At 34.4% G+C, this 72,089-nt stretch overlaps 3 protein-coding genes across 3 annotated transcripts; all 3 read left to right on the top strand.

Annotated features, from left to right (window-relative positions):
• The first annotated feature begins 35,036 nt into the window (after positions 1 to 35,036).
• LOC110646671 (short chain aldehyde dehydrogenase 1-like) lies at positions 35,037 to 36,305 on the top strand. Its single transcript, XM_058143448.1, has 3 exons — positions 35,037 to 35,171; positions 35,291 to 35,775; positions 35,807 to 36,305. Exons 1-3 carry the CDS (start codon positions 35,128 to 35,130, stop codon positions 36,118 to 36,120), a joined length of 843 nt encoding a protein of 280 aa, XP_057999431.1. The 5' UTR covers positions 35,037 to 35,127; the 3' UTR covers positions 36,121 to 36,305.
• Positions 36,306 to 36,978: 673 nt separating this feature from the next.
• Positions 36,979 to 42,425, top strand: LOC131178810 (short chain aldehyde dehydrogenase 1-like). The gene is made up of 3 exons (XM_058144754.1): positions 36,979 to 37,030; positions 41,960 to 42,161; positions 42,221 to 42,425. Exons 1-3 carry the CDS (start codon positions 36,979 to 36,981, stop codon positions 42,423 to 42,425), a joined length of 459 nt encoding a protein of 152 aa, XP_058000737.1.
• A 613-nt stretch (positions 42,426 to 43,038) lies between these two features.
• Positions 43,039 to 43,809, top strand: LOC110646669 (40S ribosomal protein S17-4). Its single transcript, XM_021800181.2, has one exon. It carries the CDS (start codon positions 43,176 to 43,178, stop codon positions 43,611 to 43,613), a length of 438 nt encoding a protein of 145 aa, XP_021655873.1. The 5' UTR covers positions 43,039 to 43,175; the 3' UTR covers positions 43,614 to 43,809.
• Positions 43,810 to 72,089: the final 28,280 nt, after the last annotated feature.

Here is a 72,089-nt window from a genome sequence, read left to right on the forward strand (position 1 = left end):
AGAGTCATAACAGAGAGATCGGAAGGAATAGAGATCGGAAGGCAACAGGAGGATAAAAAGACTTCCAATAGCTTTCTTCATAATCATGGCCGAGGTAGTTAAAGCATTGTAGGCGTGATCAAATCTTCACTGCACGCCTCATTTGCAGAATCGCCCACATTGCTGACAGATGCCAAGACAGATATGGCAGTCCTATACATCTCAATCTCCACCGTTGATCATATTTGTAAAGACGAACCTGGAGCCCTTGGATCAAAAGGCAGACGACAGGTCCGATGCCTTTTATTCCCAGCCTTTGGATCAGTCCTGACAGGCAAGATCCTTAGCCATTGGATTAAGAAGAGAAAGGACAGATATTTTGAATAGGATCCCAGCGGTCCATTTTGATTCTCTTTAATTCTCGGACATCAGATCATGTCCTTTGAAATCCAGACCTTCCATCTCCACAAGAGAGATCCTGACCTTTCATTAGGAGCACCCATTCCCTATAAATACCTGCATGCAATACTGTAGAGAGGACAGGCAAAAAAGGTGGTGGTGATTATAGTGGAAAGGCTCTGAAATCTAATTCAGTCTTGCTACTTTGCCATTCTGAGCTTTCGAGAAACTTCAGAAACTAGTTTTCTTAAGTATCTCCATTAAAGGAGTTTTGGACCCTGAAATTCTTCATTTTCAGTCTGTTCATTACTCTGCGATACCATTTTTTTTTGTTCAGTTTCGTCTTCATTACTCCAATACCAGCATATTAATCTCCAAGCTTGATCTTATTCCAACACGGTTATCGTCGCTTCGGCTTAACTGCATTCTGACCTGGTTCTCGTTATTTCGAAGTAAGCATTAATCCCTGGACCATAAGCTTCCACCTCTACAAGATTTTTGGACACTAGAGTTAGCTCAAGATCCTCAATCTCCCACAGGTAAGTGTCTAGACTATTATTTCGCTGGATGCTCGTGTTTCAGCTTATCTGTTTTTATTTTTCAAATTTCCATCAAGTTCAGTTGCACTAAAATCCCAATGTAGATTATTCAAACCGATAGTTATTTCCCGATGTTTACTTCTTATATTCGTCTGTAAACTCTATTTATTTCTCCTTAGTTTTCATTTCCTTCGAAAATAGGTGTTCTGGTCGTGAGCAAATTGTAGGTGACTTAATACAACATTGGTAGAAGTATCTTAACGTGAAAATTTTTTTTTTTTTGAACAAATAAAAATAACCAAAGGTTGAATAGTAGCTTAGAGGAAAAAGTTATGAGGTCGGGCTACTAAATGAGTCTAGGAGATAGCATAATAGAGCGAGAATTGAGATAAGATCGGAGCCCAGACTAGTAACCGAAAGAGATCAGATATAGCTGGCCAAAGAGTTCGGACAAGGTAATCACCTAGGAGATCGGTGAAAAGTTCGATCTTATATCACAAACGTTTAAGAGATCGGGGGGGAGAGTTCTTACCTGATTCTCATTTAATTGAAACACGGAGATCGGAGGAGAGTTCTTATCCGAGATCCCTCTTTAAAATCTTAAACCAAATGCTTTAAGAGGTCGGGGGAGAGTTCTTACCCGATCCTCATTCAAATAAAAACATGGAGATCGAAGGAGAGTTCTTATCCGAGATCCTTTCTTAAAATCTTAAACTGAATGCTTTAAGAGGTCGGGGGAGAGTTCTTACCCGATCCTCATTCAAACAGAAACATGGAGATTGGAGGACAGTTCTTTCCGAGATCCTTCCTTAAAATCTTAAATCGAATGCTTTAAGAGGTCGGGGGAGAGTTCTTGCCCGATCCTCATTCAAACAGAAACACGGAGATCGGAGGAGAGTTTTTATCCGAGATCCCTCTTTAAAATCTTAAATCGAATACTTTAAGAGGTCGGGAGAGAGTTCTTACCTGATCCTCATTCATATAAAGACGCGGAGATCGGAAAAGAGTTCTTATCCGAGATCCTCCATTTAAATTTTTGAACCAAAAGAGGTCTAGGAAGGGTTCTTACCTGATCCTCATTCAAATAAAAAGCGGAGATCAGAGGAGAGTTCTTATCCGAGATCCTTCATCAAACTCTAAGCCAAACACCCTAAGAGATCGAGGGAGAGTTCTTACCTGATTCTCGCTTAAATTAAAATAGGGAGATCGGAGGAGAGTTCTTATCCGAAATTTCCCACTCAAAACTCCTAATAAAATATATCTAGAGATCGGAAGAAGTTCCCTGCCTGAGCTCTCTTAACAAAATTCAAACTAAATGACATGACCCCAATACACAAGACAACCTCCCTCAAACACTTTCTCACCAAAGGGCCATCTCACAAACTTGTGTTCCTGGGCAACCCAAAATAAGTGAAATATCAAACATTCCTTCATTTTGCACAAAGGATTAACATCATCACTATCCCAATCCCCTAATTACCCTTTTAATTTATGAAAGAGCATAAGATTAAATCTGTTTACCCTCATGGAGGGACGAGGCGGGGTGCCTAACACCTTCTCCGCCCGTATATGGACCCCGAACCTGGAATCTCTGTTTTCAAAGTGGTTTCTTTTAATTTATTTTCACAAATGGTTTTATTTAATTCCCCTCAAAATCAAAGTAGCGACTCCTCACTCTTTCCCACTTCGGTGAGTGTTCGTCCAGGCCACCGCAGAATACCTTGCGACATTTATCTTTACTTTCTACCTTTTCTTTCCCCTTCCACTTTTCTTTCCTAAACTTAGGAATTTCTTTCTCACCCTTAGAAGTCTTATCTATATTTGGTTTCTAAGGGGCCTATGGAGCTGAATGGACACCACTACCATACTTCAAAGCTCTCTTCATCTTCAATTGTTTTTCTACTTTAATAGCTATATTGATCAACTCAGTCAAATTAGTGTAAGAGTGCAACTCAACAACATGTGCAATCTCCATGTTAAGACCAGCTAGGAAACGTGCCATAGTAGCCTCTGGAGGTACATCTAATTGCGCCCTTGCTAAGGCTATCTCCATTGCCTTATAGTACTCCTCTACACTCTTCCCTCTTTATGTCATCCTTTACAACCTTTGGTGGAGTTCCCTAAAGTAGTGTTGGGGAACAAATCTCTCCCTCATTGCTTCTTTCATAGCCTCCCAAGAAGCAATGGGTCTAAGACCTAAAGTCCTTTTCCTAACCATCAACTGGTCCCACCACACTATAGCATACTCCTTAAACTCTACGGCTGTAAGCTTTACCTTCTTTTATTCACTATAGTTATGACACTAAAAAATTAGCTCAACTTGCCTTTCCCATTCCATGTAAGCATCCGGATTATCCTTCCCATGAAAGGGAGGAATTTTCATCTTAATACTACCCACATTAGTGGCTACCCTCTCTTCTGGGCCTCCATATCCATAATCACCATATTTATACTCTCCAAATCTAGGCAACCTACCTCTAGCTCCCCTGCCCCTAGGTGGTCTATAACCCCTACCACTATAGTTGTAGTTCCCAACCTCAAATTCTTCTTCTATCTCTTCCTCAAACTCTTCCTCAACATGCACTTCACCCTCAAGGTTCTCCACTCTTAGCTCCCCTATATTTCTCACTTCTTGCCTTCTGTCCCTAGCATCATCTCTACCCCTTGCTCTCTCTTCCCTATCCCTTGTCATCTCCTCCAAAATCCTATTCATGTCATCCCTCAATGTATTCATGCCCAAGGTTAACCTCTCAAATTGTGTAGCCACGGCGTCTCTATACATAGCTTCATCAACTAGGACTCTCTCCCCACTACTACCAGTTTCATTTGACATGATTTTGAGCTGCAAGAAAACAAGTTAGTAGGAAATGGCTAACCCTCTCTAGGTGTTTCACACAAACAGATGGCTTTTACCCTCTAATGCACTCACACCCTCAAGCCTTTTACCACTCACTTCTTCTTGGTTGGTTCCCTTGGAACTAAGATACCAATGGAAATTCAAAAACTCACAAATTTTAAACGAATGATTAAGAACGATAAGGAACAAGACGTGACACAAGAGTAAGCAATGTGACACTGGGGTCAAAATAAGATATAGACACTAAATGAAGAGTTAGTAAACTAGAATGAAGACAACCTAATGAAATGATATGAAGCTCAAATATCAAATTTCATCATCAATGCAGCACAAATACCAGCAGTTCACATAATTTACCAAAAATATATTCCAATTTTGGTTCACCACACAAACGACTATATTTTGATCTGAAATTTGGTACACACTGGAAACCCAATACTGACTAACTACTGGTAAAATTTTAGGAGTTTCTGAGGGGGTTTACTATATAAACTAAATTTGATCAGGTCTGCCACAAAATTTTGGTTCGATTAAATAACAGTATCAAATGACCCCCAAAATTAACATGGGAACTACTAAAATGGGGTATAAATAGCCTATAAATTTTCAGAGTTTTCTGAATAGGTTTCTTATGTGAACTAAATTTGATCAGGTCTGCCGCAAAATTTTAGTTTGCTAGGCAAACAATGTCAAACAACTCCCAAAATTGACACAGGAACAAGTGAAATGAGGTATAAAAAGCCTATAAATTTTTAGAGTTTTTTGGGTTGGTTTGTTATGTGAACTAAAAATAGTCTAGTTTCTCCATAAATTTTGGTTCAATAGGCAAACAGTGGTATTTTCACCCCAAATTGGTATGAAGCACAATAATTATACCCAAATGATTCTGGTGAAATTTCAAAACCAAATTCAAACTTTAACCCCACGTTTCCATAATTTCCCCCAATTCAACAATGGTAAGAAATCACAATTCCAGCACAAACACCATGAACTCCAAATAGGGTAGTAGATGTATCATCAAAATTGCATTGCTATCAGTTACTAATCATGTCAATTCCCAATTTCAGTCATCAATTTATCAATCTCTCATAAATCAAAATTACTGCAGTAGGCTCAACATGCTTGATATTATGCAAGAGTTCAAAGAAATTGGCTAGCACAAAAATGGTATAAGCTGGAATATAGATTAAACCCTAAGACAAAACTAGAATCAAAGACAGATTTAAAGAAATTTCTCTAAAACCCTAGATGAAGATTTCATCAGCAAGTATTAGAAACAGAAATGAAAAGCATGGAAGATGAAGAAAAACAAAAATCCTAGAAATGTCTTCTTTGGCAGAATGCCTTAAAAGCTTAAACCAAACAAAAAAATCAACTTAAGGAATATAAAGAATGAAGGATACTTGATGCATACATTTTTCATAGTCATTTAGGTCTAATTTTATAACCATTTTTATTTGATTATTAGTCATTTTTAGCTAATTTCATTAGTTAATTAGTTAGTTTTTCATAGTTGTCAATTTTGCATTAATTTGTAATTTTTACTTTGTTTTGTAGGAAAAATGGTGTTTTTGAAGGACTGAAGAGAATTTTGCCATTGAGGAGTGTCTTCTACAGCCAAAGATGTCAAAAATAGGTTTTCAAGCTGAAATATGCATTGACCAAACTGTGCATAACTTGCCGCATAAGCTATGCAGATCTGCATAAGGGGAAAGATCACTGTTCCAGAACCAGCTGAAATGTGCATAAGGAGACTGCATAGCTTATGCACATTCTCGCCTCCCTTATGCACCTTCACGGAATTGTGCATAACCTATGCACCAAGTCATGCAGTTTCGCATAAATGACTCAGAACCAGTAAAATCGCATAAGGGATCGCATAACTTATGCGATCCACTTATGCAGTCCCATAAAGAGTTCATTAATGAGCTGGCAGGAGATTCCCTCAAATAATTCCTCCTAGAACATACCATTTTAGGGCTCCATGTCAGAAAAATGCTATAAATAGTCCCATTTTCCCATTTTAGAGAGGAGACAAGGAGCAGAAAAGAAAAGGAGAAGAGAGGCAGAATTTGAGGAGTCACTTTCACCTTCCACACCATTTTCAACCAAGATTTGCAGATTTCTTTCTTTCCTTACATTTTTCTACATTTCTAGTGTTTAATTTCTTATTCCCTAGCTTAGATTAAAGCTTTATTTCCATTTAAACTCAATATATCTTGTAAGCATTATGGATAGTGAGTAGTTTACTTTTGATTCTGGAGTAAGGGTTGTAATATTTGAGATATTTTGTGGATTTTGATTGGGTAATCCATATTTTGTGGTCTTAATGAGTTTTATTCATTTCTTGTATGCTTAATGACATGCTTAGTGTAGGATCCCATTAAGTGATGTTCTTAATCCATGGTTGAAGCACCGAAAGGAGAAGGCCCTGTGATAGATAATCAAGAAATTGGACTTAATTAACTTAGATCTAGAAATAGGCTAAGGATTAAGAGGACTCACAGATTAATTAAAGAACTTAATGGGTCTTAATTAATTCTAACTCCACGAAAGTAGGATTAGTTTGATTAAGGCACTCTTTGTCTCACTCGAAAGGGAATTCAAAGGATTTAAGAATTAATCTCCTTAAAACCCATAAGTTTCATAAGATTGGATAACCAATTTAAAATCCCAAAATAGCTCGAATATGAAATCCCGAACTCCGGAATCGCATTTTTACCATTGTTAATTTCTAATCGAATTTAATCACTTGCCATTTTGAATATTGCCATATTTGAACTTGCTTATTTCAATTTGATGCAATTTTAGTTTAATTAATACATTGTTGAATAGAATATTAATTTTGCATATTTAGATTTCATACTCCATTACCCATCAATTCATTACTTCAATTTCAAAAATACTTCAATTTACTCAACTTTTTATATCAAAAATTCAATCATTAACACAACTCCTCGTGGGATCGATATCTTTTCTATACTACTTGTACGACCCGTGCACTTGCGGTAGGGACGCATCAATACTTACTTGATTTGATGCCCTAATGCTCTGATACCAATATGATAGGCACCCACATGAACATTGCCTAAGGATACAGACCTTTAATGGAACCCAAGAATCATCAACACCAAAACAAGTTTTCTTTGAACCAAATAAGATGCAATCTCTATGGAAAAAGAAGCATCGAAATATATATTTCAAAGAGGAACAGATCAAGTGCCAACACAATAACCCAACTTGTGGGAGATTACATTGATCATCAAGTAAAATAGGCAAGTGATCAAGTTGCCTAAGTTCTAGTTCTTCCAGAAACTAGCAAGAAAGAAAACTCAAACTCTCTCTAAGGGAGGTTCTCATGTACAGCAGAAATAAAAACTGAAGGAAGAAGATGGTATTCTCTTCCTTATAAACTTAGGTTTACAAAAACACAAGCTAAAATTGTTAAGACAAAAGTTACAAATAATTATGCCATGTTGGCTATCTTAACAAGAATAGTAAGTGTATTAATTATAAAGACAAAAGATGGCAGCAGCATTAATTGCAAAAAGGAAAAAGGTGGCAGTAATTAGTCCCTCTTTGTGTCAGAATATTGGGGCCCACTAGGTCAAAAGGTAGCTCTCGTTAATTCAAATGAACCAATGAGCTCCCTCCACATGGCGTGAACCCTACAAACACCTATGTGGCTGCCAAGTGGACTCCAAGGTGGCATGAGGCATGTCCAAAGTGGCTGGTGATGTGGCAATGGAAGCTTCAACTTGGTACATGGTGATCGACTTAGATTCTTGGAGCAAGCAAGCTAGGCCTTCATTATGCAGCTCCCCTCCTAAGGCGAAAATCCTTTTATGATCCATGTGCATGCTTTGAAGTTGCTTAGCTCTCGCCCTGGTGATTGCCCCTTTGAAGGGTGGTGGTGCTCCAAGATGATCCTCATCATAACCCTGGCAATTCTTTAGGAAATACATCCAAAAAGTCGCATACTGTAGGAATATCCCTCACTGTGGGGCTGTCTACTTGGGTGTCTATCACATGGGCCAAGTAAGCTTCACACCCGTTTCGGATCATTTTTCTGGCAAGTGCAACAGAAATAAGGTTTGATGGCAGTAACTGCCTCTCCCTATGTATTACCACATCATCATATTGAGAGAGACCAAAAGTGACTATCTTCAGTCTACAGTTAATCATGGCGTGATGTCTGGCTAACCAATCCATGCCCAATATAATATCATAATCTCTAAAGGGCATTTCTATCAAATCAGATAGAAAAGTATGTCCTTGGATCACCAAAGGACAATCTTTATACACCCTATTTACCCTGATCTCCTGGCCTAATAGACTAGTTACTAGCATATCAAAGTCCATTTTTGCACAAGGGGTAGCAGTAGAATAGATAACACTAGCACTGACATACGAATGTGTGGAGTCGGGATCAAATAAGACATATGCATCTTGGTCAAGGATAGAAAAAGTACCAACTACAACATCCGATGTCTCAGCCTCTTCTCTCTATTTCATTGTGTACACTCTGGCTGAAGTACTACCTTGTTCTAGCTTATTCACAATACTCTGACTTCCAGGTGTACTACCCCTACCTCTGCCTCTGCCTCTGCCTCTACTAACTGATGATGAACTCCTCGGGGTAGAAACTTGAGCTGATCCCTCAGATGTAGCAGATGGTCCAGAACGGCGTGCACTTGTACAGTCCTTAGCAAAAGGACCTGTCCCTCCACAGTTAAAATATACTCCTGTGGCTCTATAGCATACTCCACCGTGTGTTCTGCCACATGTCTCACATAGACGGATCGATAGTGCACCTCTAGGTGTTTGCTGGGTCTGCTGACCAGATCAGGATGGTCTCTGTCCAAAAGATATGCCTCTACCTAACTTGCATGAACTGGATCCTCCAAAATATTTCCTTTTTCCTGATCCACTATCAAGAGCTTGACCAGTAACCTTTCCACTTTTCTCTTTCTCTTTAGAACCTTTTTTAACTATTCCTTCCTTTTCAATCCTCTCTAATTCCAGGGCTTGTGAGATTAGTTCTAAGAAATTCTGGTGTTGGAACCCCACTACTTGCATTCCTGGCCTCAAAACATTTACACCGATCTGGGGTAGTGGTAAGCAGGCTTCCAGCATAATGACTCAGCCTAGAGAAGTCTCTCTCATACTCTGCTACTGTTCTGTCCCCTTGTTTCAAGCTCAGGAACTCTTGCAATTTCATATCAACATAAGTGTTGGGGATCCATTTCTGTCAGAATTCCCTCAGAAAATCAGACCATGTGAGCACTGGAGGCTCAACTAAGCTGTGGGGGATGCTTTTTTACCATTCATAAGCATCTCCTTACAGTAAAGAAATGGAGTACTCAAATTTCAGTTCTTCTATACAATGCAACTTCTTGAATACTCTCTCCATCCTTTTAATCCAGTGCTCGGCTTCCAGTGGATCCACAGTCCCTTTGAATTCAATAGCCCTAAACTTCATTAGTTTGTCATACTACCTAGCTGGAGGCTGTGGTTGTATTGATGGGGTTTGAATTGGGACTTGGGTGGGTATACCTCCAGCCATTTGTTGAAACAGTGCAGCCATCTGCTGAACAAACTGGGTAGAAAACTGCGGCATTGGAGGAGCTGGAGTGGCTGACCCACTTACATTCTGGAGAACTGGGGCTTTTTCCTGTGCCTCAGCCTCAATAGACTATTCAATCGAATGATCCCCTTCTTTCATTTCAATTCAAAGAGATTATCTATTTCCTGACAACAAACACAAGGAGGATTATCTTCATTAGTTCATATTCATAATGTAAATGCATCATATGTATCAATAAATGACATTGAGCAGTTGTACTAATCACGTAAATAATTCAAATACATAGTTCAAAACTCATTCAAAACACAACTCTGATACCACTAAAACATGTCACATCTTACCCCTCCGTAAGGCATAACATTATCCTGTAGTTCACTTAATGAATTATCAAACTTTTCCTACCGATAACCTATTAAATACACTACAAGGGATTTTAAACAAATTCAATTTGAAAAGTAATGTTAAAACATTATTAAAAGCCTTTAAGCGGGGTTTATGTCATAAGTGAACATTTTGGTTAATTCGATTTTTTTTCCATAAATTTTATAAAAATTTCGATAGAGTGCCGGCTGTATTTTCAGAAAATAGTTCTTCAAATCCTGTAAATAAAACACTTCCAAAGTATTTTTCTCAACAACAACTTCACCAAGTCTCAATTCAACACAAATTCATTTCAATCATCACCAACTCTATACATTTTCAATATCCCACCATTCTCAATTCAACACATTTTAAAATAACATCAATTTTTTTTCTTTTAAACTCATTTACATACAAAAATCTTAAATACAAGGAAAGAAAACTAATAATAGCGTCATTATAATATTTATTGTACAACTGCTCGACTAACACAATAGATACATATGAACAAAATATTTATATCAAAATATATTATAAGGGTATAAATAATATATCTGGACAAAAATCCTCAAAATGTCCTCCTGACACCAGAGCAGCTTACTCTGCTGCTTTATCCTTTCCTCTATTTGTGATAGCAAATAAAAGATATCGCTAAGTAACTTTTACTCAGTAGTGCACAATAAAATTTTAAAGTAGCTGAACATAAAAGCATACATTGAGAAACACATCTTTAAATCCTTTCATAATCACATTTCATGAAATTAGTGTCAACTTTTGCAATACCATTTCATTAAAATAATTTATAAAACACAGTGTTGCCAACCCATACACAACTTAGGTCATGATATAAAATTTTCGATCAATGTCGTGTTGTACACCACGACAAAGCAATCTCAATCCGACTAATCGAAATCAATTAGGAAGGTGGCTAGCTAGCTATATGAGTACTTATCCGATCTCAACCTCAACTAGCAAGCTAGAGAGGGAGGAAGATAGTCTATCTCAACCCCATAAATGGAGGAGGAATACAATGATACTGTCATGCTAAGTGTGAATCCAAAACCAATTCAAAATTAAGTTATTCAAACATTTCATTCAAACATTAAGCAAATTTTCATTTCAAATTTCAATTCACAATTAGGCAACACAACATTTCTCGAAACCCATAATTAATACAAATAGTTCACAATGCACATCTAAACAAGTTTTCAAGTAGAAAATAATAAATCAAAATTTATTGTGCACAAACCTCGTATGAGTTGCCTCTAGGCCTTGACTTACTTTTTTCTTATCCTTTTTGGTCTCTTCTTCTACTGAAACACAAAATTAGAAACGTCTCAATACTCATCTAAACCACTTCCCACAATTAATTCAACACTAATTATATGCATACTAAATTTCTCTTATAATTTTCCCCTAAGTTTTGAGCTCTTTGTATGTGGTATGTTGATTATTACTATTCATTTGACTAATTGGTCAAAATATTGACTTTTTCATACTAAATAGGTTTATTAACTCTAATTGCACCCACATACCACATTTTGGGTCATAATTATGTTGGCATTGATTGCCAATTGAATTTCTAATCTCCTTAAGGGAAACTTCAAAAATTTAGTTTTGGGTCACTTGTTTGTACTGTTCTATTGGTCTTTTTACAGTGAGAATTTGGTCAACTTCCCTTCATCAAAGTTGTTCCTTAACGTCTTAGCTTTAATTTCATTTTTGAATCACTCCATTTAGAGTTTTGTAGCTCAAGTTATGTTATTTCTAAGGTGGCTGGCTGGATTGGTTCCAAACCCAGAAATTCTGGGCAGAATTTGGTTTGGTAGCTTTGGTGTCTTAATTGCGGCTCACTTTTTGGATGAGTTATGGTCAGAATTTGGATTTGTGTTCTTCATGAAAGTTATATTACTATATCTAAGCTTTCCATCGGTATAAAATTCAGATCATTTGGACCGTCTTTAGACCAAGTTATGACCATTTGAATAAGTACTATTCATGTGGTCAGTTTTGTATAGGGCAGTGTGCCTAAATCTAGATTTGACCTAACTTTTCACCAATTTGTGTTCAATTTTAGGGTTGGGTTTCCGCATAAAAATTGTAGCTTTGGGTCTTAATTTTCATCTTCAATTGGCCTTACACCAATTGGAGCAACCAATTTTCAGTTATGGCCATTTGAGTTGACCAAGGTCAAACTGCTAGAATTGGCTATTTCACCTACACAATTTCAATTCCATTCCATGCATTCCCATGCACTCCCAAACATACTAATTGGTCACTTAAAACCTCAATTAGGTCTAATTAAATTAAATTACCAATTTCCCCCAAATTTTCCCCAATTTTCCCTTGGTTCAAGAACCCTAATTATGCAAATTATTCAATTCATGAAATTCAAGTATTCTAATAACATTTATTCACTTAATTGAACCTATATGCATGATCAATTGAAAGAAAACACATAATTTCCCCAATATCCCAAGGCTGGCCAAATTTTATAAAGCTCCCTAACATGTTATTTTCTTTAACTTTTCAACAATTTCTAACTTGTTTAAGGTGCCTAAGCATAATTATAAAGAGAGAGATGAAGAACTACTACTAACCTTTTTGGTGGGCTTTCCAAAACCTTCACAACTTCACTTCTTTTGTGTTCCAAAATGGTAAGCAAGCTTTAAGGGTGAATTTTTGTATTGGGGCTTAGGGAAATTATGGCTAATTTTAGGGTTTACAAAAGCTCCAAGTGAGCTTTAATGGAGGAAAGGAAGAAATGAAGGAGAAAAGTAAGAGAGAGTGGGGCAACCAACTTTTGAAGAAGAATATTTTTTCCTTTTTTTTTTAATCCTTTATATACTTATCCACAAAATGACTTAATTAAATTATAATTATATTTATGACATCATGCTTACACATTGCTAATGTCATAAAACTTTTAATTTTCATTTTCTTCTCTTTTCTTTTTCTTTTCTTTTCATAATCTTTTCACTTTGAATTTAATTTTCAATATTTTAATTTCCTATATTTTATTAAACATTTAGGTCAAAAGTCATCTCTAAGGGTGAATTGACTGAATTGCCCCTTACCGGTCTGATCCGTTTTACCAATAATGCTAGATTGCTTTCGAAAGTCTGATTCAATTATTTGACCTTGTTCTTAACTCTTTTCCGTGGTTTTCACATTTCCCTTAGCTTCACAATAATTCTTAGGCCTGCAGTGTCACAATGTCCCACTCGAAAATAGGACAGTGATTGACCTTGTAGTCACTTTCTGTTTTGGTCACTCATCGCTGTGGCCTTGGCTCATTTAACCCATTATGCCTTATTTTCTTGATTTACATTTAACCTTCATGTAATTGCTATTAATTTTTGTTTATAGCTTTTCTAGATGACTTAATTCTGGTTCTAAGCCTCTAGACTGTCCAGATCGACACTAATCACCGGAACAGTAAAATATACAGGACTATGCATGTAGGGGTGTTACATATAGTTAGTTGGTCATTATATGGAATGTATTGTAGAGAGCTCACAAAGTGGAGAGGTGTATTGAATTCTGTGAGTTTTGTTTGAGTGATTTTGAGGATGAGAAAATAATTAGTAGTTGTAATTATTTTTCCTTGATAGTAAATTTTTTGATATAGTAGGCTTACGCCAAACCACATTAAATTTTATGTGGTGCGATTTTCACAACAAGTGGTATCAAAGCTGTGGTTCAAGATGTCAAAGATGGTGAGCACAAAATTTGAGGTGGAGCCATTCGATGGGAAAAATACTTTTAGTTTATGGCAAAGCACTGTGAAAGATGTCCTTGTATAACAAGAATTAATTAAAGCGTTGAATGAGAAGCAATCGGCAACTATGAAAGATTGAGAGGAGTTTCAATAAAGAGTTGTGAGTACGATTAGATTGATGTTAGCTCCAGATGTGAAGTACAATGTCTCAGAGGAAACTTTGCCAGTTGTTTTGTAGAAGAAATTGAAGAGGCTGTGCATGTCAAAGTCACTCACAAATCGCTTGTACTCGAAGAATAAGTTGTACCAACTTAGAATGAATGAAGGTAATGATGTGAGGGATCACCTTAATATTTTTAATAAATTAATTACCCAATTGGCTAGTGTTGGTGTGAAGGTAGATAATGAAGATAAAGCCCTCTTGCTTTTAACCTCTCTCCCACAATTTTACAAAAGCTTAGTGACAACCCCTATAGTTGGGAAGGAGACTTTGAGAGTGGAGTAGGTTACCATAGTTATCTTGGATGATGAAAAGTTTAAGAAGACAGGTAGTTGCAATAAAGGTGGAGCTTTTGTTGCTGGTTCTAGTAGTGGTAGAAGCAATTCACAAGGAAACAATTGGAGAATGAATAGTATATCGAGCTCGAGACCACGAGCAAACTATTAAGATAGAGAATAGTACTACTGTCATGAGAAGGGTCACATTCAATACCATTGTATGAAGATGAAGGAAGATCTTACAAAATTTAGACAATTCAAGAAGAGTGGCGAAAAAGAAAAAGAAGTAACTCCTGTAATTACAATGGATGATGGTGTTGATGGTGAATGTATGAATGTGGATGATGATAAAGAGAAGGCAAAAGATCTATTACAAGATAAGTGGTTAATGAATTCTGCTTGCCCATTCCATATTTGCTTAAAGAATGAGTGGTTTGATGTGATTGAAGAAAAGAAAGGAGAACAAGTGAAGCTAGCCAACGGAAACAAGATGGAAGTTGAAGGTGTTGAAAGAGTAAATGTCAAACTGCATGGTGATAGTGTAAATGTGTTCGATGAAGTGAAATACATTTCTAAATTTGAAAGGACCTTAATTTCCTTGGATAAGTTGGATTCTTTGAGTTATGGGTATTCAATTCATGGTGGAGTCATGAGAGTTCATCGAGGTGCTCTTGTGATCATGAAGGGGTGAGAAGATTGATACAAAGAATCTCTGTAAATTGTAAGGAAACACATTGATTGAAAGAATACAAGTGGAAGCAAGAGGCAACATCGATAATCAAGAGTGTAAGGAAGTACCTAAGAGAAAATTGACTTTTGCAGAAATTGTGAAGGCTAATTCCATTTGACTTGGAGGTGGAGATTGTTAGAGTCAAAGTCCAATTAGAATTAGGAAGTATAATTAGTTTAGAAAATTTAGTAGAATTTAAATTATGAAGTTTAACAATTAGAGTCCTAAAAGTGTTAGGTTTTAGTAATCTATATATATGTGTAGTTGGTTGGCCATTATATGAAATGTATTATAAAGAGCTCACAAAGTAGAGAGCTGTATTGAATTCTCTGAGTTTTATTTGAATGGATTTGAGAGTGAGAAAAAAAATTAATAATTGTATTTATTTTTTCTTGATAGTAAATTTATTGATGGAATAGACTTACGCCAAATCACGTTAAATTTTATATTCTTTATTTTGTGTGAGTGTGATTTTCACAACAAAATCAATCCTAGATGGTGATGTTTTTTTGGATTGAAAGCAAGCTTACTTCTTGTATAACTCATCAATGATACCACATACAAGTCCTGATACTATTTCCCATAATGGTATGCATGTGAAGAGAAGTTGTAATCGTAACTTGGATGAACTGCAGGGTTAAATTAACTCTCTCTCTGTTATGGTAAATTAGATGTTATAAATACTTGGATTTATTGGTTTTAAGTTAATTTAGTTCTCTCTTGCTGGCATTCTTGAGCAGCAGAACTATTGCTATAAGTTCCTACATGTTTGTTTTGATGTGATCCTTTCTCCACAATTTCTTCCAGTAGTGGTTCTGTGTGTATACATGCTAATTAAAAGAAAATTATTTTTTGTTTCAAGAAAAAAATTTAATAAGCAATACGAGGATTTAATAACTACTAAAGCTATAATCGAGTGAAATCATTTATAAGCCGTTCGAGATTCAATTAAATTAAATTTGATTTAATTTATTTAATTTAGTTTGAACTAATTTTTAATTTCATAATTTATTTATTAAATGAGCCAAAGTCAAACTCATAAATACTTGACTTATTATATAGCTCATGAACTGACTTATTTAATAGGCTCACGAATAACCTAGTTGGTATATACTTGTTAAATAATTTTGTATCTTGACTCTTTAAATAACTTCATGAACTTACTTATTCATAAGTTTATTTATAGTAATTATTACATTTATAAATACATTAATTTTATTTATAATTATTTTTTAAAGTAATCATTTAATTCATATTATTTAAAATTATAATATAATTAAGATTTATAAAATAATTTAAAATTTAAATATAATTTTTTATGAAAATAAAACTATTTTTAATATTAGGAATTGAGTTAAAATTTAGATGATATATTTTTTATGTTTCAATATATATTTAAATTATAAGATCATATTAAAATAATTTGGTATAAAATATATTTAAATTATTAAGTGTATAAAGTAATAGGCAATGAATGATAGACAAAAATGGAAGATATACAGAAGAAAAATGAGGAGAGAGATCAAAAGAGACCTCGTGTTTATAACTTATCGATTAAATACAAATCATTTTTGTTATAAACGAATTTTAAATAATCGATTTTGAGTTTAATTCATTTTAAATGAGACAAATTTAATCATATATTTAGAAAAAAAAAATTCAAAACTCAGTTTGACTTACTTATCTATAATATCCACTTAGCAAAATTATAATTAAAAAAAAAATCCAATAAGTTCTTATGTAGATTAGCCAAAATCAAGTTTTGAGCTAAATTAAGATCAAATAAGTCAAACAAGTTATCTCCTAAATAATGTTATTTTTTTAATAATAAAAAATAATTTTTTTAATTTTAATATTAAATAATTTTTATTCAACATGTTCAACATAATAAATAATTTTTAATATTTAAAATTATAAAAAAACAATATTTTATTGTTAAAAATAATATTTTTTAAATGATAATTTATTAGACTTATTTGGTTTAAAAATTAATTTTAGATTTATTTAACTTCAACTGAAAGTATAAAAATTTATTTATTTTTTCTAAATTATAATTCTGGTTTCGGTAATAATCAAATATTTCATGGTTGTCTGATAATAATAATAATAATAATAATAATAATAATAATAATAATAATAGTCATAGAGATGCTTTCCTCGCAACAAGCAAAGTTGCCCACGCATCACTGCAGATTTGTTCTTTCTATATGATTAGTAATAAAATTATTATTATCTTTTTCATAATAAATGAAAGAGAAAAAAAAAAGAATATAATTATTTTTAAAATCATTATTATATAACCAGTACTTTTTATATATAATGTTTTAAACCTTCCCATTTCTATCTTAGATGTTTTTCTTTTCAATATTTAATTTTAAAATTTTATCTCATTTTAATTATTTTTAATTAATAATTATTAAATTTATCTTAATCACTATACATTATCTTAAAAATAGTGAATAATTTAATGTAGCATCTAAATTATATTAAGAACTCTATATTTTTGTAATGGCATCTTTAAATATTATTTAATTAAATATATATTATATTTTTAATGGATAATTTGATGGCGGCTTCCAGTTTTCGCATGCCAAGTTCAATCAATCATGTGCATAGACAGAAAAGCAAAGAGAGAGAAAATCAAAGGAGACAAAAAGATGAGGAATGAGAAATGGCCGCATATAGTTTTCATGTGCCAAGTTCAATCAATTGTATCTTAAAGGTTTCCTCTCTTTTAGCTGGACAATATATCCTCTAAAGGAACTAGTGGCTGTATTATCTTCAGATGCCTGCAGGGCTTTTTAATGCAGTTGAGATGTATGGTAAAAAAAAAGAGAGTGAAAATCAAAAGGGACAAAAACGACGAGGAATGAGAAAGGAGGAGGAGGGAGAATCGTGAATTGCCAAATGAGCTAAACTTTGATTTTATATTTTCTAACTAAACGTTATAGTCTCTGAAATTTCGTTCTGTATAAATAAAATAATTTTTTAATTTAAATTTTATAACTGAAATAGTCTATTAATTTAAACTATTTTATTTATAATATAAAATTTTAAAAACTAAATTATTTAAATTAGAAAATGTATAATACAAAATCTTAAGAAATAAACTATTTAAATTATAAAAATAAATAAGATTAAGGGATTTTAATGTTTTATTGTGAAAATCACACTCAAATAAAATAAAGAACATAAAATTTAATATGGTTTAACTTAAACTTACTCTATCAAATAAATTCACAATAAATAAAAAATAATTACAATAATTATTTTTTTTTTCACTCTTACAAGTTATTTAAACAAAACTCTTACACGCATATATCCACTTTGTGAACTCTCTATAATACAATATAATGACCAACCAACTATATATATATATATATATATATATATATATATATACATATATATATAACACTAAAATCTAATCCTTTTGAGACTCTAATTATTAAACTTTATAGTTTAAATTCTACTAAACTTCTTATTTTATCTAATTTTCTAATTATAATTTAACTTAGACTTTAACAATCTCTACCTCTAAGTCAAATGAATTTAGTTTTCAACACTTTTACAAAAGTCAATTTTCTCTTGGATACTTTCTTATACTCTTGATTGTTGATGTTGCCTCTGACCTCAACTTGTATTCTTCAAATCAATATGATTCCTTCTAATTGGTAAAAATTTTTTGCACCAATCTTTCACCCTTCATAATCACGAGAGCACCTCGACTAACACTCATGAGTTCACCATGAATCAAATACCCATAACATAAAGAATCTAACTTATCGAAGGAAGTTAAGTTCCTTTCGATTATAGGAACACACCTCACTTCATCTAACAATTTTACACAATCACCATATAACTTGATCTTCATTCTACCAAAACCTTCGACCTCCATCTTGTTCCCATTGGTTATCTTTAATTTTTTTTCCCTTTTTCTCTTCAATCACATTAAACCACTCCTTCAAGCAAATATGGAATAGGCAAGTAGAATCCATTAACCACTCATCTTGCAATGGATCTTTTGCCTTTTTCTTATCATTATCCACATTCAAACATTCACTATCAACGCCATCATCAATTGCAGTTGTAGCATTTTCTTCTTTTTCTTTTCTGCAACTCTTTTTGAATTGTTTAAACTCTGTAAGATCTTCCTTCATGTTGATATAATGGTATTGAATGTGGCCCTTCTCATGATAGTAGTAGCATTCTCTATCTTCAAGGTCTACTCATGGTCTCGAGCTTGATTTACTATTCCTTCTTTAATTATTTCTATGTGGATTACTTCTACCACGACTAGAACTAGCAACAAAAGCTCCACCTTCATTGCTACTACCTATCTTCTTAAACTTCTCATCATCCAAGATAATTGCAGTAACCTCCCTCACCTTCAAAGTCTCCTTCCCAACTGTTAGAGCTGTCACCAAACTTTTATAAGATTGTAAGAGAGAGGTTAAAAGCAAGAGGGCTTTATCTTCATCATCCAATTTGGTAATTAATTTATAAAAAACATTAACAACTTGTTTAGATGATGGTTTCTCATGGTTTCATAATGTATAGTATGATAATGCTACTTGTTTGTGAAGATTGTTCCTGAAGAATGGTGGTTTTGGATTGTAAAGTGATGGTTTCTTAATAATGATTTTACCACAGATTTTCAAACCACCAAATTGATGTTTTTAGATGGTTTAAAATTTTTATATTCTAATTTTATACTTATACAATTATAAAATTCTAATTATACCATATTCTTTTTATTTAGAAACATTTCTTATCCCTTATCTCCAGTTTCTCCCTTCGACAAAAAATTTTCAATCTCTCTTTGACATGCACTAATCCTCCATTGTCTCTCGCATCATAGGTCCTATATAACATTTTATATATTTAAATTATTAATAAGGGTATTTCAGTAATTTTTATGTATTATACCATATCATGTTGATGCTACCTTAAGTTCCTGTGGTTTGGTCCTAATGCCACGTAGACCTGCAATAAAGAAAAAGGATGAGGTACGTGGCTTTCTGGCTAGCCATTTTGATGCTTAAGTTAGAAAACTAGTTTATGAGAATATGGAGAAATTGTAATGAGATTTAGAGAATGAGAATATACATACCCATTTCTGGTTGGTTGGTATTTATAGGCTTTTTAGAGAATTAGCCATTACTTCATTTATGGAGATAATCTTAGTTGATCAGCCAAGATTGTCTCCATGAAATTCGTTTTTGCTTTATTGCTGGCATAACTATTACTCGGTGCATGATATCCGGACACTGCTTGATCATTGGTATGATTATTGCTTAGTATATCTTTTGCTCACCTTATTATGTGATCAAAGGCATTTTGTTTGGTCTTATTTTAGTCTCTGGTGCTTTGCTATGCTCATTTGATCTTTTGACCATCTAAAATAGTATTTGACTTTTCTAATTGCTACGTTAGACATTCATGTAGAACTTTGATTGTTTGACTTGGATTTTGGGCAAGTAGTATCGAAAGTCCCCTCCTTCGGTCTTTACAAACCTTTAGGTTTGTATTGTTGTTCATTCGGCTAGGATGTGACATGTCTTATGTGCGGTTCTTTTAAGCTATCCTGTTTACTCTTGTGGATAGTTGTCAGGCATGCTTTTGAGCAGTCTTTTTAATATGAGTTGTCATTTTTGAATTTTTCTTGATATGTAAAAAGGCAGCATATGTGATGGTTCGTATTTCAAAATCATTTATTACCTCTTTCTCTTTCTATAAAACACCCTATTTTTTCATTTTATCTTTTATCTTCCTGCATTCTTGCTTTTCTTGTTTCCTTTGCAATTTTCGGCAGCATTTTCTTTCTATCTTTGGCATTTTGGTATTTCCGTGAAGGTAATGCTTTTATTTTTTTTCTAATTTATTCCTCTATACTTTTGTTTAATGTAAAAAATGAGTGATTTGAGTGACAACAGAGATTCAAGTGCCACTCCCCGGTCACCTGCCATTGTCTATAGTCAAGATTCGAGCACTCATGAACTGTTTTTAGAGTCTGACCAAAGTTCGGCAAAAGTTGAGGAGGTTCTGAAAACTATGGATCTGACTATCGCTGGTGCCTTTTATGCTTTGGGTGTTCGTTCTGCTCTTGATGTAGAGGCCAGCTCCTATGGTCCGAACGTGTCGAGGGTGGTTTCTGAGATGTCATCCTCATTGTGCAAGTGGGACCTTCTGGTTTTGTCAAAGTCTTATGGGATAGACATAGAAAGATATCAGCTCTTACTTGCTAATACTCATAGTCGAGCTAACATCACTTTCCTTAGCCTTGTTTTGGTAGCGGTGTATGAGGAACAATTAAAGTCAGGCCTGCGACTGCCGTTTGACCCCATGAATGTATAATTTAAAGTATCATCGACTATTTATTCCTTAGATGCACCTAAAATCGTCGAGGCTTCTTGCTAGGTTTTGAGCATTGTGCCACAAGAGAAGGTTGCATGCATCTACTCAGGTCTTTTTTGCTTTCTTCCAGCTGAATGTTCAGGAAAGTGAGTATTAGCATTTCCATGCCCGAAAAGGAATGAGATTATTTATTGGTCTCTCATCCTTGCTGAAGAAGTGGAAAGATCAAATTTTCTTTATTGAGGACACCATCGATGAGCACTAGAGTGGCATCCAGATGTCTTGGAACTGTTTGGTGGATAAAAGAATTGGAAAATTGAGATTGAATTCTGAGGAAAAGGTGATGATTAGGGAAATAAAAGTCATTGTTCATGAGGATAGAATATCAATAAAAGCATTGCTCAAAGCCGAGGCTAGATGGTGGGAGAGTATCTACATGATCGAGGATCCTGTGGTGACCAAACATTACAATAACTTACCACTTGAGGGTAAACACTTTTGCTTGACTCTTGGTTATTTTTACTTACTGAAACTCTTTTCTTTTTGCAGAGATGGGTAGCCAAATGAAAAACATCAAACAACTGATCTGGAAAAAAGAAGAAAGCTACTCATTCAGCGGAGGATGCCTCTCATTTGGACTCAAAAAGGGTGTGAGTTGATCCTTCATCTTCTCCACCCTCAAGCATCCCAACCCCAAAAACACAAACTTCTCATCCAGAGCTCGAACAAACTGATGACACTCCTCCACCTCCTCTGTGCAAACAATCAGTTGAGCAGGCGTTGTCCAGTGAATCTATTATCGACAATTTGAAACTCGCCAACTGGTTCTCTAAGAAGTACACACTTCTGCTAGATCGAGCTCGGTTAGAGGGGGAGCATGTTGACGAACTGGCTTCTTGTTCAATGTCTCTTCTGATGGAGCAATTAGCATGCACCCAAATTTTATGAGAGAAAAATCAGGCATTGCGTGGTTGGGTCGATTCTTCGAATACTAAGATGAATTTGCTTGTTGATACTATGGTTGCTTTCAAGAAGAAAGCCAAACACTTGGAGGGTGAGCTTCAATAAATGAAAGAAAAATTCTACACTCTTCAGGATGAGTTGACTGTTGTTTGGGAGAGTCACTCAGCTATGTAAGCTGATCTGACCAAGAAAATTGAGGCTCTAGAGAGGGAGTTTGCTGCTACTGATGACCAAATAGTTGAAATTTATGTTAAATCATATAATGATATGGTCATCGAGCTATAGAAGCGCTACCCAAGAGATGATTTCTCCTTGGTTAAAAACCTTGGAGGTGGATAGGGAGATAGAAAGGATGGGCAGGGAGGTGTGGGTGATGATGTAAGCCCCTTTGCCGAAAACTTTTGTACAAAAAATTTTAATATAAATGATCAATCTTTCTTTGTTTTAACTTCATCCTCACTGTTGTATGTTTTTGTGAGAACTGTTAGTACTGAACGTTCAAACCCCACAAGCCGAGCAAAGTTTACCGATAATTACATGGTGTAGGATGATCTAAGAATCGATAAGAATTTTTCAAAGTAAAAGATGTTTGGGCCTTTTTTTTTAATGACGAATTTTCTTATTTGTTCGATCCATAAATAATTTAGAGGATGATAAACAAACATAATTTAATTTTCTTTGGAAAAGTAATTGATAGTTACCTACTTGAACTGGAGATCCGATTATGCAGATGGTGTTTTGTTGCCAAGTGTTAATCATGCTAAGTAGTCAAAACATTGTTGTTTGATGGATTGGGACATAGATGTGAAGGAGCGGAAGCGTAAAAAACACAAGTTTATACCATTGAATTCAAAAATTTTCACCTAGGGTCACATGCATCATGCAAGATTTATTTTTATCTATTTGATTTCAATGATAAACAACATATTAAAACTCTTTTAATATGTTTTTGGATCTGTATTTGTCATTTAAGATTTTAGAATTAATCAGATTAATTTTAGAACCCTAGATTAAATCAGGAACAAACACACTAACCTCTTGATGCACTGCAGTGTATTTGTGCCTTTGAGATGCGTCTTTAGGACCCCAGGTGTTGTCCCTCTAGCTTGTCCACACCAAGAACACCTATGGCAGCCCTTGAACAGCTTCTAAAGCTTTTTCTATAAATTAGAAAATCAAGTTCTGCCTTTTAAGAGATTAAAGATGTAAACAGAATACTAGAAACAATTTCTAGTATTTTTAATTCAAGAGATTGTTTGCTAATCTCTTGGAATAGATGAGAGATGAAGAAAAGGAGAAGGGGAAGCCTCTTGGGTGGCGGCATCAAGGTTATTTGCTGCTGGTTGTGTTATTTTCTTTTTATAACAATACTTATATAGCTAGGTCAACACATTAAACCCTTGCCACATGTCACCCTCTGATTGGTTCTAGGTTTGATTGACCCAATCACATTGTGCCAAGTGTCAAACCTATATTTAATCTTAATTTTAATCATCTTATATGATTAAAAGACATTTGGCAAGCTCATGTGTAGTGCCATATATTACCATCATATGTCACCCTGTGAAATGACCAAAATGCCCCTGTGTCTTAATTTTGAGATCTCAACCCAAAATAATTATTTCTCTTCTTCTAATCAATTTATATCAAATATAAATCAATTAATTAATCTTTATTAATTAATTTCTCATTAATTAAATTCATATTTAAATACTTTAAATATAAATTTAACTTATACTGTACATCCAATAACCTAGATTTGGTTTCAAGTCATGCTAAGGACTTTGCAATCTAATTACAAACCAAACCTATTTAATTAATCAATTAAAATCTTTAATTAATTAAATCATATTTAATTAAGTGATTACTTGTGTATGTGTGTGACTTACTAGGCTCATCACTAATTGGCAATGAGACATGACATTAACTCTTAATATCATCAGAACTCTTTCTTACCATAAATGATTTCTCTAAATCATTTTATGCACCTCATTGACTATGGTTAACACCTAGCATAGCGTGCCATGGCCACCCAATCAGTAATAAGGTTTACCTTAAATGAACCTATAATCATATGTTACCATGCACTAGAATCTCTCTGTTACAAAATCCCGACTCAAGCTGGAGTCATGGTTTATGTCAAACTCCATTTGCTATGAATATTATCTTCTCTTTTAATTCCAGTTCTTGATTAAAAAGATTTTTCTCATCAGAAACTCTTTCTGAATAAATCTATCTGTTCTGGCCAGGAACTTTAAACATCAAGAACAATTAAATGAACATAGGATTTTATCTCTATTTACTTAGAGGAATAGATTCCATCTTGATCAACACCTACCTCCATTTATAACTAGTAGGAGCCAACACATGCCCATATACCCATACACAGTACAAGTATGAGAGCAGTATCAAACTCAAACCACCTATACATAAGATAACTGTGCTATCTCAGGTCTAAAGATTATATGCACTAATATGATTTATGACAATACATTGATAAGAGTAAACTCCATGTGCTTGTCATAAGTGTCACTGGTTCGGCCTACTTATCATTTATAAGTGCCTATCATGTTTGTCATATGGCATGAGACTCACCATTCCATCTTATTTATATCTCATATAAATAACTTATGAACAAACATGAATACAATCTTTCTGGATAAGTCATGTCCTTATTATGAAGTATCCACGATTGTGAACCTATTTATGATACTTTGTGCTAGAAATACTGTTACTCATATTCTTAACAACTTAAGAATAGAATTTCTAACAAAATATCAATGGACCTTTTCTATTACACATAAATATATTATGTAAATGGAAAAGTGAAAATGCCTTTTATTAATAAAAACATGTACAAGATACATACTAAATGATATACTCTAGGGTATACTACTAACAATCTCTCACTAGCACTAGAGCCATTCATTACAATATCTTAGACCCATCTTCTCAAGATGTCGGTCTAGCTGAGTCTGTGACATAGGCTTAGTGAATGGATCAGCTGGATTTTCAGCTAATGCTATTTTCTGCATGACTACATCGCCTCGTCTAACTATTTCTCTGATAATGTGGTAGCGCCTTTCTATGTGTTTGGATTTCTGGTGAGACCTTGGTTCCTTAGCCTATATGATTGCTCCATTATTGTCACAATATAGTGGAACTGCTGACTCAATGGAAGAAACTACTATAAATTCTGTCACGAACTTCTTTATCCAAACAGCTTCCTTTGTAGCATCTAATGCAGCAATATACTCAGCCTTGGTAGTGGAATCTGCAGTCGTGCTCTGTTTGGAACTCTTCCAACTGATTGTACCTCCATTACAAATGAACACATATCCAGATGTAGACTTTCTATCATTGATATCTGATTAGAAATTAGAATTAGTATAACCATCCAATTGCAAGTCTCCACCTCTATAGATTAAGAATAAATCCTTAGTTCTTCTAAAGTACTTAAGGATATTCTTGACAGCTATATAGTGTTCCAAACCTAGATTGGATTGATACCTGCTAGTCAAACTAACAGCATATGCGATATCCAGCCTAGTTCACAACATTGCATACATTAAACTTTCAATAGCCGAAGCATATAGAATCCTGCCCATCTTATCTCTTTCTTCAGAAGTCTTTGGAGACATCTCTTTAGAAAGATGAATACCATGTCTCACTGGTAACAATCTTCTCTTGGAATCAAGCATGTTAAACCTCTTTAACACCTTTTCCAAGTATAGACTTTTGGGATAAACCAATTATTCTTTTCGCTATATCTCTATATATGCGAATCCCAAGAATATAGGTTGCTTCCCCTAAGTCTTTCATAGAGAATGTATTTGACAACCATACCTTTACAGTTATCAACATACCTATGTCATTACCCATCAACAGTATGTCATCCACATATAAGACAAGAAAAGTGATAGCACTGTCACTAACCTTCTTATATACACATGGCTCATCCTCATTTTTTATAAAACCAAAGGATTTAATGGCTTCATCAAAACGGATGTTTCAACTCCTCATAGCTTGTTTCAACCCATAAATGGATCGTTTTAGCTTACATACCTTGGAACCATCTTGGGATTCAAAGCCCCTAGGTTATTCCATGAAAATGTTTTCTTCAATGTATCCATTGAGAAAAGCTATTTTGACATCCATCTACAAATCTCATAATCATAGTATGCAGTTATTGCTAATAGAATCCTAATTGATTTAAGCATGGCAATAGGCGAGAAAGTCTCGTCATAGTCGATTCCTTGCCTTTGGCGAAACCCTTTCACTACTAGCCTTGCCTTATAGGTCTCTACCTTTCCATCAGAACCAATTTTCTTCTTGAAAACCCATTTATTCCCTATAGGTATAATACCTTCAAGTGGGTCAACAAGATCCCAAACTTGATTCTTATACATGGAATCAATATCAGATTTCATAGCATCAATCCATTTTGAAGAGTCTATATCTGATATAGCTTCTTCATAGGTGAGTGGATCATCTCCATGATCTAATTCTTCATGAGTAGACAACTCTTGTTCTTCTTCATGAAGGAAACCATATCTCACTGGTGAGTGAGATACCCTAGTTGTTCTACGAGGAACAGTTGTAGATGTTTCATCAACGGGTGTAGGTTGACTAGATGGATCTATATCCATCTGATCTGTTGGTTGGTCAGAATTCTCCAATTCTAACTCTATTTGCCTTCTTTTGCTTCCTTCTTGAACAAACTGTTGTTCAAGAAATGTGGCATCTCTACTTATCACAACCTTTTGTGAAGTAGGCAAATAAAAATAATATCCAAAACTATATTTTGGATATCCAACAAATCGACCTTTTTCTGATCTGGTTTTCAATTTATCAGTGTTCAGCTTTTTTACATAAGCTGAACAACCCCAAATCTTAACATGCTTAAGACTTGGTTTTCTTCCATGCCATATCTCATAAGGTGTGGAAGAAACTGATTTTGATGGAATCCTATTCAGAATATACAAAGCTGATTCTAATGCAAATCCCCAAAAGGAGATTGGCATATCAGTATAGCTCATCATACTACGTACCATATCCAATAGGGTATGATTTCTCCTTTCAGATATACCATTCAGTTGTGGCGTTCCTGGAGGAGTCAGCTGGGAAAAAATGCCGTGCTCTCTCAAGTATTCATCAAATTCAGTACTCAAATATTCACCTCCACGATCTGATCAAAAAGCTTTAATACTCTTTCCTGTTTGATTTTCTACTTCAAATTTAAATTCTTTGAACTTTTCAAAGGATTCATGTTTGTATTTCATCAAATACAAATACCCAAACCTTGATTTATCATCAGTAAAGGTAATAAAGTAATGAAAGCCACCTCTAGCCATTTCTTTAAATGGAACACATACATCACTATGTATTAGCTCCAAAATATTTTCAGCTCTTAGTCCTTGTCTAACAAAGGGTGATCTAGTCATTTTTCCCTGAAGGCAAGATTCACAAGTTGGAGTAGGCTCAGAGCCCAATGAGGATAGAATCCCCATTTTCTCTAGTTTTGCAATCCTATCTTTTGCAGCATGACATAACCTTAAGTGCCAAATATGTTTTGAACTTGAGTTGGTTTTCACCATGGCATTGCATTCATTTAGATCACTTGCATTCATTTTGTGTTTGTCATTATTATCTAAATAATAAAGACCATCATTCATATAACCCGAACCAACATATTTATTTCCAAAATAAATATAGCAAACATCATCTGTGAATTGAAATTCATAGCCATTTCTAGTCATACTAGATATAAAAATGATGTTCTTAAAAGCATCAGGTACATATAAAATATTATCCAAACACAAAACATGTCCAAACATGTAAAAAGATTTAGATCCTATGGCTAAAGCTTCAACAGTTGAACCATTGCCAATTCGGACTCTAACATCTTGAGAACGCAAGCTGCTACTATTTGCTAGCTCCTGCATATCATTAGAAATATGAGAACTGGTACCAGTATCTAAAACCCAAGCTGTAGATGAACTATGAGTATCATCAGAATCTAAATAACAAGATATGGACATACCTTCCGAAGGTGTATCCTTTTTGTCTTTCAGAGAAGCAAGATACTCTAGGCAATTCCTTTTCCAGTGCCCATCCTTCTGGCAGTGGAAACACTTTCCTTTGCCTCCATCAGCTTTAGTATTCCTTTTCTGTTTAACCATTTTCTTAGAAGGACTAGGAATCTGAGGTTTCTTTTTTTTATTGCCCTTCTTCTTGTTGGACTTTCCAGTATAAGAAGAAGCAATTAAAGCTATCTCTTTTACTTTATTACCTGGTATATTCTTTTGGGCAATAACCAGCATGTTGAGTAAACCAGCTAAGGTGCATTCCTGTTTAGTCATATGAAAATTTGTCACAAAATTCCCAAAAGACTCAGGAAGGGACTGAAGTATCAAATCCGTTTGTAGTTGGAAATCCATATTGAAGTCAAGATGTTCCAGCTGCTCAATCAGCCGAATCATCTTGTGGACATGATCCCCAACATTCTGTCCCTCAGACATCCTCATGCGGAATAGCTGTCTATATATCTCATACTTAGCATTCATGCTATGCTCACCATACAACTCTTGTAAGTGAAGGAGGATCTCACTCGTACTCTGTATGTTCTCATGCTGCTTCTGTAACTCATTACTCATGGAAGCAATCATGTAACACTTAGCTCTTATATCATGCTCCTTCCACTTGTCCAAAGTTTCATGTTCCTCTGGAGTGGCCTCTGGAGTTAAGGGACTAGGAACATTTGAGTCTAGAACATATCCTATATGTTCAAGGTTCAGGACAAGTTTCAAATTTCTTAGCCAATCAGAGAGATTAGGTCCTGTCAACCTATTGCAATCAAGAATGGTTGTAAGGATATTGGATGGTGGTGGTTGTTCTGTGCTCATTATTATCAGAAAATTAACTACAGAAAATAACCAGATTAATTAGTAAATGTATCAAGTAATTAACCAAAATGATTATGGTCTTTTAATCAAATTGGTCCTCCCACTAACTTAACGAATCCTACACTTCCAAAGTAGAAAACAGAAATCCTAATTGGATGGATTTCTAGTGGGTGATTGAATTCTTATAATTTTATTGATCATCCTCAGGTACATCCATTATTGGAATTACAATAAACTATAAGTGAGCAACTCCTTGCCCATCACATCTCATGTGAGATTCAATCCTTTACCTAGCCCCTAATGCTCAAAATCTCAGGGACATCCATTATTGACTTATCTTGCATTAGTTAAGTTGATCCCATTGAGTCAGTAATTATGCAAATAATTTTAATGTCCTCAGGTACATCCAATATTGGCCACCAAACCATTTACATATTTACAACATCTCATGCTTAACAATTATTCTTAATAAAATCTCTTAAATTAATTACATCTTATGCAACTATTTAAAATTTCTTAAAATAATTGCCCCAATGGAGGGCCCATGTTATAATTACTTTAATTATAGCATTTCCAACTTAATCATTTGTTTGGAAGATTTTATGGTCATCCTAATTACTATTAAGGTCTCACTTTGCACATTATCCATTTAGCATGCATCTATCATATAATTGCATACATTCCCATACATCTCATGCATTCATGGATAAGCAGTAAATATGGTATGATCATGGACTTTCTAAGGGATTCAATTCTGAGCCACCAAGAATTGAATCAGGGCATTCCTAGGTGCATTTCATTTATTCATTTTACAAGAGTTGCTGAAGGAGTACATAATCAACACCTGATCTTGAATTCCTCTCACTGGTCCCATCAATGCTCTTGACCTCCTTGAACTTCTTGCAATCCAATATTACATAGTAATCCTTGGCATACCAAGGCGAATTTACAAAAACTTAAATAAATGAAATTACAACCCAAAAATTATTATAAACTTAATAATACATGCCCAAAATAAATTAAAATAAATTAATTAATTTACAATCCCAAAGAAACATAAAAGAAATAAATCCAATCACATTAGTCTTTTATAGTCCATGATCATCCATAATGCATATCACCATTTAACAATTAAATAAAACATACATACTTAAATTAAATTAAATATCTCATATTCAACTTAAAAATCCAGATTTGAATATGATTCAAATAAATTTAAAAATTCAGATTTGAATCTCATTCAAACAAATTTAAAAATTCATATTTGAATCACATTCAAACAACCTTAAAAATTCAGATTTGAATCACATTCAAACAATTTTTAAAAAATCAAATTTGAATCACATTCAAATAATTTTTAAAAATTCAGATCTAAATATTATTCAAACAACTTTAAAAAATCAGATTTAAATATGATTCAAACAACTTTAAAAATTCAGATTTGAATCACATTCAAACAACTTTTAAATTTCAGATTTAAATCACATTCAAACAATTTTAAAAATTCTGATTTGAATCAAAATTTAATTATGTGATTAAAATTCTAATTAAACAATTTAATTAGACATAGGATGAGCTTTTAGATCATACAACAATTGCAAATTAAAAAGCCAAACCTTGCTCCATCCATGAAGCCATACCATGCACGCCATGTTGGTGTTCTTCAAGCAAACCGCTACACATCCATTGCAACCAGTAATGGATAAATCATCTCATGATCAAAACACACAATTAAATCATATAATCAACAATCTAAATGGCAAATATAGTGGCTCTGATACCAATTGAAGGAGTGGAAGCGTGAAAAACACAAGTTTATACTATTGAATTCAAAATTTTTCACCTAGGGTCACATGCATCATGCAAGATTTATTTTTATCTATTTGATTTCAATGATAAATAATATATTAAAACTCTTTTAATATGTTTTTGGATCTGTATTTGCCATTTAAGATTTTAGAATTAATCAGATTAATTTTAGAACCCTAGATTAAATCAAGAACAAACACACTAACCTCTTGATGCACTGCAGTGTATTTGTGCCTTTGAGATGCGTCTTTAGGACACCAGATGTTGTCCCTCTAGCTTGTCTACACCAAGAACACCTATGGCAGCCCTTGAACAGCTTCTAAAGCTTTTTCTATGAATTAGAAAATCAAGTTCTGCCTTTTAAGAGATTAAAGATGTAAACAGAACATTAGAAACAATTTCTAGTATTTTTAATTCAAGAGATTGTTTGCTAATCTCTTGGAATAGATGAGAGATGAAGAAAAAGAGAAGGGGAAGCCTCTTGGGTGGCAGCATCAAGGTTATTTGTTGCTGGTTGTGTTATTTTCTTTTCATAACAACACTTATATAGCTAGGTCAACACATTAAACCCTTGCCACATGTCACCCTCTGATTGGTTCTAGGTTTAATTGATCCAATCACATTGTGCCAAATGTCAAACCTATATTTAATCTTAATTTTAATCATCTTACATCATTAAAAGATATTTGGCAAGCTTATGTGTAGTGCCATGTGTCACCATCTCATGGTGCCAAATTTCACCTTGTGAAATGACCAAAATGCCCCTGTGTCTTAATTTTGAGATCTCAACCTAAAATAATTATTTCTCTTCTTCTAATCAATTTATATCAAATATAAATCAATTAATTAATCTTTATTAATTAATTTCTCATTAATTAAATTTATATTTAAACACTTTAAATATAAATTTAACTTATACTGTACATCCAATAACCTAGATTTGGTTTTAAGTCATGCTAGGGACTTTGCAATCTAATTGCAAACCAAACTATTTAATTAATCAATTAAACTCTTTAATTAATTAATTAAATCAAATTTAATTAAGTGATTACTTGTGTATGTGTGTGACTTACTAGGCTCATTACTAATTGGCAATGAGACATGACATTAACTCTTAATATCATCAGAACTCTTTCTTACCATAAATAATTTCTCTAAATCATTTTATGCACCTCATTGACTATGGTTAACACCTAGCATAGCGTGCCATGGCCACCCAATCAGTAATAAGGTTTACCTTAAATGAACCTATAATCATATGTTAACATGCACTAGAATCTCTCTGTTACAAAATCATAACTCAAGCTGGAGTCATGGTTTATGTCAAACTCCATTTGCTATGAATATTATGTTCTCTTTTAATTCCAGTTCTTGATTAAAAAGATTTTTCTCATCAGAAACTCTTTCTGAATAAATCTATTTGTCCTGGCCAGGAACTTGAAACATCAAGAACAATTAAATGAACATAGGATTTTATCTCTATTTACTTAGAGGAACAGATTTCATCTTGATCAACACCTACCTCTATTTATAACTAGTAGGAGCCAACACATGCCCATATACCTATACACAGTACAAGTATGAAAGCAGTATCAAACTCAAACCACCTATACATAAGATAACTGTGCTATCTCAGGTCTAAAGATTATATGCACTAATATGATTTATGACAATACATTGATAAGAGTAAACTCCATGTGCTTGTCATAAGTGTCACTGGTTCGGCCTAATTATCATTTATAAGTGCCTATCATGTTTGTCATATGGCATGAGACTCACCATTTTATCTTATTTATATCTCATATAAATAACTTGGGAACAAACATGAATACAATCTTTCTGGATAAGTCATGTCCTTATTATGAAGTATCCACGATTGTGAACCTATTTATGATACTTTGTGCTAGAAATACTGTCACTCATATTCTTAACAACTTAAGAATAGAATTTCTAACAAAATATCAATGGACCTTTTCTATTACACATAAATATATTATGTAAACGGAAAAGTGGAAATGTCTTTTATTAATAAAAACATGTACAAGATACATACTAAATGATATACTCTAGGGCATACTACTAACAAGATGAGCTAAGCTCCCTTTGTTTAATCTGGCCTGATGGACTCAACATTGTAGACACCCTTAATTATTTGACCTGGCGGACTATTGTCGTCGATGGGCTAAGCACCCTTAAATTATTTAGCCTAGTGGACTATCACCGTGAATGGGCTAAGCACTCTTAAATTATTTAACTTGGCAGACTATTATCGTGGAGAGGCTAAGCTCCCTTAGATTATTTAACCTGCCCGACTATTGCCGTGGATGGGCTAAGCACCCTTAAATTCAAAAAGTTAACAAGGAATTCTTTTATTGATAGTATCTGTGAAGATTACAGATATTCCAAGTTCGAGACGGTATTCTCCCGCTTGTCTCAGTTAGTTTGTAAGTCCCTAGGTGATAACTTTGGAAATAACAAACGATCCAAACCAATTGCATCTTAGCTTTCCTGCCATTATTAGTCTTCCTGTGGCGTCATCTCTTTTAAGAACTAAGTCTCCGACCATAAATGATACTACTCGCCCAAAATCCAAGTCAAACAGTCAAAGTTCTACATGAATGTCCAACATGGCAATCAGAAAAGTCAAACATTATTTTAGGTGATCAAAAGATCAAACGAGCCAAGCAAAGTACCAGAGACTAAAACAAGACTAAACAAAATGCCATCGATCGCCCAACAAGGCGAGCAAAAGATATACTAAGCAATAATCATGCCAATGATCAAGTAGTGTCCAGATCTCACTTACCGAGCAATAGTTATGCTAGCAATAAAGCAAAAGCGGATTTCATGGTTACAATCTCGATGGATCAACCAAGATTATCTCCATAAACAAAGTAACAACTATTTTATTAAAAAGCTATAAATATCAACCAAGTAACCAAAAATGGGTACGCATATTCTTATTTTTTAAATCTCATTACAGTTTCTCCATATTCTCAAAAACCAGTTCTTTGACTTGAGCATCAAAGTGGCTTGGCAGAAGGCCACCCACCTCATCCTTTTTCTTTATTACAAGCCTACTTGGCATTAGGAGCAGACCACAGGAACTTATGGTAGCATCACATACCATTTAACCAAATAAGAAAATGTTATTAAACTATCATGTGCCATGTTATCTTTCTAAACATGTTAATAATAAAAACCATATAATACAATATAATATAGTACCATATGATACATAATTAAATCACACTGCACTTAATCCAAACAAGGGGTAAGGTGATCTCTCACATTAGTACTTTCATCCATTCTGAGTTGGTACAATTTCTTCTTTTAGTATAAGCAATTTGTAAGTGACTTTGACACATATAATTTCTCCAATTTCTTTTACAAAACAACTGGTGAAATTTCCTCAAGACATTGTACTTTACATGTTATTTTTCATTTAATGCTTTAATTAATCTTTGTCGCACAAGGACGTCCTTCACAGTGCTTTGCCAAAGACAAAAATTATTTTTCCAATCGAACAGCTCCACCTCAAATTTTGTGCTTGCCATCTTTGATATCTCGAACCACAGCTCTAATGCTACTTGTTGTGAAAATCACACCCACACAAAATAAAGAACACAAAATTTAACATGGTTCAGCGTAAGTCTACTCTACTATAAAGAAAAAATAATTGTAATCACTAATTATTTTTCTTACTCTTACAAGTAATTCAAACAAAACTTACAGAATTCAACACGCCTATCTACTTTGTGAGTTCTCTACAATATAATATAATGGCCAGTCAACTATTCACATATATAGGCTACTAAAACTTAGTTCTTTTAGGGCTATAATTATTAAACTTTATAATTTAAATTCTATTAAACTTCCTATTTTATTTAATTTCTTAATTCTATTTTAACTTGGACTCTAACATGTTTTTATTATAATTAATGATAAATTAAATAAAAAATTAGATAAAAAGACTAAATTATAAGTTTACTAAATTTTAGTGACTAAATTACAACTTAAAAAATATAAGACTTTAGTTGTAAATTTTGTTAAACCTTTGAGCATAAATTGTAGTTTGCCTATAATCAAATAACAATTTTTTTTTTCTTTTTATTAGAAATAGATCACACATGCACATGAATTAGTGAGGAGAATACTAGCTAGCATCAGTGACAGCTGGCATTTTACAAAGAAAGCATCTCAAGGATTATTATTGGATTTTAATTTGAGAGTAGTAGGTCTATTTTTTATAAATAAATTTAATATATAATATATCAAGTATGATGAAATAAAAAATATATATATATCTATCTTGGTAGCTGCGCTTTATTATTGTAATTAATCTAATTGCAGAAGTTGTCAGCTGAGCTCCTAACGACTTCTATTTCTGGGAGGGAAAAAAAATTCAAGAACTTTAAACAAGATGATGAGCACAAATACTTCTGCAGCAACTTCAACATCCAAGAGGTAACTAAAACATCTTTTAATTAGTTGTTCCAGGACATGAAAGTTAAAGATGATTTTATCTATTAGTTGATTGATTAATTGTTTATTTGTATCTGTTATTTTGCTTTATTTGATTGCAGGCTTCAAGGAAAGGTGGCTTTGATAACTGGTGGAGCCAGTGGAATAGGGAAGTGCAGTGCAAGGGTATTCGTTAAACAAGGAGCCAAGGTCGTCATTGCCGATGTCCAAGATGAGCTTGGCCTCTCTTTTTGCAAAGAAATTGGATCAGAAGAAACCATCTCTTATGTCCATTGCAATGTAACTTGTGATTCTGATATCCAAAACGCTGTGGATTTTGCCGTCTCCAAGTATGGGAGTCTTGATATCATGTTCAGCAACGCTGGAATTTCCGGCATCATGGATCCCAGGATTTTAGCCACAGAAATTGAAGATTTCAAAAGGGTTTTTGATGTCAATGTGTTTGGTACTTTCTTGGCAGCCAAACATGCAGCCAGGGTCATGATTCCTGCCAAGAAAGGCTGTATTCTCTTTACAGCAAGTGTTACTTCAGTGACATTTACGGAGGGTCCTCATCCATATGTGACATCAAAATATGCACTGCTTGGTTTAGCAAAGAACCTGTGTGTGGAGTTTAGCAAAGAACCTGTGTGTGGAGTTGGGCCAATATGGGATCAGGGTGAATTGTATCTCGCCATTTTTAGTTGTAACTCCAATGATGAGGAAAGCTACGGGGCTCATGCAGATGGAGAAGGAGAAGATCCAGGCAGCGGTTTCTGCATCAGCTATCTTGAAAGAGGCTGTGTTGGAAGAGGAAGATATAGCAGAGGCAGCGGTGTATCTGGGAAGTGATGAGTGCAAGTATGTGAGCAGGATCAATCTAGTGATTGATGGAGGTTTTAGTCTTGCCAATCCCTCCTTTGCTATGGCAATGAAAAGCTTAATTTCTTAAGGTGATAGTCTCTTGGATTTAAATTAATTAGATGTATCGTTTCTCTCAAAAAAAAAAAGCTTATTTTTCTTACAAATGAATTTGTATCTTAGAAGTTAATAATTTGATTGATGATAGTGGTATAGTATTTAAATGAATTATCTCAATTTGGATTGAACCGAAATTATACCAAAATAAAAACTGAACCTGCTCAATTATCTCTGTCTTCATTCTATCTGTATGTTCTCCTACTAGCTGCTCAACTTCCTCATGTGCCATGTTAGGTAGTGAAGAACATGTGTTTGACTGGGAGCTAGATGATCCAGATAACCATTATAATCCAACAAAAGTATGACAATGTATAATTGAATATAATGCGAAGAAATCAATTAATAATGTTAAAGCATGTCTTGAATTTACTAAATAGCCCAAGCTTTGTCAAAATTTCTCACATGAATATCAATATTCAATCTTGAATGAATTTTCCATAATCTTCCATATATCTTTGACCATGATATGGTGTATCTTGCTTTTAAGATTGAGGGGCCAAATGTGCCATAAGTATGCTTCATGGCCATAAATAGCAATCTTTCCAACGGGAGTGGCAAGGAGAAAAAGCGTGAGTGTGAAGAGCCAAGTATGAGTAAAGTGAAGTGAGTGGGAAAAGAAAATTTCACAAATGGGTGGTTCAACCACTTGAGCTTGTGAGATGGGTTAGAGTGTTGAGAGAAACTCAATTGTCTTTGTAAATCTATTAATTTCTTAGTGAAGATTCTTCTATTGTCCTCGTCCTTAATAATAGGCTTTATTAGTAAACCACGTTAAATTTATTCATGTGTCAAAATTCTACTAGTCTTTTATCAACTGGAAATTTTCGTGATGGCGGCAAAGGTGGCATTGATTATGAAACGTGAAATAGAGAAAATCAATGGTGAAAATGATTTTAATTTCTGGTGCATTAAGATGCGGGCCTTCTCGATGCAACAAGGATTACTCAAGGCAATAGAGGGAAGGAATGCTTTACCATAAAGCATAAAAGCCGCTGACAAGAAAAATTTCTTGTTGTGGGCACACAATGTAATTTTACTATGTTTGGCTAATAAGGTACCATGAGAGGTAGAGGGCAGTGCTGCAAAATTATGGCTAAAATTGGAGTCTCTCTGCATGTCCAAATCTCTAATTAACCGGTTATACCTGAAGCTACGATTATATGCTCTCCACATGAAAGAAGGCTTGTCATTTTTGGTATACCTGCTGCAGAATTCTATCATTTTATTTTTCATTAAACAAATTGATAAATTGTATGTGGGGTCATTTCCAGTACAAATAACTTAAAATATAGACATGTTTACTTAAAATATGACTAAATTATTGGGTGGTCAGCATGTCATAATCTAATTAATTAAACATAAATAAAAGAAGCTAGGGGAAGATATGAATATGAATGTTAATCCAATCATAATTAAATATTCTCTATAAGAAATTGTTAATATTAAAAGCATAACACCAACAAAAGAAAAGATTTATAATATTAAAAGCATAACACCAACAAAAGAAAAGATTTACATAATCTTTTCTTTAAGAAGCTGCCAATGTTTTTCCTTTTTTTTTTTCTCACTTTCCAAATAATAAAAATTGCTCAAGGTTTATCATATAAATTATTATTGTTTTGTTGCAAAATAACAATTATTTTGCAACTAATGAATGAAGTATGTTCATACTATTATATAAAATAATATAGATACTATATAAAGATATATGAATTTCGAAAAATATATAACTTTTGTTTACGTCTTCATTTTTTCTCCTTAAAAAAAACTCAAGAATAGATTAGAGTTGAAAATTTTTACTCTTCATATATCTGTATGACATATTTTAATTGCAGAAATATCCAATCAAAAAGAATATGAATACATTATGCTTAACACACAAATAATAATGACCAACTCAAACTTATCTCATAGAAGGTAAGAGGCGACATGGTGGAACAACAGCAACAAATTATATGAAGTAAAGCAGCATAAAGTGCAAGAGTGAAACAAGTGAGAAAAGGAAAATTAGGGATCAGAAAGGAAATTTTTTAATTGAAATTAGTTACAGATTAGAAACAATAATAATTCATCATTAAAATATTTGTTGCTAATTTGTTGTTAATCCATTACTATGAGTAAAATAAAAAAAAATCATTTCTAAAACATTTGAAATTAGGAATTTTAAGCTTTAAATTTGAAATTATCGATGAATTAGTGACAATTTTAATTTATAATGTGTCTTGGTGTTAATTAGGACTACCATAAAAGGCCATGGAGGTAACTAAAGTTATTAGCTTTATGTGTTTCATTTATGGTGTTGTGCTTTTATCTGGTTTCATTGGCGTTTGACATTATCAAATAAAACTTTCCTTTAAATTTATATTGTTAGTTAGTTTGTCTTTTTTTTTTCTAAGCGGTGTTAAAACTATAACTTATATATAATAGAAAATTGAAAATATTGTTATTGGTTTCTAGCCACATGGTACATGAATTATTTTTGGCAGATGCCTTAGGCTTTAATTGTGCTCCAGGGTTGAAATATCTTCTATGGATCCCATTGAACATGAAATAATGGTGATATGAGGTAAAATAATTAATCCAAAAGAATAAACTTCTATTCATGTAATAAACTTTTTATTCATAGAATATATCATAGAATATTCTCCTTAATTGTAGAATATACTTCCACTAGATAAGAAAGAAGAAGAGTTTCCTTTCTCTCATCACATTCATATTCTCTAATGTTGCTTATTCTCTCTAACTTAAGTGTCAGAGAGTGCTAATCGGATCTCTCTGGTAAGCCTCTGATCGATTTATCTCTTTGTATGACAAGTCTCCAAAACTTAAGATTAGATCACAGGACCCTGTATCTGGAGTTGGAACTTTAAAACTTTATTAAACGGGAATCATTGTTCATCTATTAGTAATAATGGGTTATTTCTTTAATTGATGATTGCATTTCATTCACTTTGGTTTTCTTTTAATTCCAGAGATCCTTCAACATGAATCTGGAGTGTTGATTTTAAAGATAAGAGTAACTTGCATTATATTTGAACACTTTAGCAGAGGCTTACAGCTTTTGGAAGAATGCAAATAAAAGCATGACTAAGGTTTTCAACTTGCAGAGAGAGATGCTCCTTAACTAACTCCACAGCTCTCTTTCTCTGTCTAGCTTTTAGGGAGAGAGGTTCTCTCTCATTTTCTAGTTTTTGGTTTCCATGGTTCCTTACCCTTTCTCTATCGAATTTCATGGTCTCATCTGCCACTTACGGGCAAGGGGGACTCCTTTTCTTGCCTGGAAATAGATTAGTACCTCCCTACCTCCGAGCGGGTTGTACATTTCTGTTTTCTGTGTTCCTTCTTGTGCAGATCGGTAGTTAATGGAGAGGACTAAGATTAAGGATCTGCTCCTTTAGTGGTTCTATAGCATTTTGGTTGCTCTTTGGTGTTGTGCTATAAATAAGAGTTGCACGAGAAGGGCTATTCTTAAGGTCCTTCTAACACTTACAGTGTTATATTGACCCTAAAGCTAGATGAGATTGAAAGGCCAGGAGTTCTGACTCTCTCCTCCATTACAGCGATGAAGGGAGAGCTTGCTTCAACATCCAAAGTTTGGGCCTCTTTTGCTATGCTAGGTCTTCTCTTCTAGCTTAATCCTTGCCATGCATGGCTGCTAAAGGAAGGTTCTCTTGTTTTCTTGCTCCAGTTGGATGTTTTGGCTTCACCTTTATGGCCAGTTTCTTTAGGTATATTCTATTGTGTTTCTAGCTTGATTTGTCCGACACCTCTGGGTTATAGTTTTCTGGAGGTCTTCCTTCAAGCGTTTCAATTGCAGTCCCCTTGGTGCCTTAGTTTGTTTTCATTGCCCATTAGTAGTTGCTCTGTGGCTTGATTTGGAAAAAGACAGGCTCCTACTCTCTTTGTCCTGTGGCAAGAGGAGTGTTCTCTATAGGGTCACGGGTGGGATCTCAGACACATCCTAAGCTAAGGTTTCTTGGATTTGGGCATAGGCCTCTTGTTGTACTGGGTTGGGTCCCTTTTAAACTATAGCTAGCTGTATTGCCATGGGTTGTGTTGTAATGGGCTTGAAAGCCTTTGCTGTGATGGGCATACAAGGTTGTTTTTCTATCAATGAAATCACCTATCTTCCAATAAAAAAAAAATTGCATTGAGAGACATGGTATTAGAGTCTCTAATACCATCTAAAAGCTCAAACTAAAATGTACCAAACTGAATAATTAAATCAAAAAATTTTAAATTAGACCAGTTCAGTTTATCAAATAATACACACTCTAAGTGCATGGAAGAACCCATCGATCCCATATATTTTGCTACAAATTATAGCGGTCAAATAAATTAAATCCCAAGCTACGAAAATACATGAATAAGTAAATTTTAATAGTAAAGTGAAAAATAAATAAACTGTAAGCAACATTATTAAAGGTTTTTTTTTTAAATAAACATTGAAAAAATATATTTGAAAATTGATTAATTTAGCTTAATAATTCAATTAGCTTAAAATGGTTCACACTTTACTTAGTAGTTAGTATGTCTTCATCATATCATGATGACACAATATTATATTAACTCATTTAGTCCATTTCTCAACTATCACTAATTTACCAACCCAAAAAGTTATTCAACTTCACATGAGGATGCTATTGCCTAGGCGCTTGTTGTGCATCCGCTCACGGCGCTTGTCTAACTTTTATTGTTGGAAAGTTGTAAGTGTCAAATTTTCACATTGACAAAAGCCGAGATGAATGAGAGATATAAAAGTGAAATGAACTCACTAGCTTATTATTTTAAGATTTGGAGTGAATGTAGTGTCAAGTTTATAAGTATATTTTTTCACAAAACTCATCAAAAATTATTCTATCTTGGTGCTTTTAAGTTTCTTGAATTTTTAATAAGTGGTAGCAGAGTCGATAATTCAGTAAGGATAAGTATAGAGAAGGTAGTTAATGATTCCCACGATACCCTAACATGTGGATAGAAGAGCAAGTAAACTCCTGGTAGGCTTAATAGAGCAGAGAGACACTCATTAAAAGTAGAGTAAATCTATGGAATGAAGACTTTTACTACACATGATGACTCTAGTGTGACTTTTAAAGGTACATATTCAAGTTAGTTTGGTGGAGTAATTGTGCTCTTGATAACATTGTAATGTATTGGAGCGAATTTGGTAGAGTAATTGTACTTTTTGATGATGCTGTAATACTCGAGTTAGGAAAAAGATTTTCGTTCGAGAATGAGCAGGTTCAAAAAGCCTAATATAAAAGAAACTCACACTTAAAAAATTGTTGAAAATATACAAATATAAAATTTTCATATTAAAAAAAAGAAAAAGATGGATACGCATGTATAAAAATCTCATATTAAAAATAGATGATATAAATAAGAGAGATAAATGGAAAGTAACTATAAATCCATTTCCTTAAAGTTTAACATAGGTGCTTTAGGCAATCTCTAGCATTTATTTTCTCATCATTGCATAACCCTTAGTGCACACCCACCAGCTTGTACGAGGCTTTTGCTTCATTTATAGTTTGATTGCCCTCATTTGGATAAGCTGTTCCGACCCTAGGAGTATGTAATTGCTCACTCTCCGGACTCTCAAATTAACACATGATTTAATTTGAAGTTTTTTTTTTTTTTTCATTATTGAAATTATACAAAATTAACTTGCGAGACACGGAGCCAAGGCGTTAGTCGCTGATGTCCAAGGCGAACTAGATCTCTTCCTCTGCAATCAACTGGACTCTGAAGATAATATTTCTTACATCACTGTGACGTAATTAGTGACTCTAATGTTCAAAAAGCTGTAGATTTTGCAGTCTTCAAGTATGGGAAGCTTGATATAATGTTCCACGACGCAGGCATCAATCTTCCAAGCATCAACAGCAGTGGCTCCCCAAGAATCTTGGCTACTGATAATGAAGATTTCAAGAAGATTATAGATTTGAATATGTTTGGAGCTTTCTTGGGTGCCAAACACGCTGACTGGGTCATGATTCCGGCAAAGAAAGGGTGCATTCTATTCACTTCGAGTATAGTTTCTGTGATCTCTTTTGGGTATTCACATGCAGGGCGTCAAATCATGCTGTGGTAGGGCTGACCAAGAACTTACGTGTGGAGTTGGGGCGGTATGGGATTCGGGTTAACTGTATCTCTCTATTTGCAACAACAACTCCGGTGGTAAGGAAGTGTTTAGGGATGTTGGCGAAGAGAAAGGCAGAGATGATGGCTTCGTTGCCAGCCAACTTACCCTTTGTTTGGATCCAGGGGTTATGATAGTAAGGGAAAGTGAATGATGATTTTAAGGAATTTTTTATTTATTTAAGATAGAGGATTGAGGGATAGAGAAAAAATCTTTCAATTTTTAGTTGAAGTGGGTTGGAAATGAATGAAAAAATTTTTATTTTTTAATTTTCTATATTATCTTTATCAATTTTAAAAATTTTTAAAATATCACTTCTTATGATAAAATATTAAATTTCATAAAAAAAATAATTTTATAATTTTTATATTTAATCTTATCTTCCAATGCTATTCAATCAAACAAAATAAAATTATAAAATATTTATTTACATTATCTTCCTTCTAAATATAAATAAAACTATTATCTTACCTTATTATATTATACCTTCCTTCACTTTATTTTACTAAATCTTCCCTCACCCCCTCCAAACAAACCCTTGAAGAAGTGTTTTTGGAACCAGAGGACGCTGCAGAGGCTGCCCTTTATTGGGGAAATTATGAGGCCAACCCTAAACCGGGCCGACATGGCCATGGCTGTGCTCCTAAATTTTAAAATGGGCTTTCTACAAGTTGGCAGAGGTGGGCCATGGCTGAACCCTAAAAGGCCCATTAAAAATTCCCTTTTGCCCATCACTATATATATGAACAAAACCCTAGCTCTAAATACCTCGCACTAGCGCATTGCCTTCTACTCCAGTCCGTCTCCATCTCTGCGTCTGCTACCCACAAGCACACGCCCACCTTGCACAGAGTCTCTCTTGTTCGAAGGAACTACCACAAAAAATGGGTCGCGTCCGTACCAAGACTGTGAAGAAATCCTCGCGCCAAGTCATAGAGCGATACTACTCTCGCATGACCCTCGACTTCCACACTAACAAGAAAATTCTTGAAGAGGTCGCTATCATTCCCTCCAAGCGTCTCCGCAACAAGATTGCTGGGTTTTCTACTCATCTCATGAAGCGGATCCAGAAGGGTTCTGTTCGTGGGATCTCTCTTAAGCTTCAGGAGGAGGAGCGTGAGCGCCGCATGGACTTTGTTCCTGAGGTCTCCGCCATCAAGACTGAACAGATTGAGGTCGATAAGGAGACTATTGATATGCTTGCTGCACTTGGTATGGGTGATATACCTGGGATTGTTCAGGTTGACCCGGTTGCTGTGCCTGTGACTCAGTTTGGGTTTGGCAGAGGTGGTGCCCCTGCTAGACCAGGGGGGAGGTTTTAAATTTAGACGTCTTGTTTATATTTCGTTTATGCTGTTTGTTAAGCTATGGAGATTTTGGTTTTAGTTGTTTAAGCATGCTGGAAACATTTTGGTGCTATGCAATTTATGATTAACTATGGCCTAAATGCCTTGTTTTGTTGGAGCAATTTGGATTATTTTTAATTAGTAATGTCAATTTTGATAATTTTTGGTGGCATTTTATTAATGGTATCTGATAATTTTTTGTTGAAATGGATATTTGCTAGAATTATACTTTTTGATGCACTTAGTTTTGTCTAAGAGATTGAGAATGCAGATTCATTGCTTTACAGATTCAGTGAAGAAGAACATGTTTTTGTTTTGGTATTTCAATGTATGTTTACATTTTAGTTGTGGGAATGCATTGTTTCTTGGGTTACAATATTTTTCGTAGTTGAGGATTATTACTTCTTGCATTAAAATGGCTATAGATTAGAATCATTATCTGCATTCAGGTTTACCATATGGCTACTATGGTATACCATATTATGAATTGAATTTGTTCCTTCAAAAAGGTGTTGTTCTTTTCCAAATGAGTTATGGGAAGAACTGAAGATCAGGTTTCAAGCTTTAGTCATGTTTAGTTTATCAAGGAGTACTACTAGTCATTGGCTAAAACTCCTGGTGATTTAGGTGTATTGTTATGAAGCAACATGTTGCTGGTATATATCTCTGTGGTCATATATTGTGTATTAGAGGATCTAAGTAGCGTATTGAGTTCTTAATTGGTGGAATGTATCCTGAAGGGTCCTAAAATTGTTGAGACTTAACATTCCTTTAAATTGTTAGAGGCTTAGGATAATGGTGATCATGGGATTATATTTCAGCACAACACTCGCAAACTGTCACAGGCTTAACACTATAGTGATCATAGGATCGTATATCAGAACAGCATGGGCATATTGTCACATGATTCCTATGTTCTTTTAGGTTTGGAGTGTTGATCATTTGGAGCTGTTGTGCATTTGTTGTTGCTATTATATGATGGGCTTGCAGTGTCCGTTGAATTGACTAAATTCATTCATTGGTAGCTTTGTGCATGAAAGAAATGGAACCCATTGCCCGGGTGTGAATACTGACTATGAAAAGCTGTTCCTTGAAAATTTAAGTGGATCTTCTCCATGGGGGATTCCCTTTGAGAGGGAAGGTCTGCTAAATGTGGTGCAAGTGAAGGTGTGTCCTAGATCAAAGCTTGCTGAGGAAAAGACCAAAGTGATTTACTCTTCCTCCAAAACCAAAGCCGTTTGGGATAAATTCTGTACTAAAATTCACAGCACGCTACCATTCCAAGGCATATGCAATGTCAATTTCTTAAAAAACCAGAGCACATTTTGTTGTCATGCTTGCATCAAGTAACATGTAATGCAAATCAGATTTTCACCTATACATAAACAGAGCAAACATTCAGCATCTGGACTCAAACTTACAAGAAGATGATCATTTTGAAATGAAGAGTTGTTGGCGGATAGCTAACCAAACCATCGGAAATTTTATAAGGAAAGGCTAATTTGGTCCGTTGATCAAGTTGAATTTCAGGGATTAAATTGATTACTTATCCCTATTTTAAGGGTTTGTTTAAAAGAGATGAATGAGTAGTAGTAGTAGTAGTTGTAGTTATTAATTAATATTCTATTGACTCTCATTAAAAAATTATTTATTATTAGATTAATTTAAATTGAAAAATATTTATTTGAACACATTTTGTTATTGGTGTTTTATATGATTATTTTATTTTTAAATTAGTTTATTTACATTTTATTTTTTTGTTACAAGTAAATTTTATTAATTTTTTAAGAATAAGTAAAAATAAAATAAGTTTTATTTTATAAAAAAATAAAGAGATGATAGAATTCTCTTAATTATTTTAAATTTTGTATATTGAATATTGATTGTGGGAGAATTATAAGAAAAAAGAAAAAAGAAGAGTAGCCAAATGAAATTTCAACAACATTTGGGGCCATAAATGCAATTTCAGAAAGAAAAGAACAGAAAAGAGATCGCATAGCAGTTCCAAATCCAAATTCCAAGTGAATTCTACTTGAAAGTAATCAAACTCAAGATGACACCCAATCGGAGTCGGACGGCAACCGACACCGAGAGATGAGGTCTGTGGTCTGATCTATGAGTTCCGTGATTACTTAATCTTCTGTATTTTTGTGCTATAGCCTATAACTGAAGCTGATGCTCATTGCTTTCTATTTTTGGGATTGGAGCAGATTATGTGAAAAAAAGCTGCATTGAACGATGTCGAGACCTTGGGTAATGGTTTTTCTTCTCTTGTTAATTGTATTTACATCGCAGTTTGAGTGGAAGCAACAATTTGGGAGTGATATTGAAGCCACACCAGCCATTTCACGGAAGGAGCAATTTATTTTGAAACGGGAAGAAGCTGTCAAAGAAAAAGTTTGAACTTTGAACTAAATTTCCTTTTTCGAATTTTCAATGCCTGAACTATGGAACCTGTTTGTATATATACAAGGACAAATCAGCTAAATCGCTTATTGGGTTTGCTTAAAATTCGGTTTTTAGGCACTTTGTCATCACCCTAATTTAGGAAGTTAGATGTAATCATAATGATGATAATGAATTATTGCTGCTTTTGAATTTGAGCACTTGAATTGCATGGAATGAACTCAAAATGGTAAAAACAAGTACTCTTGTGAAGGTGAGAACACATTTTGAATCTCGCCTTTACCAAACCTTTCTTCGTCCCTTTGTTGGATTGTTTGGTGAGAAACTTCCCAGCTAGAGGAATAGCATCTTAATATTCCAACATAAATCTACAGCTGCTTCTTTTATTCTCTCTCTCTCTCTCTCTCTCTCTCTCTCTCTCTCTCTTTCTCTCTCCCTTTTTTTAGTAAAGGGAATTTAATAAGGAGAAGAGAATTAAAAGTAAATAGTAAGGTATTCTCCTTCAAAAGATATGCAATCACACGAGATGTGAGCTAGTGATACTCTTTAAGAGTGCTAGAAGCAGAAATCCATAAAAGTAATCTCCTCAAACCAGTTTTCTAATCCCCTTTCTCAACCATTTTAGCCTATTCTTTTATCTTAAGCTAATCTCTACAATGAACTTTCTTAGAATTATTCTTCATTTCAGTGTTTATCAGAAATTATTGGACCCCTATCAATTTGCAATCTAGATAACAAAATCCAAATTATGGCTCATTAGCAATTTGGAATGGACAAATTAGCTTTTTGAGATGCAAACAACCATAGGTAGAGAATCAAACCACCTTAATCACATAGATATTAGATAATTTGGTTATTATTATGGTGAAAATCTTAGGTTTTGGATAATTTTTATACCATTAAAAATAGTTAGCATAATTGAAATTATTTTATTACAGTATATTAGAAAATTTTTGCAGTTATTCTTATAAGGTATTTTGCTTATGTTTCATTATATATGCAATCCTAAAAGGTACGTTACATTGCTGATAATTGTATTTCTTCACACTAAGGGTCTGTAAAGCCTACTCCCACCGAACCAAATTTCTAGAAGAGGACATTTGTGTTGCCATTTTCATTCCTTGTATTGAAGTCGTTCAACGCTTCAAGCAACCTAGCTTCAAATGACCTCCTATATATATAGATATATATATTAAACATTTGTTACTAAAAAACTTCTGCATTCTGATTCTTCAACCATCTTTAAGACGTTATGACATTTCATTTTATTTGATATACTTAAAATGCTTCCAAACACCCACCAGCACCTCCTCGCTGCAAGTGGCAGTTATGGGCCTTGTCTATTCATTTCCTTGTCAAATTCATGTTTTATTGTAAATTGTGAATTTTCATTCCATAGTAATTCATTATGTTGCAGCAGCAACAGCAAGAAAAAGTATTAGCAGTAGTTGGATGATGATTGTTCCTCCACATATTTACATCCAATCAAATCCTCATCCAGAGCTAGCAAGTGTTCTAAAAGAACTGGAGTTAGTTTCTCTGGATTTGTTTTTCCTTCTTGATGCATTTGCTTGTAAGGCATGTTGGACCTTAATAACCCTGCATCTCCTTTTCTCAATAGCGCTGAGATATTCAATAAAATTCATATGTTGCTTATTGCTTTTCTGTTTATGGTCCTTTGACTGATCAATTTTCCTGACATTTTTATTGCTCTAATTGGCTGATTCAAAGAACTTGATTGATTTTTCCCTGTTCTTGCCCATCTAAAAGTTCATATGCTGTGCTTTCCTGGTTATTTTTTTTTTCCTCCTAGCATTTCTTTGTCTAAGGCAATATTACATTTTCTCTGTGGCACTGCTTCCATTTCCATTAGTTATTTGTATGCCACCAAAATAATATCTACCCAATTAGCATGCATGGTTTTAAAAGATGATTTTGATATTTTTCCTTTTCAGATTGATTTTTTGAATAAATTGGAAGAATTGGGTTGAGATTCTTTACATGCTTTATTTGTGATTAAAGGATGTAGACACCATTTGAGCAACTGGCATTTTGGGGACTCTAAATGGATAATTCCCCTTATGTCAGGCCTGATGCAGGCCAGGTTGGTTCAATATGGATAAAAAATCTGCCGGACTACTAAAATTTTTTGCCACATCAAACACTTCAAATCTAGAAGAAAATTACAGGAATTGTTGACATTTGCTTGTTCCTTGTCAAGTATTCTTTGGAGGATGTTTGCACCATTATGCATTATAAATATCATTCATAGTTTAGTTAGAAAATAATTTACATTCTTCATGACACTCCTTTTTCCCTTTTGAAGTTCTTCTGTGTCACTGTTGAAATATGAGCATGTAGAATATTTTGTCATCTGGAAATTCTAGCACAAGGTTTCCCAACATATTAGCAATTCCCAACAGCATTGTATCTAGGGGTGGCAATTCGGGTTGATGGGTTGTGTTCGTGTCGTGTCAACACGCGATACAAATACTATTAAGGTCGACACAAACACGACACGATTAACAAACTCAACTCAACTCAACTAAGCATTTATCCCAAAAATTTGGGGTCGGCTATATGGATTCGCTTTCTCTACTCTAAACGATTTTAGGTTAAATCCTCAGAAATGTATAATGCTTCTAGGTCATGTTGTACTACTCTCCTCCAAGTCAATTTAGGTCTACCCCTTTTTTTCTTTCTCCACTCTAAACGACACGATTAACAAATTGTGTAAAAAATTTAAACATAAATACGACCCTTCTATTATACGGGTTACATGACACGACACGATTAATATTAAATTGTATTAGGTGTATTCAATACGACACAACCCATTTAACACGAAATAACCCATTTAACACGGTTTGACACAATTTAACCCATTTAACTCGCTACATAAGTGGGTTCATGGGCCATAGTGGGTCAAATGGGTTAGTAGGTCACGGGTCAAAAAGTGACATGAATATTAAATCGTGTCATAAACGTGTCAAGTCGGGTTAGTAGGTTAACTCATGACACGACACGATTATAATCGTGTCCTAAATGGGTTGACACGACACCGACACGAACACGAATAAGCCTAACCCAAACCCTATATTTTCGTGTCGTGTTCGCGGATTGTGTCCAAAATTGCCACCCCTAATTTTATCGCTCGCAAGAGCACTTCGCATTATCTATACTTTGTTATCTGTATGCTTTCACAAACGTCTTTTGTTTTTTTCTTTTTTGAAAAGTTATTTTAAAATAACATAGTTTTGAACATCATTTGAATGCCATGTTTCTTTTTGAAGTCTGACTTGATTGCTTGACTTGCAAGGTTGCGTAAGAGTTAGTCAAGAATTATGATATTTATTTTGTGGCTACTGTTAATTCTATGCACTTTCAACTTTGCTGCAGATCATCCTTTCACAAGAAAAGAATATTCATAAACTTAATGAGCTTGTCCGAAGTCTTCGAGAACAGTTGCTACAGTGTAGAAGTGAAAACTTTGTTGCAAATGGCACAACAATCCCTGTGACTGAACATTTAAATGAGCTTGAGCAGCAATCAATATTGGAGGACTAGACATAGATCACATGCATGTAACATCAATATGTTTGGTATGTGCAAATATATGACCCTTGTCTGTGTTTCTCGAAGAAATTTGCTATGAGATTAATCACATTATTTCATACGCATTTCCATTGTATGTTGCAAGATCCAAAATTTCCAAATGATTCAGTGGATGAATTCTTTTTGAAACAGGTTGAGTAGATATGTACTGTTTTGGAGGAGAAATTGAATGGCCACATCCACTTCAAGGAAATTGTTAGTTAGTTACACAAAAATAAAACAGCATAACATTATAGCCTTTTAAGTAAGGCTTAGTTTAATTAACCAGAGTGTATATCTATATTGTTCTTCAGTGAAAACACTGAATGTTAAATTCATGGAATCCTACACAACAGTGATATCAACTTCTCTTTTGCTAGATCTCAAGCAACTGAAATTTTAGATTAAAGATGTTCAATTCTATTAGCAATAATTTTGGCATCACACAAGTTGCCTTCAAATGCTTATTACCAAACACTGGCATGATTATTTTTGTGACCAGGTCTACAACTGTTGGATTGGCTTTGTTACAAGTTAGTTTGTTCTTCACCTGTGAAGTACTTGATTTGGATGAGGATACCTTCAATCATAGGTTCATTAGCAGTTAAAATTAGTTGGAAGCCTTCAAACGTTTGAAATACTTGATCTGGGTAAGGATACCTTCAGAGCTGGATATGACACTGTGTTGAAATTGTTGGGAAGTCCAAAAATTTTGGAGAATAGGCAAGTCCCAGCCAGGACACATACCTGAGTCCAAATGATATAGGCTTTGATCAAGTTTCAAGAGTTTCGTTAAAGATGAAGAAAGGTGACATTGTCATCTAGGAGGACAAAATTGATCAGTTCTGACAACTTGCTTGATGTGTCAGGGACGCATCTTTTTTGGGCTTAGCTTAATAGATTGCATACTGGATTTTGTTTAGATTTTATGCTCCATGTCCATTGTAATTATAGATATTCAAAGTCTTCAACTAACAGGAATGAAAATTTTAAAGCTCCTATTAAATTTAGCATCAGAGAAGAACAAACGTACGCAACCTTCATTGCACCCATTAATTTTCAGCACTTGTTCTTGTGAAATTTAAGAATTTCATCTCATTTATTTCCTTGATAAGCATAAATAAAACAATTACGACTGGACCTACCAGTGTATCTTATATTGAATTGTCAACTTATTACCATGCACTGATGCATTTTGTCAAGGCGCGCTATTATCCTTGCTGCCATTTCTGGATAGCTTTTAGTTCACATCGCTTCTCTTTATTTTGGCTCTCAGTTTGCAGCTACATTTGCCTTGGATCTTTCTTTTCTTTCCCTTACATTTCTAAAAGAGGTTAAAATGTTTCCTTTGTTTACCGTGATTTCTGTGAATTCGTACTGTGCATATAGTGACGTTGAAGGGTTCTGCTGTTCGGATTACTGCGTCATTGATGTGATATATCAGACATTTACCTTGGATTGGATGATCAATTTAATGTTACAACTATTCTGCCAAGAGTCCTTACTCACCTATGCCCCAAGTACCGCCAAGAGCCCTTACTCACCTATGCCCAAGTACCAACCAAAGTTGGTATCTATAAATTCCTTTTTAGTGCGCTTTAACTTCTAGGCTACTTATTTTCAAGCGTTTTCAATGTGTTGCATACAATCTTTTAGAGTGAGAACTCGTCACACTTATTTAATAAGTGATATATTTTTAGTTATTAAATTAAATTAGATTAAGTAATATATTTATTTAAACTTTCAAGTGGATATTCAACTTATAATTTTTTTATTTTTTTATTTTTAATTTTTCTGATTTCAACAAAAGGGAAAAAAATATATTACTTACACTATGTTTAGATGAAAGGAAAGAAAATAATAGAAGGAAAATAAAAGAATGTAATGATTAGGGAGGAAATAATTTTCTTATTTTATGTTTAGATTAGGAAGAAAAAATTAGTAGGAAAGTTATTTTTTTAAAGAGTAAAATGATAATATTATCCTTATATATTCAAAAAGAACCTAGAAAATATAGAAATATTTTTATAATTTCAAACATTTTCCTTCCACTTTTCCCCAATTTAGTGAGAAAACGAGAGTGGAATCTAACTATTATTTTCCTTTCAATTTTTTTTTCTTTTTATTTGCTTCTTTAACCAAACATAAGTGAGTGAAAAATAAAATTATTTTCCTCTTAAATTTTCCTTGCCCCTTCTTTTCCTTCAATCCAAACACCACCTTATGCTATGATGTAATTGCATAATCTCTTCGACAGTTGTAGTTTGCTTCTTTACATACAATCTTCTTTTTTTCTTTGAATTTGCTTCTGGTTAGAATCTAAACTCTACATCTTACCGCCCTAAAAATATTAATGCTATTAAATTAAAATTCATTAATTATTTTTATTATGTACAAATATATGTATGAAATGATCAATTATATTATTTTAATTTATAATTTTTTAATAATTTTTAATATTTCAAAGATATTTTTTTTATAGTGGAATTGAGTAATAATTGATCAACTATATAACGAGACATAATCCTCTTTTTTTCGCACATAAAGTGAATAATCTTATAATAGGTAAATGGGAATACTCGACTCGAGACCTCACTCCCTACACACTAAAACTAATTAAGCTACCCATGATTAAATAATGAAGAGAATGTGAAGTACAGTTGGACCACCAACATACATGATGATTAACTCTTATGCATGATTATTCGACTCAGAATTATTAGATAAGACTGATTTCATGGTTTATGCTCTTTCTTCTTACACGAGTTGTGTCCCGGATCTTGCAGATGAGAGGGACAGAGTATAATTCGGTTCTGTAATAAATTTCTATTTGGCTACTCAGGTTCTCTGGGGGGACTTGCTTATTGTTGTTCCTACTTATTATGTATATACACTTCAATTGATTCTGAATAAATTTCAATATAACTATTTAATATAAAATTTATGAAATTCACACTCTTAAATGAGCAAAAGAAAATAAAATTAAGGTATTGGTGGAGTTAGTTAAGCAGTTTTTGGTATATGAAAGAAAAGTAGCCACCCTTCCTAGAAATGAAATTAATTTGAGTTTGTATGGCAAGCTGGAAAATTAATGGATGCCCTCATCATAAAAGGTTGAGGCATGGAGAATTAATTTCACATGCAAAGAGTGATCCCTCAGAAGCAATAAGGTGGTTAACATTCTTAATTTATTGGATACATAAAATTATAACCTCACCCACCCCATGATCCTACCAACAGAATTTACTAAATGACTGCAATAATTATATTAGTAGTTAGCAGTCTCTTGATGAAAACAGCTCATTTGCGAATCCAAGCCCTAGATAGATAGATAGATAGATAGCCTCAATCAAAATCATTTGTACATTCCAGGAAAAGTTTCTTCACATTCATTACCAAATTTCTCTTTTAAATGCCTTCAAGAGGAATTAATCATGGCTGCTAATCTTTTGCCATCAATCTTTAGAGATCATTAATGGCTCCCCTAACGAGTCATCCTTTTTGTACTTGTAAATTTTAGAGATCTTCTCTCATCACTCATGCAATGTAGCAAATTCTATATTCATAGGAGCATAATACAAGGAATAAATGTTGGCTTTAACCCTCACATATGTTTTACAAAGAAGAAAATAGCCTACTCTAATAGTGAAGGTAGCTTTTATAATTTACCTTATGGGGTTTATTTTCTTAATCGCCTTTTAAAATCTAAAATTTTACGATAAATTAATTTAATTATTTTTTTAATTAATTTTTATATTTAAAATAAAATAATTTATTTAAAAAAAAAATAAAAATTTATGAAAATATATTTAAATTTTTTTATTATAAATAATTCATTCCAAAGCAAGATAATATGATTTATTTTCTTCCCGTCTTAGCTTGGGAAGCGGCAGATTTGTGCGAGAACGTCCTTGGACATGTTAAACTGCAGCTCTACACGCCATCTGGGCGTTAAACACCAGAAAATTTTGGTCAATTCTCAGCTGAGAAAGACGCGACCAAGCTCCTCATTAACATGCCCTGAGATAGCCTAAGGACTTCTCTCTTGCCATAATTACGAAACATGCCCTGAGATACAACTACACGGCCTGCTAAAGGAGAACATGGCCGCATGAAGTGGTCCTCTTGTCCACTTTTGGCCAAGTGATAGGCACCCATGTAAACAAAGCTCATAGATGCAAACCTCTGATGACAGCCAAGGATCAACACATCAATCAAGCACTTTTTGAACAAAATAAGATACAAACTTAAGAGAAAGAAAGCACCATAATATATATTAAAAAAAAAATCAAGTGTCAACACAATAATCTAACTTGTGGGAAATTACATTGATCATCACATAAAATAGGCAAGGGATCGATTTGCCTAAGTACTAGTTCTCTTAGAAACTAGCAAGAAGAAGAAAACTCAATAACTCTCCCATGGAGTTGTTGCATTTTCGTCCAAAAAGAGTTGAGGAAGAAAAAGAGTCTTCTTTCCTTATATACCTAGGGTTAAAAGTAAGCTAAAAATGTTTAAGACATAGTCCTTACATAAAATGCCATGTTGGCACTCAAAAACAAGAGAGGAAAGCTCATTAATTACAAGGAAATAAAGGTAACAGCAAGTAATTCTCCATGTGGAGAATATTGGGGCTCACTTGGTCAAAAAGTAGCTCCTTTAATTCAAATAAACCAATGAACTCCCTTCATGTGGCTTCAACCCTACAAACATCAAGATGCCTGCCAAGTGGACTCTAAGGTGGCGTGAGGCATGTCCAAAATGGCTAGTGACATGGTTGGTGATGTGACAATGGAAGTTCCAACTTGGCACATGGTGATCCGCTTGGATTCTTGGAGCAAGTAAGCTAGGCCTTCCTTATGCACCTCCCCTCCTAAGCCGAAAGCTCTTTTATGGTCCATGAGCATAATTTGAAGTTGCTTGGCTCTTGCCCTAGTGATTACCCTTTTGAAGGGTGGTGGTGCTCCATGATGATCCTTACCATCCCCTCCCACTTGAGAAGAATTCGTTCTCGAATTTGTTTTTGCACCAAGGAAAGGAGTAAGATCAGTTACATTAAAAGTATCACTAACACTATAATCACTAGGCAATTCTATCTTATAAGCATTATCATTAATTCTTTCAAGCACTTGAAAAGGGCTATTACTTCTAGGATGCAACTTAGATTTCCTTTGGTTAGGAAACCTTTCCTTTCTTAAATGGGTCCATACCAAGTCACTTAGTTCAAAAATCATAGGCTTTCGCTCCTTGTTAGCATGAGATGCATATTGCTAATTTTTCCTTTCTAGATACAACCTAGCTTGTTCATGCATTTTTTTTAACCATTTCAGCCTTTTTTTCACTATCTAATGAAGCAATATATTCAATAGGCAATGGTAACAAATCTAAGGGAGTAAGTGGATTAAAACCATAAACAAGCTCAAAGGGAGACTATCCACTAAATGAATGCATAATCTTATTATATGCAAATTCTATGTATAGTATGCATTCCTCCCAAGATTTTAAATTTTGTTTCACGAAGGCTCTCAAAAGTGTGACTAAGTTCCTATTCACTACGTTTGTTTGGCCATCAGTTTAGGGATGGCAAGTAGTAGAGAAAAGTAACTTAGTTTCCAATTTTTCCCATAGAACCTTTCAAAAATAACTCAAGAACCTGACATCTCTATCACTCACAATGGTTCTAGGTATACCATGTAACCTAACAACCTCCCTAAAGGATAGATTAGTAACATATGTAGCATCATCAATTTTGTGACATGGGATAAAATGAGCCATTTTTTAAAACCTATCCACAACAACAAAGATAGAATCATGACCCCTTTGTGACTTAGGCAAACCCAAGACAAAGTTCATAGACAAATCAACCCAAGGATGCTTAGGCACGAGTAGAGGTGTGTATAGCCCATGAGACATCACCTTAAACTTTGCTCTCTTACAAGTCTCACATCTAGCATATAGTCTCTCAACATCTTTTCTCATGTGGGGCCAAAGAAATGCTCCCTAAGGCTATCAACTGTCTTGGTAGCACCAAAATGCCCCATAAGGCTACCATTATGGCTCTCATTTACAAGCAATTTCCTCAAAGAACTCTTAGGCACACATAATCTATTTTCTTTAAACAAATACCCATCATGCCTAAAGTACTTTTGGAATGCAAATTTCTCTCATGCATAAAATATGGCATCAAAGTCATCATCATACTCATATAATTCTTTAACATACTCAAATCCCGACAATTTAGTATTAAGAGTAGTGAGAATATTATACCTGCGAGAGAGTGCATCAGCTACTACATTCTCTTTGCCCTACTTATATTTTACAACATAAGGAAAAGACTCTATAAATGCTACCCATTTAGCATGTCTCATGCTCAACTTATGTTAGCTTTTGATATACTTCAAAGACTCATTATCAGAATGTGTGATAAATTCTTTAGGCTATAGATAATGTTGCCATGTCTCTAATGCCCTAACTAATGCATACAACTCTTTGTCATATGTAGAATAATTCAATGTGGCACCATGCAACTTTTCACTAAAGTAAGCAATTGGGCGTTTCTCTTACATGGGAACAGCTCCAATCCTTACACTTGATGCATCACATTCAATCTCAAATATCTTTCCAAAATTAGGCAAAATAAATAAATGTACAAAACACAATTTCTCTTTAAGCATAGCAAATGCATGTTCATGTTCTTTACCCCAAATAAATGTCACATTCTTTTTGACAAGTTCATTTAATAGAGCAGCTAATGAACTAAAGTTAGGCACAAATCTTCTATAAAAACTTGCTAATCTATGAAAACTCCTAACTTTAGATGTATTTTTAAGTGTTGGTCAATCTCTAATTGCCTTAACTTTTTCATCATCTACTTCAACACCTTTGCTACTCACAACAAACCCCAAAAATACAATTCTTTTTAAGCAAAAAAGAACACTTTTTGACATTTGCGAACAACTTTTCTTTTCTCAACACATCAAACACAAGTTTCAAATGATGCAAATGCTCATCAATGTTTTTGCTATAGATAAGAATATCATCAAAGTAAACAATAACAAACTTTCTAATAAAAGCTCTCAAAACATGGTTCATAAGCCTCATGAAAGTACTAGAGGTATTAGTAAGACCAAAAGACATCACTAGCCATTCATATAAACCATGTTTTGTTTTGAAGGCGGTTTTCCATTCATCACTAACTCTCATCCTAATTTGATGGTAACCGCTCTTAAAATTAATCTTACTAAAAATGCAATAATCATGCAACTCATCTAACAAATCATCTAATCCCTAGGGTGGTGATACTTTATAGTAATTTTATTCACAGCTCTATAATCAACGCACATCCTATATATCCCAACCTTCTTTGGCATAAGAAAAACAGGAACCGCACAAGGACTCATGCTCTCACGGACATATCCCTTAGCCAAAACCTCATCTACTTGTCTTTGAAGCTCTTTAGTCTCAGCTGGACTACTCCTATAAGCTAGTCTATTAGGAATTTGAGCACCAGAAATGAAATCTATCTAGTGTTCAATACCACTAATAAATGGTAAACCCGAAGGTACTTCATCTGGAAACACATCCTGGTAATCCTGTAAAAGAGACACAATAGAAGAAGGAAGATTGGGGGTTAAGGTAAAAAACATTTAAATAGTTCTCCCTATACATGAGAATGCACAATAGCATCTCACGACTCAAAGCTCCTCTCAACTCTCTTCCCCCAATATACAAGCTCATCTTTTTCTCTCTTCTCTCCATTTGCCCGAGCCCTCTCCTTTTTCTATTACAATCACTTTCTTTTCTTTCACTTCTTTCTTTTTCTCTTTCCCATCACTCTTTTCTTTACTCTCCTCACTCTTATGCTCGGCCTCTCTTAATTTTTGTCTCCAACTCTCTTTTCTCTCCTCAACAGCTCTCAATATTCTCATTTGGTCCTTATGTGCTTGTGATGGTGACAAAGGCACTAAGGAATGTGCGCGGCCATCTTTCTTCAAAGTGTAGTGATTTTTCCTCCTGTCATGAATCATATACATATCATATTGCCATAGCCTACCTAGCAAGATATGTGTAGCTATCATGGGTACTACATTAAAACCTCATCATGGTAGCTCCCCATAGTGAAAGGTACCACTACTTGCTTAGTTACCTTATCATTTAGCCATTGCAACCCATAAGGCTTAGGATGCTTAAGGGTAGGCAATCCTAATTTCTCCACAAGTAAGGAACTAACTACATTGCAACAACTACCCTCACCCATAATCATGCTACACAATTTCTCCTTCACCACACACCTAGCATGAAATATATTTTCCCTTTGCAACTCATCACTATCCACAACAGGTTGAGCACTCAAGGTCCTCATGGTAACTAATGCAAAGTCATACCCATCGGTTGGCTCCTTAATATGTACATCCTCTTCATTTTCTTTCCCCTTAACTAGCATCAAAGGCTCGGCCTCCTTTTCTTCCTCACTCTCTACCTCCCCATCTTCCCTAATCACCATGACTCTGTTGTTGGAACATTGGAAAGCATAATGCCTATATCCCAATCACTTATAACACTTTACATATCTAGTCTTAGTAGTCATAGTAGTCCCCTTCTCCTTATCTTTACTTTTTATCTTATCTTTTCCCTTCCACTCTTCTTTCTTAAACTTAGGAAATTCTTTCTCACCCTTCTGAGTCTTATCTACATTTGGTTTCCAAGGGGCCTTTGGAGCTGAATGGACACCACTACCATACTTCAAAGCTCTCTTCATCTTCAATTGTTTTTCTACTTTAATGGCTATGTGTGCCAACTCGGTCAAACTGGTGTAAGAGTGTAACTCAACAACATGTGCAATCTCCATGGTAAGACCAGCTAGGAAACCTGCCATATTAGCCTCTAGAGGCTTATCTAATTGTGCCCTAGCTAAGGTTATCTCCATTGCCTTATAGTACTTCTCTACACTCTTCCCACTTTGTGTCATCCTTTGTAACCTTTGGTGGAGTTCCCTAAAGTAGTGCTAGGGAATAAATCTCTCCCTCATTGCTTCTTTCATAGCCTCCCAAGAAGCAATGGGTCTAAGACCTAAAGTCCTTCTCCTAACCATCAATTGGTCCCACTACACTATAGCATACTCCTTAAATTCTACGACTGCAAGCTTCACCTTCTTTTTCTCACTATAGTTATGACACTCAAAAATTGGCTCAACTTGCCTTTCCCACTCCATGTAGGCATCTGGATTCTCCTTCCCATGAAAGGGAGGAATTTTCATCTTAATACTACCCACATTAGCGTCTACCCTCTCTTTTTGGTCTCCATACGCATAATCGTCATATCTATACTCCCCAAATCTAGGCATCCTATCTCCTCTTCTACCTCTAACTGCCCTACCGCTAGGTGGTCTATAACCCCTACCACCATAGTTGTAGTTCCCATATTCAAATTCATCCTCTATCTCTTCGTCAAACTCCTCCTCATCAAGCACTTCACCCCCAAGGTTCTTTACTCTTGGTCCCCCTACATTTCTCTCTTCTTGCCTTCTATCCCTAGCATTATTTCTACCCCTTGCTCTCTCTTTCCTATCTCTTCTCATCTCCTCCAAAATCCTATTCATATCATCCTTCAATGTATTCATACTTCTCAAATTGTGCAGCCACGGAATCCCTATACCTAGCTTCATCAACTAGGACTCTCTCCCCACTACTACTAGTTTCATTTGACATAATTTTGAGCTGCAAGAAAATAAGTTAGTAGGAAATGGCTAGCCCTCTCAAGAAGTTTCACGCAAATAGATGGCTTTTACAGTCAAACAACTCACATCCTCAAGCCTTATATCACTCACTTCTTCTTGCTTGGTTCCCTTGGAACTAAGATACTAATGGCAATTCAAACACTTACAAATTTTAATCAAAATGATCAAGAACGACAAGGAAGATACGAAAATAGCAATAAGTAAAAAATGTGACTCTAGAAGCAAAAATAGAAGACACCAAAAGTGAGGCAAATGAAATGCAAATGAAATGATTTTTGAAAACTGATATTGTGACACTCTAAGGAGATAATATCAAGCACAAATACCTATTTTCACCACCATGTAACATCAGTTGTACTTGGAACACACATACAGCTCAAAATGACACCAGTTTTGGTTCATCATGCAAATGAAGGAATTTTAAGCTGAAATTTTCCAGATATTATCCCTAATATGAAGCTAGAATTTTGGTAAAATTTGGTCAAGTTCTGGGTTGGTTTGATGAGTGAACCAAAAATAGTCCAGTTTCTACCCAAAAATTGGTTCAATAGGCAAAAAATGGTATTTTCAACCCAAATTTGGTATGAGGCACTCTAATTATACCTAAATGATGCTGGTAAAATTTCAAAACCAAATTCAAACTCTAACCCCACGTTTCAATAATTTTCCCAAAATCAACAATGATAACAATTTATAATTTCAGCACAAACACCACAAACTTCAATAGGGCAGTAGCTATATCATCAAAATTGCATTCCTGACAATCATTAATCATGTCAATTCTCAATTTCAATCATCAATTCACCAATCTCTCATAAATCACAATTAGTGCAATAGGCAATATAGGCTTGATATTGTGCAAGAGCTTAAAGAAATTAGCTAGCACAAAGATAGTATAAGCTTGAATATAGATTAAACCCCAAGGCACAATTGAATTTCAAAGACAAATTTAAAGAAATTTCTCTAAAACTCTAGGTGAAGATTTCGAGCAGCAAGTATTTAAAGACAGAAATAAAAATCAAATACTTTAAGAATGCTAAGATATGTTTTGGTCACAAGAACAAGCATGGGAGATGAAGAAAAACAAAACCCTAGAAATGTCTTCTTTGGCCGAATGCCTTAGAAGCTTAAACCAAACAGAAAAATTAACTTAATGAAGATAAAAATGAAATGATGCCCTAATGCTCTAATAATAATATGATAGGCACCCATGTAAACAAAGCTCATAGATGCAAACCTCTAATGGCAGCCAAGGATCAGCACATCAACCAAGCACTCTTAGAACAAAATAAGATGCAAACTTAAGAGAAAGAAAGCACTAGAATATATATTCAAAGAGAGATCAAATGTCAACACAATAACCTAACTTGTGGGAGATTAAATTCATCATCACATAAAATAGGAAAGGGATCAATTTGCATAAGTACTAGTTCTCTTAGAAACTAGTAAGAAGAAGAAAACTCAATAAACCTCCCATGGAGCTGCTACATTTTGGTCCAAAAAGAATTGAGGAAGAAGAAGAGTCTTCTTTCCTTATATACCTTGGGTTAAAAGTAAGCTAAAAATGTTTAAGACATAGTCCTTACATAAAATGCCATGTTGGCACTCAAAAAGAAGAGAGAAAAGGTCATTAATTACAAGGAAACAAAAGGTGGCAGCAACTAATTCTCCATACGTAGAATTTTGGGGCCCACTTGGTTGAAGAGTAACTCCTTTAATTCAAATGAACGAATGAACTCCCTCCATTTGGCATGAACCCTACAAACATCAAGGTGGCTGTCAAGTGGACTCCAAGGTGGCATGAGGCATGTTCAAAGCGGTTGGTGACATGGCTAGTGATGTGGTAATGGAAGCTCCAACTTGGCACATGGTGATTCACTTTGATTCTCAGAGCAAGCAAGCTAGGCCTTCCTTATGCACCTCCCCTCCTAAGCCAAAAGCTCTTTTATGGTCCATGAGCATTTTTTAAAGTTACTTGGCTCTTACTCTAGTGATTGCCCCTTTGAGGGGTGGTGGTGCTCTATGATGATCCTCATCACCATGACACTTTTTTTTTTTTCTGGAAGTTAAAGGAATATCAGTGCATAAAAACTATTCAAGTTCAAGGCTACAGGCCTAAATACATGGAATAGAAACTTCAATTCTAGTTTCCTTAACACAGTTCAAGTCCCTTAAACAAATGGAAATCTAACTAAATATTTGAATCCCAGCATACCAAATAATTAGGCCTATAGGACCAAAAAAAACATAAAAAAAAAAAAGCAAACCCTAGATTATTCGAACTATCCACCTAGAAAAGAGGATCTGATAAACTCCATCCAAAAGCGTCATTAGACCTTCAAATTGCAAGGGGTCTCTGTAATGATGGTCTAACAAGTTGAATACAACTAAGCATATTCCACATAGCACCACCCTAGCCCAACCAAGCCAGGAACCATTAAAAGCACAAAGGATACTCGGGCTATGGAAAATGAAGGGAGAAATAAGTGGTGACAAGCGAGGAGAATAGAAAGGCAGAATTCAACCGACGATCTCACTCTCTTTTAGCCGTGGGGGTCAGTGACCATTAAAGTGATTGGCAGAGGTACCCTTGAGTTGCCCATCCCAAAGCTAAACCGGTGACTCTCTTGCATGCAAACCCAAAAAGCAAACCAATATGCAAACCCAAAAAGCAAACCAACCAACTACAACCAAGTTGCAAACCAAAGCAAGAATTATCACTGCATAGATTCACTCCTGCATGCAGCTACATAAATTCAAACAGATCTAAAGAAGCTCTCTCACTAAAATCACTGAATTTGTTATCAAAAACTAAACCCAATTATTATTTATGAACAATCCTTGGCCGGAGGTGAGGAGGGAGAGACCCACTATCCAGGAAAATAGTGAAGAAGGCCACCCCTTGCCTAGGCAGGCAGAAGATGGCCGCGAGCCAGCAAGAAAAATGGACTATTTTTGCAAGAGAAAACTAAAGAGAGAGAAAAAATAAGAGTCTTAACCTTATTGTCTTCTTGTTGTAAGAGAGAGGGATTTTAGAATGATAACACACGTGATTTCCACTTCAAGCCAAAAGTGATTTTAACCCATTCTGTTTTTTAGGTAAACTATAATCTAGTCCCTGAGATTTGTTTAAACCTATAATTTGGCCCCTATAGTTCTAAAACCAAGTAATTAGTCTCTGATATTTTAATAAACCAATAAGTTAGTCCCTTCCGTTAAAATTTCAGTTAAATTACCTTTAATTCTAGCAAAAATGATCAAAATACTTTTAAATTTATTTTTAATATAAAAACAATTTAGTCCTTAAAGTTTTATTATTTAGACAATTTAATCCCTGAGACTTTATTAAACTTACAACTTAATCACTGTCATTTTAATATCAAGCAATTTAGTTCTTAACATTTTAATAAACTTACAAGCTAGTTTCTGTCATTAGAGTCATCATTAATTCCTATTAAATTTAGCAAAAATGACCAAAAGGCATTTAACTTTATTTTTAATCTGAAAATAATTAACTTTATTTTTAATTTGAAAATAATTTTATCTCTGATGTTTTATTTTATTAATAATTTGCTTCAAATTCATATTTTATTTATTTTTCTTTTTTAAAATATAACAATATAATTAATATACGTAAATAGTTATGCTATTTAAATATTAATTTGTAAGATATGTGGATGATTTTATAATTAATTTTAATGACCTTAAAATAATTAATTCATAATTTTAATAGTTATAATTTAAATTTAAATTTTTAAATATAACGACACTCATTTTTTAAAAATACAGGGACTAAATTATTAGTAAAACAAAATCTCAAAATTAAATTATTAATAAAATAAAATATTAGGGAAAACTATTTTTAAATTAAAAATAAAGTTAAAAGGAATTTTAGTTATTTTTGCTATAATTAACGATAATTAAATTCTAATGGCAAAAAGTAACTTATAGATTTATTAAAATGTCAGGAATTAAATTACTTGATTTTAAAACTATAGGAAATAAGTTGTAAATTTAAGCAAATCTTGAGGACTAAAGTCTAATTTACATTTTTTTTTCTTTTCTTTTGATGCTTGCTCCGTAGGCCATATTAAATTAAAAATCAATTTTAAAACATAAAATGAACAAAAATAAATAAATCAAACTCAAGCATTAACAAACAAAATAAAAATATGCTGAAATTAATAAAATAATTACAAAATAATTATTGATAGTAATAACATTATAAATAATAGTATTGGAGAAGAGATTTTTTTAGCTTTGGCCTATGCTAAGAGAGCGCATAAATTTCAAGAGAAATGGGCACTTGTCCATTATTGAAGGAGTTACAGTCAATATGATGTTATGGTATTAAAATAGTAAATATATTAATTATGTTTAGATGAAAATGAGATTTACGAACTAATATATTTACTTTATGTTGTCCTCCTTAAATGCTACGCTAATTGAATTAATGCTATCCTCAAGTTAGACTAAAATTTTTCATTTTTAATATTTAAATCCAATTATTCTTTATAATTTTATATTTTCAAATTCATAATTAAATAAATATTTTAGCCTATTAAAATAATCAGCTCATCAAAATTGATAATTTCATTCTATTTTTTATTTTTATTATATTTCATAATTAAATATGATAATTTTTTATAGGGTATTTATTAAATTTTGATATTTAGTATAGAAGACTGGAAATTTCGATGAATTTTTTTATTAATTTTTAACTACTTATGTGTTATTCTTGTAATTATATGCATGTGCAAATTGTGAACTTATAGAACTTTTCATAAAATTTTAAGTTATCACTTTTTTTAATTATGTGTATGTTTAAATTGTGGCTATAAAATTTAAGTTAGTAAAAAGTTAAGATTATGAATAAAAATAAAATTATTGATGTGTATTTCATGAAAAGGGGTTCTCAAAATTTAGAAGCTACTGTTATAAATGTTAAGTAAAAGTGAAAACTCATTTTCTAGAAGAGGAAACTCCCCCTCACCCCAAAATAAATTTCTGGTTCCGCCACAACGAGCATGATACTTCTTTAAGTGTAACAAAGTTAACAAGTTATGATAAAGTTTTCAACTTAATATTGTATTTAATTATACAGTTTGATTGGTAGTAAAAGATGATATGCTTTAAATGTAATTCTATGTTAAAATGGTAAACTATTTTTCTTTAATTACACTCTTTCGTGATTTTAATAAAATATATTTAATCATAACAAGTTAGTTGTGGCAAATTTGAGCTAACTCACCAATATGATTCATATCCACCTAACCTAAAACCAATGTTATTAAATTTGATTCGGAAGTTAATCCAATGAAAGGATCAGGTTGATGGGTTAATATACAAAAAAAAAATCTTCTATTGATTAATTGAACCGGTTAAATTATACCAGGTCACTTTTTTATTTAATTCAATTATAAATTCTTATCAATTTGAGGGCTCATTCACTAATTAATCTTCGATTCGATCCAAATTTTATAATTATGCCTAAAATAATCCATAATTGGTTTTAACTCACACAAATCTAAAATGATTTGAAAACAAGTGCTTTGAAGAACTATAAGTTCAATTAAGAATTAACAAGATGAGCTTAAGCTAAACTTTTTGAATCGATAAATCCACCCAAAATTATCATTCTTTATGGATGGGTAACCTAAACGGCTAAATCAACCTGTAAATTAAAATGACTAAATTCAAACTCATCAGAAAAAAAGATGAGAGTCAAATAATATGCAATCTGAAATAATTTTGAACATGTCCAACACAACCCATTTGCCACACCTACACCAAGTTGACTTGGGTTATCCATCAGGCTACTATATAAAAAGAACCCTAAGTTAAACTCAAGTTAATTTGTGAGTTGTGAACGGTTTCTGATCAAATTTTTTTCAAAAAATTAATTTTACATTTAATTTTTGAGTCAAAACTTGAATTGATCAAATAAATATAAACTAGCCAGCTTCAAGTAGAATCATATAGATTTTTGAGTTGATAAATTGGTAAAGTAGGGCCACCTAAAATCCATTTCTAGATTACAAAAACTGTCACGACCCAACCTATGGGCCAGACCGGCACTAGGACCTGGGGTAGTCTAAAGCCTCCGAGACCCGTAGTAAGCCTAACTTGTAACACCCCTGATTTTTATATATTATTATTGGGCTTCGTGTAGGTATCCTCAATTCGCGGAAATTCGACAGTTGTCCGGATCTGTGAATTTCCGGCCAGATAGACCAGCTACCGGAAAAGTCTTCGAATTGGATCGAGGTTTTGGCTACCCCACCATTGTCAGGCATCCCGAGCGCGTTCCCGAAGTCGGAATCGGCAAAGGTAAACCCGAACCTTGCTTTTTCGTAATTTTCTAGTGCTTAAATAGGATTAAAAATCCATAAAATATTCGTGGTAGCTTAGAAAATTACGATTCTTTTTGCAATAGCGTAGTAATATTTCTAAGGACTGCGGGGCAGAGTTTTATAATTTTTAAAGCTTATTTGAGCAGTTTTTGCAAAAATGATCAATTATAAGGACTAAATTGAAATTTTTCATATTGTGATGAATGATTGATTTGATGGGCCCAGGATGGGCTGTGTGATGTGATTGAGTTGTGGATATATGGATTGTGGATATAGAAGTGTGTTTTGAGCCCTTTTGCAGGTTGGGTAGGTCCTAGGTATAGGGGAGACTCTGCCGGATTTTCGGCACGACTTAGGACGTATTGGGTCTTTTCTTGATTTGTATTGAGTCATTTGTATTAAATAATTGTAATATAATTGTCAGGTGAGCCGGGACAGCCTTCTTCCTCCGCCCAGCCGCCACAGTGATTGTCGTCAAGTCTGTGAGTAAAATATTAATTTTAATTGTAATTTCGATATTATTATATGTTCAGCATGCCCATGCATCACTTATATGCATATATTTATGTAGTTAAACTCTAGGCACGATTTTTGATGCATTGATAAATGTTAAAGTGCCATGATGTTGTTGTGGTAATTTGGAGCAGTGTGCGTGCGTTGGCGTGCGTGTGATGTGGTGTGGACTATGGATAGGACGGGTAGTCACGGCTTGAGTTCTTCGCTGGGACCCGATCCTTCGGGGGGTAGTCACGGCTTGAGTTCTTCGCTGGGACCCCCGATTTGGTTATTAAGTGGAAGTCCGAGCTGAGTTCTTCACCGCACTGTGTTGGATTTAAGTGAGTCAGATAGGGATCACCCCATATATTATGATTGATGTTACAGGGTGCGTGAGTGCTCCAAATTTACCTTTTTGATGTTATGATGTGAAAATGTTGTTGATGTTGCATTTCACTCTACAGGGTGCATTAGTTTTAGATAGTTATAGAGATTATGGTTAAAATTGATATTTTACTCTCTGAGTCGATCGCTTACTTCTGTTCATAAATTTTACAGCCACAGGAGGATATTTTATTCAGGTTAACTCGCTTTTATCCTTCGCAGTTGTTTATCCATATTTGTGTAATTTTATTTACTCCTAGAATTTCCGCATGTGTTAGCGAGATTTATTTGAATTTGGTCTGTAATATTTTTTATCATGTTGGACCTGTAAACTTAAATATGTTATGCATGTTGATGGATTGGATGAGGGAGCTGAGCTCCCATTTATTTTATGTTGATGAGTATGTGGAGGGTGAGCTGAGCTCCCCAATTGACTATATATTGTGTTTACAGGTCGGGTGAGTCAAAAACTCCTCGTTGGAAAGTCCATTTTATGGCCGGACTCTGTCCGTTTGTTTTCTTGATACTGGGCCCAAATGGGCCTTAGAGTTGGGTTAATGAACAGTTAGGCTTACTACGGGCCTCGGGAGCTTTAGGTGGCGCCTGTGTCCTAGTGCCGTCCCATAGATTGGGTCGTGACAAATGTGGTATCGAGCTTAGGCTCCATTCATAGGGAAAAATTATCTAAGTGTTGGGAAGAGTCTACTAGGAGTCACATGCGGAGTATAGGATTCATTTCGTCTTTTCTGTAATTCTTTGTTTCTAGATTCTACGTTGTACCTGGAAATATAAGATTACCTCTTAGTGTCTTGATTTTCGTGGAGTACACGTAAATGTGAAATAGAGTTAGTAGACATGTGAGATCTATCATGAGGATACGTGACTCCAAGAAATGTTATATTTTTGTCAGTATGGGTTTAAATGGTGTGCCCATTTCGTAAGACACGAGTACATAAAAGTGAGTCTTAAAAGTACAGTTGCCCTAGATAAGGATGAGGATACCACTACACGCAGTCATCAGTAGATGACCCTGACAGACAAAGTTTGTGATAATAGAAGATTCAGGAGAGATAAGAAATTAGGAGACCTAGTCCGTCAGACGTATCGTAGTAACTATACAATGTTCTCGATGTCCGCTCTGTAAGTCGCAGACAAGATCGACATGAGATTATTGTGTAGAGCTGCGTGCATCCCCGTGGTGCTCCATAATGAGGGTGTTTGAGATGGCTTCGCTTTGGTACAGCTTATGCCGTAAGAGTTCTATATTTGCAGAGGAGTTGGGAACTCTGGCTAAGAGTCTAGAGTTAGAATATTGAAAGGTCACGGTTGGGTGATAACTAGAGTCGTGACTCGATTACCCAAAGATGAGCTAGAGTTACATCAAGAGTTGCCATCAGACCAGAGGTTTCGGACTAGTTGCAAAGTAAAGGTGACACTTATAGAGTGAGAATAGTATACCTTGTGTGTATCAGTATGGAATAAAGTACAACTCTACTACCTAGAGAAGGTCGAAACTATGAATTGATGATTTATAGAGCTATGATATGATAAAAGAGTCATTAACTTGACATGGTTCTGGCAAGGTGGTAGATGTAGTACCTTTGTTGCGAAGTTAGGATATAGTCCTATCTTTTCAGAATGGATCGAAGGTTATTACTGATAATGATGACTTATGGAATAGTGTCCCAGATGGGACTGTAGAGTGTGGTAGAGAGTAGTTGGCTCGGGTATCCTGCAGAGGATACAAGTTCCATTATAGGAATCATATGTAATCAGATCACGATGGATGTAAATCCTTTGAATTTGATGACTGGTTTGGATGCCCTAATCTTAAGTTTTGGCTAATTGAGTAAACATGAAAAATAATAATAATAACAAATAAATAAAATTACTGCAGAATCAGTTCTCGAGGTAGTAAGGGTATTATGTAAGCTAAAGGATAAGAATAGACATCATACGATAAAAGTATGACTGCAATTTCCTGAGTTCCTTTCTAACTTCATATTGTTCAAAACAATAGTATAATCTAATTATAATAGTGTTAAGAGAAATAAATTAGCAAAGATAAATTATAGAAGGCCAATGGACAGAGAAAGTGCAGGATGAAGGTTTGGACAATTGATTGCAGATGCAATATAATCTAAATGCCAGTGGAAGTACTAGCTAGAGTGGTCAAAGGACCAAATCTGAATAGCACAGATATGTGATAATGTGGTATAGACTCAAAGATATAGTTAGTGTGCACATTTGTCATGTTAGGAAGAAGAATGGAACCAGGGATAGAATAGTCAAGTTCTATTTTGGGTAAGACAAAGGAAATAAATGAAAGGACAACCTAAAGAGCGCATAATAAAAGGAACAAAGTTAAGATATAGGATAGGCTAAGTGTTATTCTTGGCAAGGAGAATGACAAGGATGGAAAACCCAAAATGGGACCACATTAGTGAGAGAAGTGATGGAGGTATGGAATACAATAATAATGAGTAAATGTTAGAAGGTGTGCGATGGTATTGCGGACTACCTAAATAGGTAGAAAAAGAAGTTAGTAAGCGTAAGTTGAATAAAAGTCGTCTAAGGGATCAAATAGGTATGATGAGAGGAAAAGAATGATAGATAATGATACATATGCTTAGTTTAGACTTTTGAGATAGTGAAAAGGTAGTTAGAGGTTCGTTATGAATGTCAGGCAAACATTGTTAGTGTGATCAACAGAATCACTTTGTAGTGAAGCAATAACGACAGGACAACAGTAGGGGTAGAACAAAAAAAAAAAATGAAATGACAAGTTTGGGTGGTTATAAATCACTAGAAAGTTCAAGGATCAAATTAATGACCCTAGATAAGGGTGGAATTAGTGTTGGAAGAATTTATTAGTGAGAGAAATCTTTCAGGAATCAACAAAAGTTAAGGGCACAATAAAAACGATGATAGATATGAATTATAGGTCGAGTATAAGTAAAGTTAATAAATTATAAAATATTATGTCAAGAAGGAAAATGGTACGGTAAAGGGTTCATGCAGATGATACCTTATAGGTAGAGCATAATTGTGCTAGGAGATGATGAAATTTGGAGAGAAAGACCAAGAAACTTAGGTGAAACGTTATAATATGACAATCGGGTGTAGTTGAATATAAGAGGATATTTTCTTTCTTTTCAAGTTTAGCTTGTGCTTTTGGTTCTAGAAGGTTATATAAGGAACAGAAACTGAGTCAAGGAGACCTAGTTATTGAGAGTTTAGTAGGCACAAATTCATACATAATTTCCTGATATGAGAATGACAGTAAGTGCATACCTAGTATTAAGTATGAAAGGACGAACAGAGTAATGACAGAGTTAAATTGAGTTAGCTACTAAGGCTTGCAAATTGTTTTAAACTATGAGTTGGAGGAAGTACTATTTATGGTTGAGATTCAATAGATGAAATTGTTCTGATGGGTAATTTGAGGTTGAAGTTTAGAAAGCTATGGGCGGTATATATGATTATATTAAGGAGAATGAACACGTGAAGTATCTTGTTTGGAATTAAGGCATGACACATATTTCCCTACAGTAGTGTTAGTTCAGATGGAACTTATAGTTTATGGGGCTCATATTCATCCAGGATAAGCAATTTCCTACTAAGGCTGATAGGGAATGATAATGTTCTGATAGTTAAGTTGGAAAAAAGGGGATACAAGAAAAAAAAAAAAAATTTTCTATGGGTAACATAAGGTGAAGAATGTGCTGGTAGGAGTAAATCATAGGGTTAGAATTCTTGAAGTAATGAAACTAGTATTCAAGATAAGACTAAGAAATAAAAAGAAAGTTAAAGTTGATGATGGGATAGACATCTTTGAAGGAAAAGGTGTAAGGATGAGATAGGACTAAAATTAAGGAATAAGTACAGCAGGTTGAAATGATACCAACAATACCAAAAATAGGAAAATGGAAGTGGATAAGATGCAAAGGACAGGAAGAGAGCTCGATAGAGTCAGTTATAATGATGAGGATAAGGAGTGTCTAACCACTGCCCCTGTGTTAACACTACCTATGAGCGGTGAAGGATACACCGTGTACTGTGACGCCTCCAGAGTTGGCCTAGGGTGTGTTTTGATGCGGAATGGAAAAGTAGTGGCTTATGCTTCAAGGCAGCTGAAGAGGCATGAGCAGAACTATCCCACCCATGATTTGGAAATGGCGGCTGTAGTCTTTGCACTAAAAATGCGGAGACACTACGTATGGAGAAGGGTGCGAGATATACACCGACCAGAAGAGTTTGAAGTACATCTTCCAACATATGGGATTTAAACTTGAGACAGAGGAGATGGATGGAGCTTCTGGAAGACTATGATTGCCCCATCCAAGTACCACCACAGGAAGACCAATGGAGTAGCAGATGCTTTGAGTAGAAAATCTTCTAGCAGTTTGGCGCACATTTCAGCAGAGAAGAGACCGTTGATTCAGGAAATACATGAGTTGATGGATCAAGGTTTAATCCTAGATCTTTCAGATGAGGGGGTATTGTTGGCTCATTTTTCGGTGGAGGACTTGCGAGATAGAGTTAGAGTTTCCCAACGAGACCAACAATTAATGAAGATCATAGAAAGAGTACAGCAAGGTGAAGGTGGTGAGTTTGGATTTGCCAATGATGGTACCCTAGTGCAAGGTTCTAGGATATGTGTGCCAGATGTAGACAATCTCAGAGATGAAATCATGCGAGAGGCACACTATACACTGTACAATGTCCACCCAGGTTCCACCAAGATGTACCATGATGTGAAAGATAGCTATTGGTGGAATGGCATGAAGAGAGACATAGCAAACTTTGTGTCCAAGTGCTTGACTTGTCAGAAGGTGAAGTTTGAACACCAGAGACCGTCAGGAAAGTTGCAAGAGCTCCCTATCCCAGAATGGAAGTGGGAAATGATTTCTATGGATTTTGTGGATCTTTGCCTCGTACCACGCGAGGATATGATTCGATATGGGTAATTGTAGACCGCCTAACCAATCAGCTCACTTCTTGCCTGTGAAGACTACATATTCTGTGGCACAGTATGCCCGGCTCTACATTCGAGAAATAGTCAGATTGCATGGAGTTCCGGCTTCCATAATATCTGACAGAGGGCCCCAGTTCACTTCTCGGTTTTGGAGAAAGTTGCAGGAGGCACTTGGCACACGGTTGAACTTCAGTACGGCTTTCCACCCTCAGACAGACGGACAGTCCGAAAGGACAATCCAAACACTGGAAGACATGCTTCGCATGAGTGTTTTGGATTTTGGAGGTCAATGGGATGAGCAGCTAGCTTTGGTGGAGTTTGCCTACAACAGTTATCACTCCAGCATAGGGATGCCACCCTATGAGGCACTATATGGAAGAAAGTGTAGGTCTCCTCTGTGTTGGACGGAAATGGGGGAAGCGAAGGTGCATGATGTAGACCTAGTGCAGTACACTTCAGAGGTATTTCCTTTAATCAGGGAACGACTGAAAACAGCTTTCAGTAGG

This window comes from Hevea brasiliensis, chromosome 3 (assembly GCF_030052815.1).
Source record: "Hevea brasiliensis isolate MT/VB/25A 57/8 chromosome 3, ASM3005281v1, whole genome shotgun sequence".
Classification (NCBI taxonomy): Eukaryota; Viridiplantae; Streptophyta; class Magnoliopsida; order Malpighiales; family Euphorbiaceae; genus Hevea; species Hevea brasiliensis.

Bases quoted from the DNA above. Each gene is read 5' to 3' on its own strand.
- LOC110646671 (XM_058143448.1), top strand. From the start codon at position 35,128: ATGATGAGCACAAATACTTCTGCAGCAACTTCAACATCCAAGAG. The intron at 35,172-35,290 runs GTAACTAAAACA...ATTTGATTGCAG, and splicing joins GCAACTTCAACATCCAAGAG to GCTTCAAGGAAAGGTGGCTT. The intron at 35,776-35,806 runs GTTTAGCAAAGA...TGTGGAGTTTAG, and splicing joins ATCAAAATATGCACTGCTTG to CAAAGAACCTGTGTGTGGAG.
- LOC110646669 (XM_021800181.2), top strand. From the start codon at position 43,176: ATGGGTCGCGTCCGTACCAAGACTGTGAAGAAATCCTCGCGCCAAGTC.
- LOC131178810 (XM_058144754.1), top strand. From the start codon at position 36,979: ATGGCGGCAAAGGTGGCATTGATTATGAAACGTGAAATAGAGAAAATC. The intron at 37,031-41,959 runs GTGAAAATGATT...AAAAAGCTGTAG, and splicing joins TGAAATAGAGAAAATCAATG to ATTTTGCAGTCTTCAAGTAT. The intron at 42,162-42,220 runs GTGCATTCTATT...ATTCACATGCAG, and splicing joins ATGATTCCGGCAAAGAAAGG to GGCGTCAAATCATGCTGTGG.